Source organism: Carya illinoinensis, chromosome 4 (genome assembly GCF_018687715.1).
Source record: "Carya illinoinensis cultivar Pawnee chromosome 4, C.illinoinensisPawnee_v1, whole genome shotgun sequence".
Lineage (NCBI taxonomy): Eukaryota > Viridiplantae > Streptophyta > Magnoliopsida > Fagales > Juglandaceae > Carya > Carya illinoinensis.
The window spans coordinates 38835261-38907349 of NC_056755.1; the positions used below are offsets into that span (position 1 = coordinate 38835261).

Here is a 72089-nt window from a genome sequence, read left to right on the forward strand (position 1 = left end):
TATTTATTATTATTTTTGTTTTAAACAAACAAAATAAAAAATAAAAAAAAACAATTTTTTGTTTATTTTTTATTTAAAAAAAATCAAGAAACATGTTTGACCTCATCTTAGTGCAATCATAGTGGATTGTACACAAAAAAAAAAAATCTGATTAGTGACACATTCTCAATTGCAACAGTCACTATAGATTTTCACTAGGGCTGAGCACCGACAAATCGGAGTCGGTATCTGGGTCATCCGACTCCGACTCCGACTTTGTCGGAGGCCGAGTTCGACCTCCGACTCTGGCTCCGGCTCCGAAGGCTATATGCTCAGCTCCGCTCCGGCTCCGGCTCCGACTTGTCGGAGCGGAGTCGAGACGGAGTCGGTGAGACCGTGGGAGGGCAGTGGCCCGTGGGCACCGTGTGATGAGCCGATGACCCAGATCTGCGACAGCGTGGGGACTCGGGGTGACGGCAGACGGGGACTGCCGAGTGCCGAATAGACAACCAAGTTACCAAAAAACAGCCAACCAACTGACCAAGTTACCAAAAAACAGACAACCCAGATCTGCGACTGGCGCCGGAGAACGATTCAAACGAAGAGAAGGCACCGTCCCAGATCTGTGACTGGCGCCGGAGAACTATTCGAACGAAGAGAAGGCACCGACTATGATTTCAAACCCATATGGGCCATATCCATGATTTCCGTCACACAGAGAGAGAGAGAGAGAGAGAGAGAGAGAGAGAGAGAGAGAGATAGGAGACTAGAGAGTGAAACTTTGAAGAAACTGGGGGCTGAGTGCCGCACTGCAATCTGCCGATTCGCCGAATGGCCAGAGACTAGAGAGAGTGAAATTTTGAAGAAACCCTAATCAGTGTCTCGGGGGGGGGGGGGGGGGCGAGGGGGGGGGCGAGATGTGGAAATATCTGGAGTCTTGAGTCTTAACTGAAGTAAACGGCGCCGTTTACCTCCAAAACGGTGCCGTTTACCTCCAAAACGGCGCCGTTTTACTACAATTAATTATTAACTCTGTTTTGGCAACCAAAACAGAGTCCAACGACGCCGTTTGGGCTCTGTTTTGGTATATTCAGCCCCCTTTTTTTTTTTTTAAAAAAAACTCTAAATCAAATATTAATTTTGTTTTAATCCTATATATATTAACTATACTATTATATATAATATAACTATATAGTATATAAGTATAACTATATATATATATTATATAAGTATAGTTAATTAGTAAGTTAATATATAACTATATATATTATAGTATATAAGTATAACTATATATATATATATTATATAAGTATAGTTAATTAGTTAGTTAATATATAACTATATATATTATAGTATATAAGTATAGCTATATATATTATATAAGTATAGTTAATCAGTAAGTTAATACATAACTATATATATTATAGTATATAAGTATAACTATATATATATAGTATGGGTATAGTTATTAGTTAATTAGTAAGTTAATATATAACTATATATATTATAGTATATAAGTATAACTATATATATATATATATTATATAAGTATAGTTAATTAGTTAGTTAATATATAACTATATATATTATAGTATATAAGTATAGCTATATATATTATATAAGTATAGTTAATCAGTAAGTTAATACATAACTATATATATTATAGTATATAAGTATAACTATATATATATAGTATGGGTATAGTTATTAGTTAATTAGTAAGTTAATATATAACTATATATATTATATTATATAAGTATAACTATATATATATATATTATATAAGTATAGTTAATTAGTAAGTTAATATATAACTATATATATTATAGTATATAAGTATAACTATATATATTATATAAGTATAGTTAATCAGTAAGTTAATACATAACTATATATATTATAGTATATAAGTATAACTATATATATATATATTATATAAGTATAGTTAATTAGTAAGTTAATATATAACTATATATATTATATTATATAAGTATAACTATATATATTATAGTATATATATTATATATACTATATAAGTTACTATATATACTATATATTATATAAGCCCTTAATATATATAGTATATATATAATCTATAATTATATATAATATAACTATATATTATATATTAACTTATTGTAAACTAGTAATGTAAATTGTAAAATATAAAATAAGCTATAATAACTTATATAGTAACTTATATAGTAACTTATAGTAAATTAGTAATGTAAATTATTATTTATTAGATGTTAATATATTGATAACACATATTTTTATAAAATATACACAATATCGGAGTCGGAGTCGGAGTGGAAGTCGGAGTCGGAGTCGGAGTGGAAGTCGGAGTCGGAGTCGGAGCCGGTGTGTCGGAGTCGGATCGGAGCGGAGTCGGAGTCGGGACACCTCCACCTCCGACTCCGACTCCGACTTCCAGAGGAAAAAAACTCCGACTCCGACTCCGATTCATCGGAGTCGGAGCGGAGTCGGAGTCGGAGTCGGATTTTCGGATTTCTACTCAGCCCTAATTTTCACGCCTCATAAACTCATCAATGTCAAAAGTCCATGTGAGTGTGTGAGTGAGTATACTTATACCATAGTATAGATATATCTATATATATATATTTTAATATGCTTTTGAATCATTTGTACATGGATATTTTGCTTCTCACAAATGCTAACAAGAGGTTGTTACTCACCTTAAAAGTCAAACTTTATGTTAGGGTCTAGATATATGAGAATCTCCTCCAAATACTAGTTTGCATAACCTCTTTTTTGTATCCATGTTTGTTGCTCATCATTTTCCATAATGATTAGAGCAACGATTTTTCCTATAAGGACTAAAGGTGATTGATCCATGTGTGGTGTTTGTCTTTTTCTGTAATGATGTAATACCGACTTTTTCTATATGGATCACTCTTTGTGTTTGGCAAGGGGAGAGCTATCTACTGTACTAGGTTCAACTAGTCTTAGTCAATTTAAGGCACGAACTTCTCCTTTTCATGAGCATCTCAGTAGACAAAATGATCTTTTAAGCATAAACAACATACATACAAGTTCCTTACAATGAATAGAATATGAACTTTGCCATGATGAGTCAAAGGGTTAGTATGCATACAGTGTTTTGTACTACCAAGAGCAGTGCACAATTTTAGAAATTTATCAAGTAATATCACACCTGGTCAACACTTTGATTTATCAACCATGTACTTGAAATTTTATTTTTATTTTTATTTTTTTAAAATAGAACAGAATAGAAAAACATAGTGTATATATATACAGTAACTCCAAAGAAAAACTTCTCACTTGGGATCACACATCCCAATGGCTTTCCTTAAGAACTCGAACCTGAGACCATCCAAAGGTTTAGCAAATAGGTCAGCCAACTAATGTTCAGTAGACACATGCTCCAAGGATACTATTTTAAATTCAACCAAGTCTCTTATAAAATGACATCTAATGTCAATGTGCTTGGTTTGTGAATACTGGACAGGATTTTTGGAAATACTTATAGCACTAGAATTATCACAATAGATTGTCATAGTATCTTGAGAGAAACCGTAGTCATTAAACATCTTTTTCATCCATAAGAGTTGTGTACAACAACTTCCTGCAACTATGTATTTAGCTTTAGCAGTGGATAAAGAAATTGAATTTTGCTTTTTACGCATCCAAGCCACAAGATTACCACCTACATAAAAACATCCACCTGTAGTACTCTTTCTATCATCAGCATTCCCAGCCCAATCAGCATCCGAATAACCAACAAGTGTTAGATTAGTGTCTTTTGAATATCATATCTCATAATCAACATTAGTATTAAGATATTTTATTATTCCTTTTACTGCTGTAAGATGGGATTCTTTAGGATTAGCTTGAAATCTAGCACACACACCAACACTAAAAGTTCTATCAGGTCTACTTACTGTGATATATAATAAACTTCCTATCATGCTTCTATAAAGAGTGGGGTCAATGTTTTTATCTGTAGAATCATTACTAATTTTTACTGAAGTGCCCATGGGAGTGCGAGCATTACTTTTTCCTTCCATTCCAAACCTCTTAACAAGATCTCTTGCATACTTAGATTGTGAGATAAAAATTTCTTCTTTACCTTGTTTTACTTGAATGCCCAATAAAAAATTCAACTCACCAATCATACTCATTTCAAATTAAGATTTCATTTCATTTGCAAAATCATGTGTAAGAGACTCAAGTGTAGCTCCAAAGACAATATCATCAACATAGATTTGAAGAATTAGGAGTTGTTTACCTGATCTTCTTATGAACATGGTTCTATTAGCTTGTCCTCTAATGAAATTATTATCAAGTAAGTAAGCTGTCAACCTTTCATACCACGCACGAGGAGCTTGTTTTAACCCATAAAGAGCCTTCTTCAACCTGTACACATGGTCAGGATAAAGATGATTAGTAAACCTTTTAGGTTGTTCAACATATACATCTTCATGTAATATTCCATTTAGGAAAGCACTTTTGGCATCCATTTGATATAATTTGAAATCTAGATGACATACAAGTGCAAGTAGAATGCGGACAGATTCCAAACGAGCCACGGGGGCAAATGTTTCATCAAAATCAATCCCTTCTACTTGAGTGTAGCCTTGTGCAACTAGCCTTGCTTTGTTCCTCACAATGGTCCCATGTTCATTGGATTTGTTCTTGAAGATCCACTTAGTTCCTATAATATTGTATTTTTCGGGTCTAGGAACTAATTCCATACATCATTTCTGGTGAATTGATGAAGTTTTTCATGCATCGCATTAACACAACTTTCATCATTCAATCCTTCTTCAACTTTCCTTGGTTCAACCTGTAACAAATAGCACACAAAAGAAACTTGATTTAGTACTATTTTTCTAAGTCTCATACCTTCATCTAAATCACCAAGCATATTTTCTCTTGGGTGATTTTGAGTGACTCTAGAAGATTGTTATTTTTCTTGTGAGTTTTGTGGTGTTTTTTTCTAGATGATCTTCTTCATCTTGCTCTTGAGAGTCATTTTCCACTCTTGCACCAATTCCGTCATGTTTTCAAGTTCCTCTATAGTAATCTTGGCTGAAATATCATCCACAACAATATTAATTGATTCCATAATAGTTTTAGTACGTAAGTTGTAAACTCTATAAGCCTTACTATTTGAAGAATAACCTAGAAACACTCCTTCATCACTTTTGCTTTCAAATTTATGAGTGTTTTCTCGGTCTCTCAAGATAAAACATTTGCTCCTAAATACTCTAAAATACTTTACCGTGTGTTTTTTATTTTTCCACAAACCATAAGGAGTAAGCTTGGTGCCCGGTCTTAAAACCACTTGATTTAGAATATGATTTGTTGTATTTACAGCTTCTCCGCAAAAGTGCAGTGCCATTTTTTTGTTGCTTAACATGGTTCGGGCCATCTCTTGAATTGCTCTATTTTTCCTTTACACTACTCCATTTTGTTGTGGAGTAATAGGTACAGAAAATTCCTGATGTATACCTTGTTCATCACAAAAATTAGTGAAGTTAGTATTTTCAAATTCTCTACCATGATCACTACTTATTCTAGAGATAGAAAATTCATTCAATTTGTAACTTCTTGAATAGCTTCTTGGCAAGATCAAAAGTTTCAGATTTTTCTCTCAATAAAATAGACAATGTGAATCTTGAGAAGTCATCTACAATCACCATGATATATCTCTTTTCACCAAGACTCTCGGTTTGAGTGGGACCCATCAAATCCATATGCAACAACTCAAGTGGCCGAGAGATAAGTATGTGAGTAATTTTCTGATGTTTAGCTCCAGTTTTTTTTCCTTCTTGGCGTGTTCCACATACTATTTTCTTGACTTTAATAGCTTTAGGCAGTCCATCAACAGCTTCCCTTCTTGACATCTTTGATGGCTCTTTAAAATTAATGTGTCCATGATGCCATAATTCAGCTTCATCAAGTAAGGTCCTATAACACTCTAACCTTGAACTTGGAGAAATTCCAGAGCAATTATCTGAAGTTCTAGTGCCTTTTAGAATCCATTCTCAGGCTTGGTTGTATATATTGCATTCATCTTTGGAAAACTACACAGAGAGATTGTCATCACAAAACTGACTAATGCTGAGTAAATTTACTTTTAGACTATTAACAAACAAAATATTATGTAAAGAAGGTAATCCAGGTATTTCAATACTCTCTTTCCCTTCTACAGCAGCTTTGCTTCCATCTCCAAAAGTCACAATGCCTCCAGTGGTTGGTTCAATCTTCTTGAATAATGCTTTATCTCCATATATGTGTCTTGAACAAGCACTGTCCAGATACCAAGAACAGTCTTTCTTTTCTCTAAGTGCTGTGTGAGCAACAAAGCACACAACATCTTCTTTATTCACCCATTTTACTTTGGGTTTTGGCTTATTCTTTTCATTTGCACTGCTTTGTATAATCTTATTTTGGAAGCAAAAAATCTACCAATTCACCAAGCTTGAGACTTAAAAAGTTTATCTGTTGATTCATATTCTTAACTTGATTTTCTAGACTCTTCCCTCTTCTTTTTTGTATTTCTTTCACCATTCATTTTCTGCACTTGGTAAAAGTTAAAACAATGTGATCTTATATGACCCACAATTCCACAATTATGACAAGTAGGAATGAATTTATCATGCAGAATTTTTGAATGAACTGGTTTGGATGATAGATGATTTTGAACATTCTTACCTTGACTTCCTTTTACAAAAACTATACCTTTAGAAGATGTAGCAGTGGATGATGAGTCTAGTTTTTCTTTTCTTTTTGAAGTCATATATCTTAGTTCAGTTCTATCATTACTCACTTTCTGACAACTCAATATTTCTTCTAATTTCTGTGTTGCTGCTTTTCCTTTGCACTCTTGAAGTTCTTCTAATTTCTTTTCTAGTGTAGTCTTTTGATCCTTTAATCTTGATATTTTAACATCAGAATTTTTTAGTGCCTCTGAGAGATTATTTTTCTCACCTTCCACGGCAGTGAGTTTATTGTACAGCTTCTTGTTGATTTTCTTTAATTTGACTACTTCTTCACATACGTCATTATATGCTTCTTGTATGCTAAAATCCTGATCAGCTTCAACAAGTGCTACATTCAAATCACTAAAGGTACATTCACTTTCAGCTTTTGTTAGTTCAACCTCAGTAAGATCATTCACAACAGAAGCAAAAGCCATAAAAGATTTTTCATTGTCAGAAGATGAATTTTCAGAGTCAGAACTATCACTAAGAAACACATTCAAAGTTTTTCTTTTACTTTTTCTGTGTTGCCCAGATGACTAACACAAGAGGGGGGGTGAATTGAGTTGTATTAAAAAAAATAACAATTATAAATCAAATATATAATATAAAATATAAACAAAATATGAAATAACAATAAATATAAAGAGTAAGGGTAAGAGAGAAGCAAACTCAGTATGTTAACGAGGTTCGGCCCCACTGCCTACGTCCTCGCCTCAAGCTACCCCTTGAGGATTCCCAAATTCACTATTCAACCTCCTTCAGGTGGAGATAGAAACCTATTACACCTTTGAACAACACCGCTACAAAGGATCCGTGTAGAACACCCTCTACACTTGCAATCACCTTACACGTGGTGATTCAACTATTCCCTGTGTAGAATACTTTCTACACACACAAGGGTTATACACACCCCTTTTCTGATACAAAAGCTGATAGTGGGTAGGTTATCAGAAAACACTCCTCAACGAGTGAAATAAGAACAATACAGCGCAAGCTATATCTCTCAAAATGAACAAGGATTAAGGCTCAATGTTTAGAGAAGAGAGAATGAAAGCTTTGAATGAATGTTGTATGCTCTTGGTGTTGTAAATGTGAAGCTCTCAAATGATCTATTTATAGGCATATGAGACTTCATATTCAAATTTAAAAAAGATTCACATGTCAAAGACAACATCATTCACTTTTTCAAAAAATTCAAATAAAAGGTTCTTCTTTTTCAATTGTCAAAGACAACATCATTCACTTTTTCAAAGAATTCAAATAAAAGGTTCTTCTTTCTCAATTGTCAAAGACAACATCATTCACTTTTTCAAAAAAATCAAACCTAATCTTTTACTTTTGGCATATGACAAAATGAGCACACTTTCATTTTCAAAAAATTCAAACCTAATCTTTTACTTTTTGTATAAGTCTAAAAAAGCATCAATCACTTTTGAAAATATTCAAATAAAACATGCACATGTGAAAGATGACAATCAATCATCTTTAATATTTTCAAAGTTCAACCCTTTAATCAAGGCATGCACATGCAAAAGATGACAATCAATCATCTTTCAAAATTTTCAAATTTAATTTTCAAAAATATTCATGCACATGTGGAAAATGTATTTTAATGCTTTATGATAAAATATTAATTTTGAGCATTAATCCTAATTTCGAATTTTGAAGAGATTTACAACATTACTCTATAATTTTAATGTGAACTTGTTCCCTTCTTGCTCATGCTTGTTTCCTTGATGTGCTTGACTCCATTGTGTAGACAACTTGAGCTTGAGACTTCTTTATTCTTTGAATTCATTTGTTATCATCAAAATCCATGTGTAGATTTATAATCACATGAAACTTGAAATCTTGAGTTCAACAATCTCCCCCTTTTTGATGATGACAAATATTTGATAGAACTTGAAACCTATATTAATACTTAAGCTCCCCCTGAAAATATGCGTTAGTTTTTCAAGCAAAAGTATAAATATAATTCCAAGCATATATAACAAGTTTAGCAATTTAAACAATGTTAATGTTCTAGTCTAACACTTCTCCCCCTTTTGGCATCATTAAAAAGGATCCGCAACAAGAAAATGGACTGAAGAAAACGATGCGTTTAATAGTCACTGTAGATAGTTGAAAAATGGAGCCGTCCGTGACCCGACAAGTGCTGCAAAGCCTCGAGGCCTAACTCTATGAATTTAATACGGCTGAAGATTTAAACAATCGCCTGATGTTGTTGACAAACGGGATTGAAGGCTCCGAGTTTCTATAAAAAAATGATCATTTTCATCTATCGGATGCCAAAAAAATAATCACTTCTTGACCTGAGTTCTGTTTTTCCACAACGATAGAATGGCTGAGCAATTCTCTTCCACTAATGTTCCAGACTTGAATCAGGAACCCTTGACGCATCAATCATCAATCTTCTCTCCTGAGGCCGTCAATACCATGATAGGAGCAGTGAACCGTTTTTCTAGTAAGGCTGATTCTGAGATTATTGCAGAATCAAGAATGCTCAGTAATCAATATGCTGCCTCTGTTACGATCATGTCTCGAAGGTTAATGGCGAGGGTGAGTGAGATTGATCATCTTAACATGCAAATATCTGAGTTACGACAGAAGCTTGCTAATAAGGATAGTGAGAATAAAAGGCTAAAGCAAGAAAACCAAGAGTTGAAAAAATTTGCAGATTGGTATGCTCATGATCTGCAACCACGAATAGAAGAGCTGGAACGAGAAAGGGTTCAGATACAAGGTCAACATCGGCAGATAACAGCAGAGGTTCATCGTTTACTAGAAAAATAGGGACAATCTACTGTTAATCTCGCTGGCTTAGTAAGAAAACTTTTGACAATGTGTGTCCAGCATATCTTGTATTTCTTTTGACTAAATAAGATTTGAAGAGAAAATAGTTTGTCTTATTCTTTATGCTATCTCTATAAAATCAGTCCTGAAGTTCATCTAATCCGCATCAAGTTTTCATCTCATCTCTATAACTCATCTGCATTCCTTCAGCATTCTCGTTTTAAGCCTTCTATTCTTTTCTCAATGGCTCATTCTTCTAACATTTCTCTAGATCCATCCATGAGGCATTCTGCATCTCAACCTCCTGTTCTTTCTGCAGCTACCATTGGTGCCATGTTGCAGCAAGAAAATAATAATCTGACTAATAAGTCAGATTCTGATGCTATTTATGACTTGGTGAGTCTTGGGACTCGCTACTCTTCCTCTATTGTGGCTTTTTCTCAGCGGCTACAAGCCAAAAATCACGAAGTTGAAAAGCTCAAAGAACAAATTGTTGTACTTCAACAAATTGTTCAAGAGTCTCACACAAGGGAAGGAATCATTCGGCAGAAGAATAAACAGTTGAAATCTTTATTAGATTCTTCATTCCGCTTGCCGGTTCCCATGAATAAGAATGACATGATATTGTATGAAGAGAATGAGCGTCTCAAACATGAGGCTAAGAATCTCAAATTTATGTAAAAGTATTAAAAAAAAATCTATCTCTATTTTTATTGACTCTGGTCTATCTTTTAAGAGATATTCATAGCATGCATCATACCTATTTCTCTTCTGATCATACATAATCTATCTTCTGGTAAAGGTTTTGTGAAAATATCTGCTAACTGATCGTGTGTGTTTGTGAACTCTAACATTATATCACCTTTTTGCACATGATCTCGAAGAAAATGATACCTTATTTCAATATGCTTAGTTCTAGAATGTTGTATTGGGTTCTTTGAAAGATTTATAGCACTTGTATTATCACATTTGATTGGAATGTGATTATACATGAGTTTAAAATCTTCAAGTTGTTGCTTCATGTAGAGAACTTGAGCACAACAACTACCCGCAGCAACATATTCTGCCTCAGCAGTAGATAGTGCAACAGAATTTTGTTTTTTACTAAACCAGGAAACTAATGCATGACCTAAGAAATGGCATGCTCCACTAGTGCTTTTTCGATCTATTTTACAGCCAGCATAATCTGCATCTGTGTAGCTGATTAAATCGAAAGATGTGTGCTTAGGGTACCATAACCCTAGGTTAATTGTACCACTAAGATATCTAAGAATGCGCTTAACTGCAATTAAATGTGATTCTTTTGGAGATGATTGAAAACGTGCACATAAGCACACACTAAACATAATATCTGGTCTACTGGCTGTTAAATATAATAAGCTACCAATCATACCTCGATATATCTTCGAGTCAACTGGCTTACCGGATTCATCTTTATCAAGTTTAGTTGATGGGCTCATTGGTGTTCCAATTTCCTTAGCATTTTCCATCCCAAACTTCTTCAGTAATTCCTTAATATATTTTGATTGATTGATGAATGTCCCACTTTTTGCTTGCTTAATTTGCAATCCGAGAAAGAATGTAAGTTCACCCATCATGCTCATCTCAAATTCTTCCTGCATAGTCTTAGCAAAAACTTGACACATATTTTCATTAGTAGCACCGAATATTATATCATCAACATAAATCTGAATCAAAAGAATATCATCATTTTCATATTTAATGAAAAGAGTTGTGTCGATTTTTCCTCTTGAAAAACCTTTTTCAATCAAGAAACCACTGAGTCTCTCGTACCAAGCTCTAGGAGCTTGTTTAAGTCCATATAGTGCTTTTGTGAGTTTGAAAACATGATTTGGGGAAATATGATTTTCAAAACCTGGAGGTTGCTCAACATATACCTCTTCATTTATAAAACCATTTAAGAAAGCACTTTTAACATCCATTTGAAAAAGTTTGAAATCTTTATAACAAGCATATGCAAGTAGCATTCGAATAGCTTCTAATCTTGCGACAGGTGCATATGTCTCATCATAATCGATTCCTTCTTCTTGATTAAAACCTTGGGCTACAAGTCGAGCCTTATTTCTAGTAATGACTCCAGACTCATCTTTCTTGTTTCTAAAAACCCATTTTGTTCCAATAATAGTATAATTTTTGGGTCTAGGAACAAGTGTCCAAACATCATTTCTTTCAAATTGATTCAACTCTTCTTGCATAGCTAGAATCCAAGATTCATCAAGAAGTGCGTCATCAATATTTTTGGGTTCAATTTGAGATAGAAAAGCAGTATGATTACAAATATTTCTAAGAGATGATCGAGTACTTACACCTTGTGAAGGTTCTCCCAAAATTTGTTCCACTGGATGATCTTTCACAAATTTCCACTGTTTGGTTGCATCTTGTATTAAATTTTGATGATCTTTCCTGATGGCTCCATGTTGAACTTCCTCTATTGCTTTCTCTTTGTTGAGATTGAGACTTTCTGTGTTATTTATACCTTCTGTTTCTTCATCAATAGATTTCTTGGAGAGTGGAGAATTAGATTCATCAAATACTACATGCATAGATTCTTGTACAGTTAAAGTCTTTTTGTTGAATACTCTATAAGCTTTACTATTAGTAGAATACCCGAGAAAAATACCTTCATCAGATTTTGCATCAAACTTGCCTAAATTATCTCTGTCATTCAAAATAAAACATTTGCATCCAAATACATGAAAGTAACCAATGTTGGACTTTTTCTCATTCCAAAGCTCATAGGGGGTTTTATCTAATTTAGACCTTAACATAACTCTATTTATAACATAACATGCAGTACTTACCGCTTCGGCCCAAAAATAACTAGGCAAGTTGTTCTCATTGAGCATTGTTCTTGCCATCTCTTGAAGAGATCTATTTTTCCTCTCTACTACCCCATTTTGTTGAGGAGTTCGAGGAGCAGAAAAATTATGAATAAAACCGTTTTCATCACAAAATGTTTCAATATTTTTATTAACAAATTCTTTTCCCCTATCACTTCGGATACTTGAAATAGTATAACCCTTTTCATTTTGAATTCTCTTGCATAACTTGGTAAAGGCATTATGTGCCTCATCTTTATGAGCAAGAAAGATGACCCAAGTATATCTAGAGAAATCATCAACAATAACAAATGCATAATATTTTCCTCCTAGACTTGCAACTCTATTTGGTCCAAAAAGATCCATGTGTATCAGTTGCAATGGTCTAGTAGTGGAAATATGTTTCTTAGTTTTAAAAGAAGTTTTTGTTTGTTTACCAAATTGACATGCATCACAAATTTTGTCTTTAAGAAAATATGTTTTTGGTAAACCTCTCACAAGATCATTTTTTGAAAGTTTGGAAATAAGTTCCATGTTGGCATGACCTAATCTTCTATGCCATAACCAACTAGTTTCATTTTGAGCTGACAAGCAAATAGCATCTTGTGAGGTAATTTCTTCAAAATCAATTGTATAAACATTATTGTTTCTAAAAGCAATAAAACAAATATTACAATCATGATCATTCAAAATAATGCATTTATCCATTTTAAAAGTAACTGTAAATCCTTTATCACATAATTGACTTATGCTCAAAAGATTATGTTTTAAACCTTCAACAAGTAGAACATCTTCAATTATGAGAGAAGATTCATTACCAATTTTACCTATTCCCACGATCTTCCCTTTCGAGTTGTCTCCAAATGTCACGTGTCCTTCTTCTTTAGATCTAAGATCAAAGAACTTAGTCTTGTCTCCCGTCATGTGTCTTGAACATCCACTATCTAAAAACCACTTATTTTTGCTTGTGGATGACTTCATGCATACCTATAAAAACAATTAAAATGATTTTTCTTGGTACCCAAGTTCTTTGGGTCCTTTATTTATTAGTATTAGAAGAAACAAGATTTTTAGGTACCCATATGGCCCTAATAGTCATTGTATGATTTCTTCTAATAGGACAAGTATGATAATTATGACCATTTCTATTACAAAAATTACAAATAGCATGTGACATATATGAAAAACTTGAATGATTATAATAATATCCTTTTTTGACAAAATTATTTTTATGAAAAGAATTTTGAATATTAGTCTTTGAGGTAGAATGATTATCAAAGAAATTTTTATAAGGTTTGTATTTTTGTTTTGGCATATATCCCAAACCTGCCTTGTCAAAAACACATCTTTGACTACCAAGAAGTTTTTCAAAATTTCTTTTTCCATTCGTAAAGTTTTCAACAATATTTTCTAAATCGGTTTTCTTCTTATTCAATTCAAGATTTTCATCTTTCAAAATGATACTTTCTTTTCTTAAAATTTCAATTTCGTTTGTTAAAGAAGAATTTTTCTTTTTCAAAGCAGTATACTTGATACCCAATTTTTCAAATTCCTCATAAATCTCTTCTAAAACATTTTGCAATTCTTCATATGAAGGATTTTCAATATTATCAAGATTTGTTACCTCAATGTCATCTTTAGCCATAAGACAAAGATTTGTTGATTCTTCATTGCTTGCTTCACTATCTGAGCTACTTGAATCATCATCCCATGTAGCTTTCATTGCTTTTTTGCCCTTGTTTCGATCTTTCTTTAGCAGAGGACAATCTGGCTTGATATGACCAGGTTTATTGCATTTATAACAAATTAAAGTGTCGTTTTTACCTGAATCTTTCTTGGAAAACTTTTTGAAAGATTTCCTCGGAGGAGTTCTATTTTTCTTCAAGAACCTCTGAATTCTTCTTGTTATCATCGCAACTTCTTCATCTTTATCGTCATTTTCCTCATCTTCATCACTTTCACTTTCATGAGGAACAGCTTTAAGTGCTAAGCTCTTCTTTGGCTTTCCTTCTTCTTCTCCTCTTTTCAATGTGTACTCATGGGTGATAAGTGACCCGATGAGTTCATTGACTTCGAGCTTCTTAAGGTCTCTAGCTTCAAGAATCGCTGTAACTTTTGATTCCCAACGTTTTGGTAAAGAGTTGAGAATTTTTCTTACTATCTCCACCTTGGAATAAATTTTGCCAAGAGCTGTCAAGCTGTTTATGATGTTAGTAAAACGAGTGTGCATACTAGAAATAGATTCATCATCATTCATCTTAAACATTTCATATTCATGAGTAAGAATATAAATTTTTGATTCCTTGACTTGCGAAGTTCCTTCATAAGTTACTTCCAAGTTATCCCAAATTTCCTTTGCCGTAGCGCAATTCATTATTCTATTAAACTCATTTCCATTAAGAGCATTATATAATAAATTCATAGCAGTTAAATTTAAAGTATAAAGTCTATCGTCTTCACGATCAAACTCTTCTTCTTCCTTTTTGACCTTTACTCCACCAACCACTTTTGTTGGAATATAAGGTCCATTTACAATACATTTCCATATTTCTCTACCTTGAGCTTGAAGAAATATTCTCATTCTAACTTTCCAGAATGAGTAATTATCTCCACAAAAGAGTGGAGGCCGACTACTAGATTGACCTTCACCAAATGAAGCTGCAATGTTAGCCATAAGATCTTAACTCAAAAGATAGTTAATCTTATAATAGAGCTCTTAGCTCTGATACCAATTGTTGCCCAGATGACTAACACAAGAGGGGGGGTGAATTGAGTTGTATTAAAAAAAATAACAATTATAAATCAAATATATAATATAAAATATAAACAAAATATGAAATAACAATAAATATAAAGAGTAAGGGTAAGAGAGAAGCAAACTCAGTATGTTAACGAGGTTCGGCCCCACTGCCTACGTCCTCGCCTCAAGCTACCCCTTGAGGATTCCCAAATTCACTATTCAACCTCCTTCAGGTGGAGATAGAAACCTATTACACCTTTGAACAACACCGCTACAAAGGATCCGTGTAGAACACCCTCTACACTTGCAATCACCTTACACGTGGTGATTCAACTATTCCCTGTGTAGAATACTTTCTACACACACAAGGGTTATACACACCCCTTTTCTGATACAAAAGCTGATAGTGGGTAGGTTATCAGAAAACACTCCTCAACGAGTGAAATAAGAACAATACAGCGCAAGCTATATCTCTCAAAATGAACAAGGATTAAGGCTCAATGTTTAGAGAAGAGAGAATGAAAGCTTTGAATGAATGTTGTATGCTCTTGGTGTTGTAAATGTGAAGCTCTCAAATGATCTATTTATAGGCATATGAGACTTCATATTCAAATTTAAAAAAGATTCACATGTCAAAGACAACATCATTCACTTTTTCAAAAAATTCAAATAAAAGGTTCTTCTTTTTCAATTGTCAAAGACAACATCATTCACTTTTTCAAAGAATTCAAATAAAAGGTTCTTCTTTCTCAATTGTCAAAGACAACATCATTCACTTTTTCAAAAAAATCAAACCTAATCTTTTACTTTTGGCATATGACAAAATGAGCACACTTTCATTTTCAAAAAATTCAAACCTAATCTTTTACTTTTTGTATAAGTCTAAAAAAGCATCAATCACTTTTGAAAATATTCAAATAAAACATGCACATGTGAAAGATGACAATCAATCATCTTTAATATTTTCAAAGTTCAACCCTTTAATCAAGGCATGCACATGCAAAAGATGACAATCAATCATCTTTCAAAATTTTCAAATTTAATTTTCAAAAATATTCATGCACATGTGGAAAATGTATTTTAATGCTTTATGATAAAATATTAATTTTGAGCATTAATCCTAATTTCGAATTTTGAAGAGATTTACAACATTACTCTATAATTTTAATGTGAACTTGTTCCCTTCTTGCTCATGCTTGTTTCCTTGATGTGCTTGACTCCATTGTGTAGACAACTTGAGCTTGAGACTTCTTTATTCTTTGAATTCATTTGTTATCATCAAAATCCATGTGTAGATTTATAATCACATGAAACTTGAAATCTTGAGTTCAACATTCTGAAATTTGGACACTCAATTCTTATGTGACCATACCCAGAGCATTCATGATATTTCACTTTGTCTTTCTTTTAACTTTTATCTCCATTCCAATTTTCAGATTCATTTTTCTTATCAGAAAATTATTTTCCTCTTTTTGATTTTCCACTATCATTTTTATTAAACATGAATTTTCTAAACTTTCTTGCAATGTGAGCTATTTCCTCATTATTTAAACTTTCTTTATCAGAGGAGTCCTCATGATTTTCTTTTACAGTTTTCAAAGCAATGGACTTACCTTTTCTTGCTTGAGGAAGTGAAGACTCATATGTTTGTAAAGATTCGATTGGCTTTTCAACTTTTATTGTATCCAAATTTTTACTTTCTTCAATAGCAGTAACGTTAGGTCTGAATCTTTCAGGCAGAGACCTTAGGATCTTCCTCACAATTCTTGAATCATCAACGTTTTCTCCAAGATTAAACCTGGAATTAAAAATGTAATTAAGTCTAGCATAAACTCATTAAAACTTTCATCTTCCAGCATCTTAATCTCTTCAAACTTAGAGGTTAATAGTTGTAATTTTGAGTTTTTCACAGTTTTTGTTCCTTCATGCGTAACCTCCAGAATTTCCCATGCTACTTTAGCAATCTCACACATGGAGATTCTTTTAAATTCTTCAGGAGATACAACCATGAAGATAGCATTTAGTCCCTTGCTATTCCAATTACAGTTGTTGATTTCTTTTTTTCTCCAAGCATCAATGCTTGTTGCAGGTTTAGTCCATCCTCGTTCAACAAAGTGCCACACTCGTTCATCTAACGATTTGATGAAAGATCAAATGCGTACTTTCCAATAAGTATAATTTTCATCACTGAATTGCGGTAGGATAGTGAATGATGACATATTGTAGGGGCACGGATCACACTCGGATGAGTAAACCTGGTTCTGATACCAATTAAAATTCCCAACGTACCCCTATAAAACTACGAAATTGTCTACCAATTTTTTTGAACAAATAGGTTAGATCTCAATTGTCAAGATTATGAAACAAATCAAACACTTTAAAGTAAATAATCAAACTTGCAAGATACAACGATTGGTTATGAAGGGAAACCCTTTAAAGAACTCTTTAAAGGTAAAACCCTACAGGGCAACCAAACCCAAAAAAGTCAATCTTATTATTTGAAGAACAATTACAAGTAATTATCAATTACAAAACTTTTACAATTCGACTCTCTTACTTGCCTAGACAAACGACCTGTTTGTCTTCTACCGCAGTAGCAACCAGAACCTTTGACAATTTTCAAATGTTGACTTCCCTTCTAGAACTCCAGAAGCTGAAATCCAATCGATGTTCCTTTACGCTCACAACATGATCACACTCAAGAAGAGATGAAAAACCCCATGAAAATTCTCAAGTGAATTTTCTCTCACAAATGCTCAGAATCTCCTCTCTGGAATTTGTGGCTCAAAAACCTTAAAGAGATACAAAACCGAATCACTTTAAATATTAGATCTGGAAAGAGTCCTAGTTGAAGTGGAATTCTGTGACGCCCCCAAATCCCACATACGCATACGGGGAAATCGAGACGTCGGGATGATGACAACACGGGTTACCACCCTATCGCCAAGTGCCAAGTGTGTGTATAAGCAACAAATGTGCAAAAGAAAACACGCAGCAGATAAACAAAGTCATATAACTAAGTACCAGAATTTTTCTTGGTTTAATACAAAGCCGTTCAAAACATACATAACAAAATATTACAAGCTACAAATATGTTTCAAAACCAACTACAAAGCAAAAACTCCAACTCAAAACCCCGGTGGAGCCGCCTTCTTGGGCTCAGTCTCCTCCTCCTCCTCGATCTCTGCATCAAAATCTATGGTACCAAAAATGGTGCCGCAGGTAAGTAAGATCCAAATGCCACTAGATTAAAAAAAAATATATTAAACTCAAACAATATGCATGAAAGAATGCAAATGCACGTGTTCCATAAAAACTACATTTTTCCACGCACGCCAAACTCCCATTTTGGCCTAGAACATATCCTTTAAACATAACCTCGTCATTATCCTCGATAATGGCCCAAAAACCAAACCATCAGAGCACTGTAGGCGGGAATCGCAGACGGGACTCTACCACTGTCCCTGTTTACCACCATCCCTACGCGTGCACCGTAGGAGGGAATCACAGGCGAGATTCTACCACCGTCCCTGCTTACGATTATCCCTACGCTGCGTGCCTCTGACTCAAACCAGTCAATCCAACCGTTCACATATACCATAAATCATTTGTCGCTTACAAGCCCAGTTTTCATTTTACAAACACATGTACATGCATGGAACTACACGAAAACCCGGTTTTCCCTTTTTAAACATGAACATGCGTGCACTATACAATGCAAACATTAAGGCACAAATATCTTAAACAAATATCAACATCAACCAAACAACTCCGTCCTCAATCCATCCGACCCCTGAACTCCTCAGATTCAGTCCGGAATCAACCAACCAGCCATATAATTTATTGTAAGAGTAAAATATATTTAAATATAAAAGTAGAGTTTTAAAAATACTTACAGTACTATACGATATTTTTCAAAACCTCACAACGTTGCAAATGACGAAGAAAAAGTAACGTAACAGTGTATTTTACACTATGGCCGTAGGTTGTAAATTACCCACTTTCGAACGGGGACAAACCAAGACACGAAATTGATAGGGAATGGTCTAGGGATGTCTATGAAGCTAATGGAAGTGAGCTTTGGCCATGGGTGGCGGTGGAAATGGCGGTGGAAGTGCAAAAAGGGACTGGACTGAGTTGAGCTCGTGGGAGCTGCTTCGGCAACGAATCGGGGCCGAAAATGGGTGGGTTAGGACGGCAAGAGGTAGGAGAAGAAGTGGTTAAGAGATGGTGGCTGGAGGTGGAGCGACGGCGCCGAAAACGGCAAAAAGCAGTGAGGCTTAGATGGGCTGTAGGGGTGATTGGCGGCACGGATGGGGCTGAAAATTGGTGGGGTGGTGCGCCGGCCAGAGGGGAGTCAGAGGGTGGTCTTGGGCAGGAGTGCTGGATGGCAACGGGGAGAGGGAAGGAGAGCTGTTCGCACGCGGGAAGAAGGAGGAAGAAGAAAGAAAGAAGAAAAAAAAGAAAAGAAGGAAAAGAAAAAGAAAAGGAAAGGAGAAAAAAAAAAAGAGAAAAGAAAAAGAAAAGATGAGGGAAAAGTAATGAGGTCCAGTCCTCACTTTTGGAATCCAAAAACTAACCCGACAAAAACGATTTTAAAAATATAAAACGACTAAAATAAATTAAACACCACATCAAATAAAATAAAATCAATTTAAAATACAATAATTTAAAATAAAAGAGCTAATATATTAGTTAAATTAAAAACAGCTCTTTCAGTGAAAATACATGTAAAAATGGGGTATCACAAATTTTGCTGATAGGTAAAGACAGTTGCGAGAATGTTTCCTGATGGATTGCTGAGATTTCGCCATAACGCTTCATTGTAGTTTCTTATCTGTGTGCAGCTTCGGGTCTTGATAATTTCAGACTCTTATGAATTCGAAATACATGTAACTGACTTATATATCTAAACAATCTTATAAACATCTGGATAAACTCAATGTTGTTAAAGATAAAGTCATCTCTGATTTTACATTCATCCAAATATAAACAAATAATGATAAGATAAAGTTTATCATTTTGTCATCTAATCCTTGCCAATTTTTGCCTTTACAGTTTCTTCATCAAATATACATTGTTATTCGCCGATAGTTTTTCATACATACTTGACAAAGCCGCCATGAAATCTGTTATGGCTCTCTTCTTAAGATGGAGGCTCTTCCTATAAAGATAATCCCCGATCTTCATTTGTTAATAACCAAAATCTGTGCTGTCAAACTTCTCGATTTCAATCTTCACGTCTTCTCTAGCCATTGTTCACTTTTAGTCTTGAATTCCGAACCATGGAGCTTTGATACTAGTTGTTGGGAATGATAATGCGAGAAAAACAAACACACTCACACGACATAAGATTTCGTGATTTGACAATTTGTCTATGTCAACAAACCTTTTATGGGATTTTGTTCAAAGGAGATTTACAACACACATTGAATTACAAAACCTTCCCTTTACTCACAATCTCAACTCTCTCTCTCTCTCTAGGGCCCCTCTCTCTCTTGTGCTCACAAAATCTTCATTCTCATTATTTTCTATTCAAACTGAACTCAATCTGCTGCCTCATAGAAAATAACATAACATATTTATATCAAATGGCGTGAGAAACCCTAAGGCAACAACTTTTGAGTTATTCGCTAGAGTAAACTGTCAAGTGTGCTTCGAGTGGACTTTTTGTCTAACATTAGCTCGAACGGCCTATTGAGAGAGCCTCAAGTGAACTCTCTGTCCAACGTTTGCTCGAGCCAACAATTGAGCTCACCTCGAGTAAACTCTAGGGTTGAGCTTTGCGGCTTCACTCAAGCCCAATGTCGAGCGCTACTCGAGTAAACTTTCTGCCTGAATTTTACTTGAGTGCCATGTCAAGCGAGAATCAAGAGAACTTTTGGCTTGATGCCTTCTCAGCTTACAACTAAGCTCCACATGACCCAACATATATTTACTACAACAAAAATCAGATTTAGTAATAGATGAAACTGTCACAAAAAATGAAAAAAACATCACGAAATACATTAGGTGACGGTTATAAACTGTCACCCCCACTGTCACGAAATATGTGTCACAGAATACATATGGTGACAGTTTACTATACAAGCATCACTAAAAATATTTTTAGTGACGGTTTGTGATGTGCCGTTTTATTTAACGTTTGAACGTTTGCTTTTCTGTGACGGTTAGAATCTATCATAGAATATAACGTTCGAATGTAAAGCAGACAAATTGACATCCGAATGAGGGCAAGTAACGTTTGTTGATTACCGTTCAAACGTATTAAATTTATGTTCGAACGTTACGTTCGAATTTAGATTCCAACGTAAAGGAAACAATGTCCGAACATTTTCATCGTAACGTTCAGACGTTCTTTCCAATGTTAAGAAACTTGAATTCGAACGCAATAAGTACGTTCGGAGCTTTGGAACGTTAAAAGTTTAAACATTCGAATGTAAGTATCAATCGTCACTGTAAACGTTCGAATGTGTGTTCGAATGTGAAATACTGTTTACAAGTTTTTATTTACATTCGAACGTACATATCAGAAATACTAAACTCATCCCATTAATAAACATACCAATTATATCATATTACATAACATATTTCATAACCAACAATGTTTGTAATTGTTTTCCAAGTAGATATTAAAAATTTAATACAGTAATAAAATTCATTTTTTTTTCTTTCCTCGTCCACCACGATTTTGTTAAAATGACATAACACGCTCCATTTGCAGCATCATCTCCCGCTGCATTTGCTCTTGGACCTCACTACATATTCTTTCCTCCTGGTCTCTTTGTTGATCCTGCAAACGCATCTCTAAATGAGACTGACGCTCTAAAAGGGACTCCAACTCTTACTGTCTGGATCTTATATACTCATTCTCGCGTCGTGCAACTTTTAACTCGTTGCTAAGATTATTAATTTGTGAAGTCAATGAGATTGAGGAGGATGAACCGGAATACTTGAAAGATCATCCCAAACCTCTTGCCATACTAGAGTTGGGCCCGAGCACTTGTGTGAAAATGTTTATGTTACTAGTAGAGGATTCCCTAGAAGCTGACTGCAACTCCATCATTTTTCCCTGCAGTTTGAAAGATCAAAACACACAAATTAATAACGTATTAAAAGAAATATAAATAAAAAATAATTTAACCATATGTTGCATAATTTATTTAACAATAATGAACACCGCTTACATAATTAATTGCAGCGGCAGGATCCATCCACTCACTATGCTCATTAGTGTGAGCAGCATCATAAACATGTACAAGGGAAAAGTTTCCAGGATCATCACGTTTCTAACAAAACGACATTAGCAAATTTATTAATTGTTGTGTTAGTACTTATATAAAAGAATAACATGAAAATAAACGAATTATATAGTTTATTAATTACCATTTTTTAGCAAGACGATGGAATGATCTTGAACTAGCACGATGGTGAATAGTCAGAGCGGATCTATTATGTGTATTTGTAGAACTTAAGTGCTACAAATGCACATTAAGAATGTTAATTGTAATATATATATACATATAAGATAAAAAACAAATATTAATGTCAATAATTAATGGAAATAAATCTAGAATACCTGATATTCTGGAGATGCAAAAAAATCACAACATTTTATCCAGTCGTCTAACTTCATCTGTTGGAAAGGTGACTGTGTAGCCTCTTCAAACGACTCAAACTTCTTGAAATGGTTGTGACATCGTCCCTTGTGACATCAGAATAGTGTAGCAATTAACTCATTCACAGTTCTCAAATCCTTGCTACGACCAAAGTCGAGGTCAAATTCATCCTAATTATAAATTAATTAGGTAAAAAATATGATATACTAATGTAGGTGAAAGAAATGAACTGTCAAAGTAAACTCACCAGCACACGACTCTGAATGTGTTCCTTAATCTCATTCGGCACATCTCGCCAGGAGCGCACATAAAATGGAGCATAAGCTCGGACTACTGTACCAATATAGGAGGAAAGCGTTGCTGCACTATCATCGCACTATCATCTACTCCTCCAGTAGAATTATCAGGAATTGTGACTTTCAGTTTGCCATGCCTTTGATTTTTCTCAAGTGAGATGCCGCGTGTATAGCCACGACCGCGACGAGCGAATGCATCAACTAATATAGATAATGTGTCTAATTTTTATACTAATATAGTTATTGAGACAAAAATATTAAATATATAAATATTTAATAACAACATTTCCTTACTAGTAGGTGTCGACTGGGCATCATTCTCTGTAGTGTTAACTTCATCTTCAGGAACGGACTCTTCAGGTGGGGATTCCTCAACGAGTTCGGGACTTGGACTTGGTGGAGGAGGCACATTTCTTCTTTGTCTTTTTGGCGGCATACTTGAAATTAATTATATATACCAAAAATATTTAATTAGATGAAATTAATTATTATTATAAAAATCTATACTCATATATGAATAAAGTTTTTAGTACTTTTAGTCTTCATCTTCAGATGTATTTTCTATGCTTGTTTTAGAATCTCTCTCTATAACATCTTCATCATCATCATCAACCTCTTCTTCGTCCTCCTTATCCACTTCCCCTCTAGATTCTTCTTCGTCTTCTTCTTTTGACTCTTCTACTTCTTTCTCACTTTCTTGAATTGAATGATCATTTAATACAGACGGATCAAGATGGATGAGTGGGACGTCATCTCTACATAAGGGGAGCAACTCGAGTGCACCAAGGTCAACAAATAAGTTAATACCTCGTCCATCTTCTTGGTAGGCCTCTACATTCGGAGTGTCATCTTCATCTCTACTAGTATCGTAATATGCATTCATTCCTACTTCATATATATTTCGAGGAACAAATTTTTGTACGACTCGCCAAGTTATCTCTCCACTATCTTCATCAGCATTTTTCATTGGATCAATCAAGTAATAGATTTGAGTAGCTTGATAAGCCAATACAAATGGATCATCTTTGTACCATTTATATGCAGTATTTACACTCGTAAAATGATTATCCCTATATATCGAAACCCGACCACCGCCTAGATCCCACCAATCACATTTAAAGACATATGTTATAGACCCACCAAGATATTTCAATCCGATAATATCACGAATGACACCATAATAATCAATATCATCTGTTCCATGACTACCCTCGACCAACACACCACAGTTTTGAGTCTTTCTATTACGTTCATGGTCCAGAGTATGGAATCTATAACCTCGAACCGTGCATGCAGTGTATTGAAGTGCTCTATTTGAAGGACCACTGGCCAATGCATACAATTCAAAAGAGACAGATTCGGGATCACGAGCACGTTGTTCCAGAATCTAACAATTCAAATAATGTTATTAATCAAATATTACTTAGAGTTAAAACTTTTATAATCTAACATATCAAGTAGGGTTTAGTTCATACACGTTGTTCAAACCATCCAGAAAATTCTTCCTAGTGTCTTGCCACTATATTCTCTACGCCTTCCGTCTTAAGTTTGTCCATGTGCTCACTGTACATATATATGCAAAATCATATTATTTTATATCACAAAAGTTATATTTAACCTCATTGAATCTAGAAATATTTAAACCTTTTACAACGACATACCTGAGATAGTCTTCAATCTCCCGACAATTATTTAGCACGTACCACCAAACTTTACCCAACTCTGTATCAAATAAATCATAACCCGTTTGTGCACCCAAGGGTCGTACATTCTGAGAAAACACTGATAACTCACGAGGAGGCGGAGCAGTAAGATCAGCATTTCGCTCTTGATGATTAAATCATGTCTCAACACCACGAAGATATAAAGAGCAAAATGTTAACCATTCATCATGTATATAGGCCTCTGCTATTGAATCCTCAGTTCTGGCTTTATTCGCAACAGTGCGTTTCAGTCGACCCAAATATCTTTCAACTGGATACATCCAACGAAACTGCATCGGTCCACCCAACATTATCTCCCGGGGTAAATGTATTGTTAAATGGACCATGACATCAAAAATTACTAATATTTGGGTCCACCCAACATTAAACTACTTATTTATTTCTTATTTACTAATATTATACACTATATTATCCATATAATTTGTATTATATTAGTTCTTAATCTAATAAATTTTAATTGTTATAGTAGTTCTATATTATACTATATAGTACTTATTTATATTATATTTACTAATACTATACTATATATTAGATTAAGATTTGTATTAGGGATTCTTAATCTAATAAGACTTAATGTTATATTATAATATAATTATATATTAAACTACTTATTTATTTCTTATTTACTAATATTATACACTATATTATCCATATAATTTGTATTATATTAGTTCTTAATCTAATAAATTTTAATTGTTATAGTAGTTCTATATTATACTATATAGTACTTATTTATATTATATTTACTAATACTATACTATATATTAGATTAAGATTTTTATTAGGGATTCTTAATCTAATAAGACTTAATGTTATATTATAATATAATTATATATTAAACTACTTATTTATTTCTTATTTACTAATATTATACACTATATTATCCATATAATTTGTATTATATTAGTTCTTAACCTAATAAATTTTAATTGTTATAGTAGTTCTATATTATACTATATAGTACTTATTTATATTATATTTACTAATACTATACTATATATTAGACTAAGATTTTTATTAGGGATTCTTAATCTAATAAATCTTAATGTTATTATATAATTTCAAATATAATAAATATATTGCATATATTGCACAACAAATAATCACATTACATATTATATATAATATGTATATATATAATTTCTTTAATCACACATATTACACAAATAATACACAATAAACTATATTTCAAAAATTTGACAATAACAATGAATCAACAAAATTGACAACAAAATTTAACAATAGAGTTTAGTATAATATACCTTGTGCTCACAATATCCTCATCTTGCAAATCACAAGTTTTCAACAATCCACAACAAACAATCCTTCAAAAAACGTACAAAATTAGGTAGTTAAATACATATAAAACAAATTGACAAATATAATATAAATTGTAAATACATTAAGCTTTGAAAAATTTACCTTACTTTCTCCTTTAGGAGGAAAAAACAAATACACAACAAAAATAAACACAAAATGTCTCCCTAACTCAATCTATCTCACTCTAACCCTCTCTCACTCTAACACTAATTCTATCCTCTCTCACTCATCTGCCTCCTCTTCTTCCTCTCTCTCTCTCTCTCTCTCTCTCTCTCTCTCTCTCTCTCTACAACTGATCTGTGCGCACTCAAACCCTTTACGCACGGGATGAAGTAGATGGATCTGCTTTCTTGTGCGTGAAAGTTTTATATTCTGCTTCTAATACAATAAACGTTCGGATGTTCATTAATGAACGTCCGAACGTTTCACTATCTTGCTAACGTAATATATTTAACGTTCGAACTCTAAGTTATTCTGCCCAAATTCTGAACAATACGTTCAAACGTTTAGGGGTTCCAAACTTAAGCGGGAAATCACCCGCCCATTTTTCAAATACGTTCAAACGTATAACATGTATGTTCGAACGTATTTGTATAATAATGTTATATATTATTATATCTTATATTATAGTATTTCATGTAAACTCAATTTTCATTGATTAAGTGAAAAAATAATCTTTATTAATTGTATATTATATATCATTTATATAATATAGTAAATCCCCTATATATATAGTAGTATATATTAATACTATTATATAAATATATATTAATAGTATTATATATTATACTATTAATATATAATATATAATATATAATATATTATAATGTACCCTTATATAATATAGTACTATAGTCTATATATAGTAATACTATATACAAAATAGTCTATATATAGCATATATACTATATACTACTATAGTAAATCTTGTAGGATATTCTTCTTGGATTTCCAGCCACTATTGATTGTTAAACCTTAAACAACCACCATAGAAACATTCCCCACAGCCTATAGGGTAGTTTTATGGTTTTTTTTTTTTCGAAACGTGCATTTCGAAGCTTTCGAAAATGGCTGAGTTGACTCAGCCATTTTGTCTCGTACGTTCGAACATTACAAAACAAACGTTCGAACATGTGATGTTTAAGTTCTTTACGTCCGAATGTTACGTTGTAACATGTAAAATTTAACCTTCGAACATTTTTTATCCAACGTTTTCAGTGAATGTTGGATAAAACATCTGAACGTGTGATGTTTCAAGTTCATTACGTGCGAACGTTAAGGTTTAACATTCGCACGTCACTGTGCGAATTTATTAAATGTACTATCGAACGTTTAAATAGTACGTTTGCAACGTAAATCTGATCCGAACGTCTTATTTATACGTCCGAATGTTCTATTTAAATACGTCCGAATGTTCTTATTTATACGTCCGAACGTTTAAATATGACGTTCGATAAGTACGTTTGCACGTAAATAGAACATTCGGACGTATAAATAAGACGTTCGGATCAGATTTACGTTGCTTAGTACGTTCGACCATTTCTTCGAAGTTACATTCGGACGTCATTTTGTTATATTAGTTTGACTAAGTACATTCGAATGTTAATGGTTTACGTTTAATTTTTAATATTACGTTTGAACGTGAAATCATTGTACATTCGGACGTAATTTATTTCTAAGTAGCATAAGTTTATAGTTCGAATGTCAATTGTGTAACGTTCGAACGTTTCTTTATTTAATTTAATTTATATTTTCTCCTCTTCTTATAGTCTATTTTGGGTATTTAAATAGTTGAATTTCTTAATATATTTACTGTCAAAGTTATGCAAATTTATAATGATGATATTTTAATTTTGTATAATCCATATATGTCGTAATATGTATATATATATGCAAAAATTTAGGAATTTTTTAATTATATTTTAACTTGTATTTTTTTTTCCTCAGGATATGGCTCACTTTATGACAACAAGGAAACGAGGAAGGGATGAAGGCAATCCGGACATTGCTTGGCTTGGGGCACGAACTATCATGGGTGAACGAGAAATTTTGATTAATCAGTTCGATGAGCTCAGCTAGGAGCGAAAGATGCTCAGAGACGTCTTTGTCACGAGAGGCTGGGTCCCAATTTGCACATTGAGGGGAAAGATTTACCCCTCAATGGTCTGAGAGTTTTATATTGGGATGGCCACCATGCCTAACGATGCAAGATCCCATACCCTTAGTATACGTGGTGTACAGTTTGAGTTCTCGGCGGATGTTATCGACGAGTTACTCCAGATTTCCCGGATACTGCCTGAGGCGACAGCTGCTCAAGCTAGTGACACAGTAGCTACATTTGCTCCTGACACATTTGAGGCAGATCCAGCCACTTCTGCTTCATCTACGGGCCCTGTTGACACTATGCCCAGTGCACAGGAAGATCGGCCTGAAGGCGAGGATATTGCTCCAGAGGTTGGTGATGACGAGCGGGATCAGGATTTCTACATCCTCACCGGCACAGACCGCACGAAGCTGGATAGGCCGAACTCCTTCAGCCAGAATCAGTTGCAGCCTTTCTTCCGCATGTTGCAAATTTTTGTTACAACAAATATAGACCCTGTGGCACATAAGACCACATTCAGTCGGGCTCGCGCACAGTTCTTTATTTGCTTGGCACGTGGAGATCCCATTGACTTGCCACTCATTATATTTGAGCGGATCCATTACGAGGCCAACATTGTTACGACGGAGTCATCATCAGCCGCCTCTTACTAGCCCGGGGAGTGCCACGCCAGGCGGAGGAGATGGTACTAAACTAGATGAGCCCCATCGACATCACCACACATCGTCGGAGCATTGCATAGGGGAGAGGCTCAGCTCGGCGTCATGCTGCTGCTGCTGCTATATCAGATCTTGTTCCTCCGACCGAGGCTGGGGCCGTTGTTGCTCCCCCGTCTGCGAGTACTAGCCAGCAGCCGGCGACTGCATCTGCAGGGGATATGCAACCTGCTTGGGTTGATGCAGTGATGACAGATGTGAAGGAGCATATAGACCGACAGATCGATAGACAAATTGCACATATAGATCAGGCTGTCACACATCTTGCAAATCATGTAGATGTGCTAAATAATAAGGTTGAGACATTGACTGAAGAGTTTCGATCTTTTGTAAACCAGCGGTACTTCTGAATGTCATTTGTTATTATATAATCATATTTTGTTTTCTATTTTCGACATATGTAATTGACAATATTATTTAATGTATGTATTGTAGCTTAATTTATACTCTCAATGACGATTAATATTATGCAACCTTAATATTAAACAAATATATATTATGATTAATTTTTACAAACTAAAATATAACGTTCGAACCTTACAAATATATGTTCGAATCTTGTGGATACGTTCGCATGTATTTACATATAACGTTCGAACGTTGGCGCTAAAATTTTTACGTTCGCACATAAATATGCGTAACGTTCAGATGTTATTGTGATGTGCGAACAAATTAACTAAAACGTTCGAACGTTAAAAATTTCTGCCCTATCATTTAGTGATAGTTCTCACAAACCGTCACAGAAAATGACTTTTAGTGACGGTTTAGAGACTGTCACTATCTTCAATCCGTCACTAAAACCTATTTGTTGTAGTGATTACCTTCATATTTCTCATGGGTTTCAATTAAAATATATTAATCTAATTTTATTAAAAATTGTGCAAAACATTTACAATAAATGTGTTTGTATTATTTTCTGGATATGTCAGTCAACTCTTTGATATATGGCCCAAAATAACCCAAAGAGTGATAATATTAGAGATAATAATTCCACCAATTAATATTGACTTATCTACTACCTTGATCATATATATATACATATGATATACATACATATATACATATATATATATGTACATAATTTATCTAGTATTAACTCATCTTCTATTTGAGTATACAATCTAGTTTTTATAAGTTTTACGGTAGAAATTGCTCACTTAGTAGTAGTAGAAACATGAAGAGTTAATATTAGACGAATTAACATGTCAATCAAATAATAAAATTTTGACTTTTTTGAAATTGTTAATTCTTTGCATATCTCAGATCAAGTAGACATATCTTGAAAATTTAGATGAGTCAGTACATCAAGTTCATAATGTTGCGTGGAGTTAGGTGTGGTGAAGTGAAAAGTTATAGTAGGGTTACGTGAGTATTGGGATTTGGGAGGATAATTTCAATAAAAGTTTTGGGAGCCTGAGTATTGGGGGCAATTTTAATTATATAAAAAAATTATAATTATTTACCTACTATACCGCCCCCTACCTTATAACTAGTTCCGCCCCTGTTAATTATATGCATAGCACTTAGGAGTTATGAGCAGTTATATATATATAGATATTGTGAATGTGTGAGTCGCAAAGAAGTAAGAACACCAAACTATAGCTAGAGAGAGAGAGAGAGATGGGGAGTCACTCCGATGACAGCTCGGCCTCTTTCGTGAAGAACCCGACGATTAAGTTCACCAAACTGTTCATCAATGGAGAATTCGTTGATTCCGTTTCAGGTTTTCAGCTCTTTATAATCTCTCTATCTATCTACTTGATCACCACATATTTCTTCATAGATTTTCCAGTTAGCAGGTTAAATTATATTTTCACTCTCGTCCTTCCTTCTGTTTTCTTCCCAACTTGTGTACGTAGTTTATTATTTATGATATATTGATCAGGCTATCATATCATGAGAAGCATTTTGTTCAAGTACTAAAAGCCGGAAAAGAAAGAAAGAAGTACTTCATCTTATAAATCTTTACAGATGCGTAGGCCACAACCTGAATGTGGAGAGAGGGAGAGAGAGAGAGAGAGAGACGTCTGTTGTCCTCAACTCTCACTGTCAAACAAAAAAGAGGAAACAAAAAACCTAGCTGGTCCAGTCACTATGGCTAATTTTAGAGCGTCTAACTTTAGAGAGAGATGGCAGCATCATGGCCTATAATATTTAATATTATCTGTAGTATTTTTAAGCTGTGAAGCAAAGTTTTGAAATTAGTTAAGTTTATAGTTACGGATGAAGTACTGGAATTGAATATTTTGATATTGATATATATGTTTAGATGTATTGTTTTAGCTTTTAAGATAGAGATTAATTGGATAAATTATATATATAAAACCTATATTTTAAAATAATATCAAGACAACTCTTAAAAATATATATATTGAGAAATTTAATAATATTTTTTAATATAAATTTTAAAAATACAGATATATATAAAACACATATTTATTGATATAGTTATTTTATTTTTAAAACCATAATAAACATACCGACTGGACTGACATGATGCATAATTTTTATAAAGCAGTCTCAGGAGTTGGTCCAATCAGGTGTTGCGGAGTTTTAAAAACACAAAAAAACACACACATATATATATATATATATATTTTTACTAGACAAGATGGAGTTGGTCCAATAAAATGTCAGACATTAGATGACAAGTCAAAGGTTAAAGGTGTTTTGACAGCGATAGGACGGAGTCTCGAATGGAAAGGAGAGATTAGAAGATATGATAGTTGATTGGACTATAAAAATATAATTTTATTCCTCATTCTTAATCTTATTTACAAAAAACTATTCCTTCAATGTTTAACTTAATTTCGGATTGTAATCCAGCTAGAATTAATCGAAATTAAACAGAGCCGTCAAAATTTGACCCGAAACAAAACAAATATCTACCCCATGCCGGTTACTCTTTCAGCACAAAACATTCCAACCATTCCAACTACAATGAAACGATTTTAAAAACTTTGGTGCGGAGCCTAAAGGAAAATTGAATACCGTTTTTTGGTCTTTGCATTGCATTGGACCATTTAAATTCTATCATAGTCAAACAATTAGGGTTCAGCATCTCCATTAAATTTATAAACAGTACCTTTATTTTGAATTATTTTTCTTTCTTATTTAAAAAGAAAATTGTGAAATTATTAGAGACAAGGATATGGCAATACTCATGAAAGTCCACTGACCTGTCTCTTGCAATGATATTTCCATTTTTACACAAGATTAATTTTAAATATAGATAATTTTAGTTGTTTACGTTAAATCTGGGTGAATTTCCAAATGCAAATAGGAAAAACTTTCGAGACGATTGATCCAAGAACAGGAAAAGTGACAGCGAGAATTGCAGAAGGAGACAAGGAAGATGTTGAGTTGGCGGTGAAGGCTGCACGTCAGGCCTTTGACCATGGTCCATGGCCTCGCTTGCCCGGCTCTGTATGTGCGATTCTCTGTAGTCCTTTATCTCATGTTTTGATGTCTATATATGGAGTTTTTGATATTTTAGAATCTTTTCTTTCCTCAAACATCTAAAATCATTTAGATTAATCTAAGAAAATTCAGATTAATATAATAAAATTCTTGGTATCACAAAATGTTTTAAACATAAAAAAACTTCTCCCAAATCCAACTACTTAAGGTAGTTGGTTAGGTGATGTAAATTGTTTAGGTACTTAGTTGTTTTTTATTTATTTATTTTTATAAAGCTGGTAGTTGTTTGATAAACAAAGATTACAAGGTAATTTGACTCTCCGCTACTTGGTGCTAATTCATTGGACCAAGACTCTGCAACATCTAATGTAAATTATCGTTTCTTTTTCCTCTTTGGCGGGGCTATATATGTAGGAGAGAGGAAGGATAATGATGAAATTCGCGGACTTGCTTGAAGAAAATGCAGAAGAACTAGCTGCCCTGGATACCATTGACTGTGGGAAGTTGTTCAGTGTTGGCAAAGCGATGGACATTCCATATGCGGCAAACGCCCTCCGTTACTATGCTGGTGCAGCTGATAAAGTTCATGGAGATGTGCTGAAGATGTCGCGTGAACTTCATGGATATACTTTGCTAGAACCTATTGGTGTCGTGGGGCACATTATCCCTTGGAATAACCCTATCTTCGTGTTCTTCATGAAGGTTAGTCCTACTTTAGCCGCCGGATGCACAATGGTCGTCAAGCCTGCCGAACAAACTCCTCTATCGGCACTCTACCATGCTCATCTTGCTAAGCTGGTAAGGGTACATGAACAATTTAGGCATTCTTCATACTGCCAAATGCCATTATTAAAACCTTTCCCTTTCACCTTTTTTGTCACTCTTGTCAAGGCTGGCATCCCTGACGGAGTGCTCAATGTTATAACTGGATTTGGACCTACCGCCGGGGCTGCGATAAGCTCCCACATGGACATTGATGCGGTACGCAATTTCTAGTTTGTCACTAAGTAGTGTACGCACCACCTTGTCTTATTTAGTTTCGTGAGTATTCTGAGAAAATCTTTCAGCCAACTAATTTATTGCTCTAATTTGTGTGTGAATGTTCTTGAATCTGCCATCCTTGCACACAATTTATCAGGTCAGTTTCACTGGCTCCACAGAAATAGGACGCAAAGTAATGCAGGCTGCAGCAGAAAGCAATTTAAAAGTGGTTTCTCTTGAATTAGGAGGTAAGTCACCCCTTATTATTTTTGATGATGCTGATGTAGATATGGCCGCCCAGCTAGCAATCTTTGGCATCATGTTTAATAAGGTAAAATAGTTTTTGTGTTATTTTAACAAATTGGCATTTTAGAAAGCTCTTTTGTATAAAAAGGTTACTCAAATAACATTTTTTTCCAAATTATATATATATATATATTTTCCAGGGCGAAGCATGTGTTGCCAGTTCTCGTGTTTATGTTCAAGAAGGAATATATGACGAGTTTGTGAAGAAACTAGTGGAAAAGGCAAGAGCTTGGATAGTTGGGGATCCTTTTGATCCTAAAGCTCAACAAGGACCTCAGGTATGAAGTGAAGCTTTAATGTATTTCTAAATTTTGGAGGAAAGTACAAAGGAACAGAATAGCAGACCATGCAGCAAACAAGAACATGAAATTAAGGAGACAATCCAATTCCAGGAATTGGAGGCTTGAAATTCCAATAAAACTGCAAAGGACCCAAGTAGTAATAATAATGGAAAGTGTCAAATGCTTTTCATAGAAATCTTACAAAAGTAACTTAACTTGTTTTCATGTGATATATTATCTACTTTACAATCAAAGTAATTATACAATCTGACATATCACATCAATTCATGTGATTAATTTGTGAATTTACTTTTGTGTGAATATATATCTTTTTATAGATAAAACATTCGTCAATAATAATAACCACAGTAACAACATTTGCAATAAAACATGGTAAGCCTGACAGTTTTATATTAGCAGGGTATGTTCCTATAAAAATGCTCTGTTTTATATTTATGTAAACTGTACAGGTCGATTTGAAGCAATTTGAAAAAATCCTTTCATACATTGAGCATGGCAAGAGAGAAGGAGCGACCCTTTTAACAGGGGGCAAGCCCGTGGCTGATCAGAAGGGATACTACATTGAGCCAACAATTTTTGCTGACGTAAAGGTATATACTTTTGATCAGTTTAACGTAATTTAATCATTTAATTTATATTCTAAACGACTAATATGTCTTCTTTTTTTCATTGTTATTCTTGGTGACTTTCTCAGGAAGAAATGCTTATAGCGAAGGATGAAATATTTGGACCAGTTATGGCCCTTGCGCAATTTAAGTGAGTACAATTTCCAGTCCCCTCTTCTTCTTTCTCCAAACACAACTTTTGCCATGAAAATGTTTACTTACAGTTACTATTTACAAATTTCCAAAACACAATGGGTATCGAGATAAATTTATTATAATGAGCAAAATGTTTGTTCCCTCCAACTTCGATTCCACATTTACCCAATCTTTTGGTTTCATGCAGCTCTAACTTTTTATTTTCATGGTCCTAAATTTTAGAGGTGCCCCTTAACTAAGCTTATATATGTATAAAAGCGATCTCAATACTTTTGGCTTATGATCTCATGAATAATTACGTACAGAACAATTGAGGAGGCGATTAAGAGGGCCAACAGCACTAGATATGGCCTAGCAGCTGGCATTGTGACCAAGGACTTGAATGTGGCTAACACCGTCTCGAGATCAGTCCGTGCAGGCACCATCTGGATTAGTTGCTATTTTGCTCTCGACAACGACTGCCCTTTTGGAGGGTATAAGATGAGTGGTTTTGGAAAAGATTTTGGATTGGAAGCCCTTCACAAATATCTTCAAGTTAAATCTGTTGTAACTCCCCTTTATAATACTCCCTGGCTTTGAATCAGTGATTCCCCTCTCAGGTCTGCCAAATCATGTGGACAAAACTACAATAATGTGCAATAAATGGAAGTTATGCGTACTTCTTGAGTTGATCTGACGTACGTATCTTGGGCTCATTGCATGTCTTGAGTTCTGTATCTGGGTCAGCTCAGTGTCTTGACCTACCCCTATACTTTTACAGCTTCACTGCTTTATCTTCTCGATCATCGTTAATTTCTGTAATCTGTATATCAATATTTGATTTGCAAATTAAATCCCCTCATTAGTTGGAATCTAGTATAATGTATAGGGCTCTGCAAAAATTTAAAAATTTGACTTTGATTCCGATATTTCCTCTGGCTTTGAGTCCAACTTTGACTCTCTCGACTCAAACTTTAATAAAAATAGGTATTATTCATATAACAAGTCTATAACTTATATAGCTAAATTCAAGAATATTAATAGACTAATAATCAATGTGATAATTATTAAAGAATAATCCTAAGTGAAAAGTAGCTAATAATGAGTCATGTACCTACCATGTATAATATATATATATTGTAAAATTATTAATTTATTATATAGATTTTGATGTAGTAGTATGTAACTAGATTCTAATACAAATATTTAGCTTGTATTTGAGTGGCTGATTATGTTTCCTGTTTGTAATTTATTCTGTGGTGAATGACTAGATGATGAACATTAACATTAGACCATAATGACTCAGGGCTGCTCTTATTTTTTAGTTGTTGTCTAGGGCCTTGGTTGTTAACTTCGGCCTTGGCTAAGTGGTTGGACAATCATTTTATACTTTGTAGTTGTTATCTAGGTTCTTGATTGTTAACTTGGGCCTTTTTTTTTTTTTTTTTTTGATGGAAATATGCTTCATAGCATTCATTCATAAAACGAAGTTACAGCTATGACATATAGTCAACTAACGCAACTGCTTAGGAGCTTCCCCGTCAACAAATTTCTTTGTGATGGACTTTGTCTAAACTTCTACACCCTCTCTCCTGACAGCAGTCAAGAGAGAAAGCGCTCTGTCGACGCAGAGCTAAAACAACCACTCTTCCGAAGAAGAGAGGTATACCCACTCTCCACCCTCCCTAGGAGGAGAAGCACAACAACACTCTCTCCTCTTAAAGAGGAAGAGTACCAACACCTACCTCCCCAAAAGAGGAGTAGGACTAACATCCACCTTCCTCCAAAAGGAGGAGTGGGACTCTAACCATTCTATATTATTAATAAAACTAAAAATAGACTAATAAACCAAATACATTAAAACCAAAATGGGCTGCAAGCTAAAAGGCCCAAGCCCAACGACCCGGCTTGTAAGCAGAAGGGGCCCGACCCGTTAGGGTTTCACTCTGTTGCCGCAGCCCCTCGTCCTCTGCATCGTCCCTGTCCGATTCTCGCCCAGCATCACAGAGCTCCCATCAACAGACGATTCTGAGGACTGCCAATGCCACATCCTCCACGCCGCACCTGAAGAAAACTTCGGACGTCCCCGCACCTGAGGACAGTCCACGAAGCCTCCCCCATGTCCCTGCAGCTAAACAGCCTCCCCAGCGGCCCCTCCACTAACATCTTGTATCGCCCCTGCTAAAACCGAGAAACAGGGCAAACCGCCGAAAGAGCCATCGTCGGCCACTCACCCCAGAAAGCCGAGGCCAAAACACAAACCTACGGAACCTCTCCACCAGGTCAGCCCACGTTTCCGCACCGCTTCCCAACAAAGAACGATCGGAAGGAGGAGCACTGGGGTTAGCCGAGGGCAAGCCTTGGCGTAAGAGCCACGGCGATACAGCGCCCTCCACCAGGAGCTTCCAAAAACCAACAACCCGACCCAACAAAATAAAGCAAACCAGAAACAAACTAAAAGAACAGCCACTAAAGACATGAAACGGAAAACAGAGAACGGAGGGGGGAAGAGAAGGGAGGATGGAGCCGAAGACTCGGTTCCCCCTCTCCCCCCCGAACGGGTTCAGAAAGCTGGGTTTCTAGAGAGAAGGCGGAGGTTCTCTCTCTAGGCGAAAGTGGAGGTTGCAATCACGTCTATAAATTTAATTTTGTAATATCCTTTTATAGCTGCGACGCTTATAAAAAATATTACACAGCCAAATATTTTGTTAACTTGGGCCTTGGCTAAGTGGTTGGACAATCATTTTATAGTTTTTAATTGATTTAGGAATGTGAGACTCTAATATGAAATTTTGATGATAATATATTAAGAATAGCCTAAAGGACCTACCGTATATATATATATATATATATTTCTTTTGAAAGGAATAATATTTTCATTAAAAAATCAAGCCATGAATGACTTATCAAACTGAATCACAGACATAACTTCCTGAGGACCATCCTCAATCCATATAGACTCATTTTCTAAATACATGCCTAGTTTAGCAGCAACATGAGCAGCCTGGTTGCCACTTCTTTTTGCAAAGCATAATCTCCACCCATCATGAGCAGAAATGAGATGTTGAATGTCATCAATAAGTTGACCCTTCCAAAAGAAATCATCACTGCTCACATTAACCCCCATCAACAACTTGTTTTGCATCACCTTCGAAAAGCACCTGATTTAAATTCATCTCTTGAAAAAGGTGAATACCCCTGATAAGAGCATAACACTCTGCTGAGAATGTAGAGCAAACATGCAACCTCGGAGCTGACACCACAATCTCAAACTCCCCCTTGTTATTCGTTACCACAATAACAATGCCCATAATCCTCTTCTCAACATCATAAGTAGCATCAAAATTAAGTTTGCAAAAGGGGTCAGTTGGTGGACTCCATCTCACATCTGCAACCAGTCGAAGGATACTAACAGCGTTAGACATTGAGCATTGATTTATATTATGAAAAACCTCCATTTCATTTAATCTAGATCAAAGAAGAGTAGAGGGGTTATTAAATTTGTTGTTAAAAACAAAGTAGTTCCTTCTAGTCCATAGTTTATAAAATATAGTAGTAGCCTATTCAAGAAGCTCGTCATCTAATCTGGTGAATAAAGCATCCCATAGTTGTTTAAAGTCTTGAAAATCAGAATTTCATTTCCTGAGAGGACTATCCATATCCCCCCAAACGTCCATAGATGCAGACAATTCCAAAGAACATGAATTATAGACTCCTCACCCCTCTTGCAAACTGGACAAAATTCATCCTCAACTATTAATCTTTTCCTCAGAACCTGCCTTGTAGGTAATATTTCATTGAGTGCCTTCCACAGAAATTGTTTAATCTTCCCTAGGACTTGCAATTGCCATAACTGCCTCCAAACCACCTCAGAATCCTCTTATTCTCTCATTTGATGACTCTCCTTTATTTTGCTTTGACAGAATACAATCGAAGAAATAAGCACCCTTAACTGAAAAGACCCCCTCTGTATTCCTAACCCAAATCAGCTTGTCATTGATGTCCCTCATGTTGAGAGGAATATTGCATATAAGCTTCACCTCTTCTGAATAAAAATTGCTTCAATTAAATCAATCTTCCATATGCAAGTATTACCATCTATTAACTCAGCAACTGTAGAATCCTCATGCAGCTAATTAATAGGTGTCTGAACTTTATAAGCGATATGTTGTGGGAGCCATCTATCATGCCAAACTTTCATGTTGTGCCCATTTCCTACCCTCCACATTGCACTGCTTTCACCAAGTTAATAGAGGACCATATACTCCTTCATATGCAAGAAGGAGAGGATCCTATTTTAGACTCCAAGATGCCACAATTTTTGAAGTATTTACTTTTAAAAATCTGAAACACCAAGGAATTTGGGTGTTAAAGTAATCTTCATACTTGTTTAGCCAATAGTACTCTATTGAAACTATTTAGATTCCTGAAACCAAGGCCACCTTTGCAAATAAAAGATGGTTAATGGTGATCCCACCCTTGAGGCAGCAACACCTTTGATGAGTCCATTGCTTTCAGCTTGTTGAAATAGGGAACTGAGCAGTGATCACCTTGTCTTAGGCCTCTTGTGGGAAGAAAAGTCTTGCCTTGGATACCGTTAACTTTAACCAAATATGTCACATTTTTGACACATAATATAATCAGATTAGTCCACCTCTCACCAAAACCCATCTTCAACATCATGGCCTCTAGAAAATCTCATTCAACCCTATCGTATGCTTTAGACATATCCAATTTAATAGCCGTACTACCCACCTTGCTCTCTTGTCTGGCCTGCATAGTGTGCAATAGTTCATAGGCCACCATCACATTGTCTATGATGAGCCTACCTGGAATAAATGCGCTTTAGTTCCAAGAAATTACAACAGCCAACACCTTTTTCATTTTGTTTGTCAAAACTTTTGCTGTTAACTTATAGAACACATTGCATAAGCTAATGGATCTAAACTCATTCATAGAAGAAGGGGAGTTTACCTTAGGAACCAAAGCAAAAAGAGTATGGTTCAGACTTGCAGGCATAACAGCATTCCTTAAGAAAGCCAAGACAGCTTGAGTAACCTCTCTACCAACTATCTCCCAATGGTCTAAGAAAAAGCTAGCACTAAAGCCAGGAGCTTTAAAGGGAGAAATTTGTTTTAGAGCACATAACACTTCCTCACTAGTAAAATCTTTTTCCAAATCACACCTCATAGCTTCAGAGATTCTAGAATTCACCCCCTCGAAGTATTGACTTATACAATCTCTAGAAGGATAAGTAGAGCAAAATACCTATGAGAAGTGTTGCCAGAAGCCATGCATAATTTCATCAAAATATTTTAGCACTACGCCATCAGCATTCATGATCTTTTTCATATAGCTTTTCTTCCTTCTTTGATTGACACATTCATGGTAAAAATTGGTATTCCTGTCACCCTTTTCAAGCCAATGTCTCTTAGCTCTTTGCTTCCATTTAATGTCCTCTTGATCCAACAGAAAATTAATTTCCTTTTGAATTTGTTTTTGAAGAACCAAAGAGCTCGATACCTTATTTTCCTGCAGCTATGCTAATAGTCTAGATTTTTCTTTGATAGTCTTTGTTCTCTCTCTATCCATGTTCTTGCTCCACTTCTTTAGACCTGTTCCACAAGCTTCAAGTTTTGCTTGCACAGATTCAAGCAAAGTCCTCCCAGCACTCCCTTTTTGCCATTTTGCTGCTACCAATGAAGTGCAACCCTCTTCTTTTGCTTAATTGAGCTCATATTGGAAACTACTAGGACCTCTTCTTGGCACAAGCCTGATCTAGCCACAGTCTAACATTAAGGGTAGATGGGCAGAGCTAATAGCAGTAAATGTATCAACTCTAAAATTTGTCATTTCTCTAAATTTTTATTTTTATTTTTCAGGTTTGAATAGCATATGAAATATTTTTTATTTGTTTATATCTAAAATCTGTTTCTTTCTTCTTCCTTTTTTGTTATGTTTTTAGTAAACTTGAATCTACTTAAAAGCAATATATATTTGTTATATGTAAATTCTTGTTAAAAATGTGCTAAATATGAAGCTAAAAAAATCTCGAATCTGACTTCACTTTGGCTTATATCTGTTAAGTTGGAGCTTATGTAAATCAGAGTTTGGATTTAAACCCCACCAAAAGTTTGAATCGAATTTCTTGGATACCGACTCACTCAGTGCTTGGCTCTACTTATGTACAACATCGACAGGAATGCGCACCTCCGTTTATTGGGAATCGATCAAACCCAAGACCCTAAACCCAGTCCACTTTGTTGGAAGAGAACATAAGAGAAAACCTTGAAGAACAATTGAGAAGAGAAGAATCTCTTTGATGCCAGAAATCCAAGATCACTTGGTTGACAACCTTTGATCTCAATACAAAATTCTTTCATGCTTCAACTTGTATTAGAAGGAGAAAGAACAATATTGAATATTTGAAAATTGGCCCTAGAAACTGGACATCTGATTCTTCCATCATCAAACAAAAATTCCAAGAACACGTCCAAAACATTTTCCAAACTTCCAATCCTGATTACACTGAAGATCTTGAAGACCTTTTCCCACACAAAATTTCTAGCATAGACAATGAATTTCTCTGCCAAATTTCCACTCAGGAAGAAATTTAGAATACCATATCACAAATCCCCCCCTCAAAAGCTTGGGACCATATGGTTTTACTGTACTTTTCTATAAGTCTTATTGGGAAGTGATCAAAGATGACTTGTTGGCCTCCATTACTAACTTCTTCAAGAAAGGCAGGATTCTTAAAGAACTAAATCACACCAACATCACCCTGGTCTTAAAAATTGACAATCCAACCTCTGTGCACCAGTTTATACCCATTAGCCTCTCAAACATCTGCTACAAAATCATTGCAAAAATCCTTGCCAATAGACTCAAAAGAACCTTCCCAAACATAATTACCCCTTACCAAATAGCTTTTGTCCCTGGGAGGATAATTTAGGAAAACTCAATCCTAGCCTAGGAAGTGTTCCATCACCGGAGGAAAAAATGGGGAAAACAAGGTTTTATGCCTTTAAAGATTGATACGGAAAAAGCCTTTGACTACATAGAATGTTTCTCTTATCGATTTTTAACCATTTTGGTTTCAGTACGGTCTAGATTAATTGGATTGAACATGTATCTCCACTGTCACCTATTCCATCATCATTAATGGATCCCCTATGTCCCCATTCCTTTCCATCTTAGGAAGTGAGGTTTTGTTTAGATTAATCCATAAAGAGGAAGTAGCTAATAACTTGGAAGGTATCAGCATCTCCAGAAGAGGCCTTTCACTCACTCATCTCCTCTTTGTTGATGACCTTATACTCTTTAGTACTACCTCCTCTCATAATGCTCAAGTGCTGGCCAAATGCCTCAGTTCCTAACCTTCTTGGGCTGGTTAAAAAACTAACCATAATAAGTCGTCTTCCATTCACTTCAGCGGTAACACATCGAGCAACACCATTAGAGAGGTTAAGGAATCCCTAAACTTCAAAGTCTCCCCACCAAAACTTAGATACCTAGGTTTTCCACTCTTTAGTACTGCCTCCTATCATAATGCTCAAGTGCTGGCCAAATGCCTCAGTTCCTAACCTTCCTGGGCTGGTTAAAAAACTAACCATGATAAGTCGTCTTCCGTTCACTTCAGCGGTAACACATCGAGCAACACCATTAGAGAGGTTAAGGAATCCCTAAACTTCAAAGTCTCCCCATCAAAACTTAGATACCTAGGGCTCCCACTCTACTTTGGTTCAAACAAGAAAAATCTTTACGAAGAAGTTTTGGATAAAGTTCAAAACAGATTGCAAGGTTGAAAATCTGAGATCCTCTTGCAGGTAGGGAGAACTACTCTAATCAGATCGGTAGCCTACTCAATTCCTTCTTACACCATGTCAACAATATGGATGCCAAACTCTGTCACAAAAACATTAGACACATCTCTTCATAGGATCTGGTGGGGTATAGATGATAACAATCCTCATAAATATACCCCCAAATCTTGGCAATCCATTTGTACCTGAAAATCTCTATGAGGGCTTGGTCTTAAAAAAAATGTCATTTTTTAATAAAGCTCTCATTTCAAAATTTGCTTGGAGCTTTATAAATAACACTGGCAAAATTTGAAAGAGATGCTTAGCCAATAAATATCTTAAGAATTCTTCTTTCTTTGAAGTAAGACCAAAGCCTACTAATTCTTGGTTTTGGAAAGGACTTCTTAAGCAAAGGGACTTTATGAAAAACTCCTCATGTTTCTAGATCAACAATGGGACCATAGCAAAGGTATGGATGGACCCTTGGATTCCTACTCTTCGGTTACATAAACCTTTGCCTAACCCCAATAATCCAAAAATTGACCCCAACATGAAAGTGGCTGAGCTCACCCTTGAAGAACCAAGAAGATGGAATACTCTCTTACTTCAAGCTCTCTCTGACAATGAAACAATCAATGATATCAAGAAAATTCCCCTGTCAAACAATAACATTGGACCCACAACACAACAGGAACCTTCATGGTCAAATCAACCTACACTGCCTTGCTGCAATCAAACCTTTCCATTGAAACACATTACACTACTACAGACTGGAAAAAGCTTTAGAAACTTAAAATCCAAGATAGGCTAAAATTGTTCCTCTGGAAGGTAATTCACAACATCCTCCCAACAAGATCACTTCTAAAAAGAGTCATTCACCTTCAAGATGATCAAACCAATTGCCCTTGTGTGAAACAGAAGAGGAAACCCTCTCTCATCTATTTCTAAACCACTCATTTTCTAGGATTCTTTGGAGAAATTCGAAATGGGCTTTAGACATATCATACTTTGCAAGGCAACCTTTCTCAAACTGGATCTCAATAATTCTAAACCCATCCATTGGCCTGAAAATCTCTGAAGAAGATGCTCATTCTTTCCAACTTTTTGTTGTTATAGCCATGGATAGTATCTGGTTTACTAGAAACCAAGTCATTCACAAAGGTGTTAACCCTGACCCAATCAGCTTTGTCTCAATAGTCACTCAAATTTTCAATGAACATAACAAAGCTTGGCATATTACCCAATCCCAACAAGAGACCAGATGGCAGTTCCCCCTTAAGGATTCCACTCACTCTCCTTTGATGTAGTAGTTAGAGATAATGGAAGCACAATAGAAGCATTATGTAGATTAGATAATGGCAGCCCAGTCTTTCTCCTAATAGATTTCATCAATGCCACAAATCCTAATGTGGCAGAAGCCTCTACGGCACTCATGGTAATTCAAGAAGCAAGTAGCAGAAAGATTAACAAGATTATCATAGAAGGAGACTCTAGGAAAGTGATACAAGGCATTTCCAACTCAAAGTTTGAACCAAATTGAATGATGCAACCAATCACAAGAGACATCTATAAGGTTCTTGCAAGAACCTTCTGTACTATCCAGAACACAAGCAGGGAACTCTTAAGAATCAATCACATACACGTAGGAAACTCAAGAATTGATGAGCAAGATTCAATGGTGAATCTTGTAGAGAATCTTCGAGGGATTCTCAACCTCCAAGAATTTGACTCCACAGAAAATCCAAGATAAAATCTACCAGCTTACTACTGCTTATATACTGCAGTCGTGAAGCTCTGGATCAATATTTGATCCTACACAAAATGCAGGTTACAAAGGATAAAACGCCAATTAAACACACAGGTAGTTAAACTCCCCATTTCATTAACACAAATCGCAGCCCACTATACACTAAACGACATCTCCCTTATTAAGCTTCAAAACACATCGTTTTATTAACACCTTCCTTTTCGTTAAAACGGTTATTTGCAATCTTAGCTCAGCTCACTACACTGCACATTCCTTACCTCAACATTTCCTTCTTCAAAGTTTCCCCAAGGCACTCGTGACAATCTCTCCTTCTTCAAGGCCTTGCCCCCAAGGCACCCATGACAATCACAAAATAGTGCCCACCAAATGAGGGTACATGGATCTCAGTTTGTATAAGTATTCACAGGAATTATCCTCAACTACAGCTCCTAGCCACTTCACCAATACCTCAGTAACAGCACGGTTGCCCAACTTCTTCATCCTCCTCTCTAAAATCATTTCAGGCTCAAGCTGAACACTCCCTTCATCATCAACTGGAGAAAGAGTAGACAAGGGAGAAATCTGATCTCCTAACTTTTTCTTGAGGTAAGAGACATGAAAAACTGGATGGATTTTCGATGTAGGAGGCAAGTTCAACTTGTAAGCCACTGAACCAATCTTTTGAATCACCTGAAAAGGACCATAGAGTCGAGGAGCAAGTTTCATGTTATGCCTTATAGCTACTGATTTCCGTCTATAGAGTTGTAGTCTAAGAAAAACCAAATCTCCTTGCTCAAAACTCCTCTCTTACCTCTTTCTATCAGCAAGGAACTTCATTCTCTCTTGTGCCTTTTGTAAATTCTCTTTTAAAAAAGACAAAATCTGTTCTTTAGACTTCAAGTGTTGATCAACTGCAGCATTAGCAGTAGTGCCTGCCACATAAGAGAGTAACCTTGGTGGTGGCATCCCATATAAGGCCTGAAATGGAGAGATTCACGTGGAAGAATGCACAGTTGTATTATAATGCCATTCAGCCATAGGCAACCAAGTACTCTAGCTTCTTAGTTTAGAATCAGTATATGCTCTCAGATAAGCTTCTACAACTTTGTTTAGTGCCTCAGCTTGACCATCAGATTGAGAATGGTAAGCTGAGCTCATATACAAGATTGTAACTTGCATTTTAAAAAGCTCTAGCCAAAACCTGCTTGTAAAGACCACATCACGATCTAAGACAATGGTCCTAGGCAGACCATGAAGTTTGAAGACTCCTGAAAAAAATACTTCAGCCATTGTAGCTACTGTATATGGATGAGACATAGGAAAGAAATGACCAAACTTGGTCAATCTATCCACCACAGTTAGGATGGCTGTCATAGCATTTGAGCTAGGAAGCCCTTCAATGAAGTCCATAGCAATATCTAACCAAGGAATCTGAGCAATAGGTAAAGGCTGAAGAAAACTTGATGGCAGCACATTTTCAGATTTATTAACCTGATAGACTTGACATTCTTTCACCAGTTTTCTGATATCCTTTCTCATACCAAGCCAATAAAAGTCAAGCTTGGCCTTTTTCAATGTCTTATGATACCCACGGTGACCTGCTTTTGAACTGTAATGCACATGCTGCAATACTTTCTTCTGAAACAAAGATCCAGGAACTATAGCCAGTTTCCTTTCCCTTAAAATAAGGCCTTGTTGCACAGAGAAATCCTTATGAACCTGTCCACCCTTCTGTAGTTCATCGAGTAAATGAATGAACTCAGAAGACTCCTTATAGCTCTCTTTAAGTTCATCTATCCATAAAGGACTTGGAAATGAGATCATGGCAAATGTAGCTGAATCCTCTTCCATCTTCCTTGAAAGTGCTTCAGCTACTTTGTTGTCCCTCCCCCTCTTGTACTCTACTTTAAAGCCATAAGCTTGGACATCCATTTATGTTGTGCTTCTGTAGCCACTTTCTGTTCCAACACATGCTTTAAGGCTTGTTGGTCAATTTTGATTTTAAAGGGCTAACCCAACAAGTATGGTCTCCACTTCCCCACTGCACTCACAAGTGCTAGAAATTCTTTATCATAAGTTGATAAGAGTAACGCTTTACCCTTAAGAGCCTTACTAAAAAAAGCTATAGGCTGATCTTTCTGCATCAAAACAGCCCCCAACCCAACTCCTGAAGCATCACATTCAATTATAAACTCTTGAGAAAAGTCTGGTAACCTTAAAATAGGAGGCTGAGCTATGGCATTCTTGAGTTGTAAAAAGGCTTTTTCAGCTTCTTCAGAACAAGAAAAGGAATTCTTTTTTAATAAGATGGTCAATGGGGCAGCAATTGAACCATAATTCTTGATAAACTTCCTGTAATAGCCAGTTAAGCCAAGAAATTCTTTTAAAGCCTTAACTATTTTAGGAAGAGGCCACTCTATCATTACGGAAATCTTGGAAGGATCATCTTTCACCCCTTCTCCAAATATAATATGGCCTAAATAATCAACTTCCATGACACCAAATCTGCACTTAGACTTTTTAGCAAACAAAGAATGTTGCTTTAAAATAGATAAGACTGTCTTTAGATGCACTAAGTGTTGTTCTAAATCTTGACTGTAAATCAAGATATCATCGGAAAAAACCAGTACACACTTTCGAAGAAAAGGTTTAAAAACATGATTAATTAAATCTTGAAAAGTGGCAGGTGCATTAGTAAGCCCAAAAGGTATTACTAAGAACTCATAATCTCTTGAGTTATAAATGTTGTTTTAGGAATGTCTTCTTTCTTTACTCTTATTTGTTGATAACTTGATCTCAAATCAAATTTAGAGAAATAACTTGCTCCATACAACTCATCAAGGAGCTCATCAATCACAGGAATTGAAAATTTGTCCTTGATAGTTTCCTGATTTAGAGCTCTATAGTCCATGCATATTCTCCATGTGCCATCAGCTTTCTTTACAAGAAGGACAGATGAAGAAAATGGACTTTGACTTGGTCTAATCACACCATTACTCAACAAATCTTAAACAATCTTTTCAATCTCTACTTTCTGATAGTGGGGGTACCTATAGGGTCTTACAGAAATTGGAGCAACTCCCTCCTTCAAGACAATTTGATGATAAAAAATTCGAGGTGGTGGCAACCCAACTAGTTCTTTAAAAACAGATTGTAATTGTTGCAAAACTTCTTCAACTTCAGGTAAATGTTGCACCTTCTCTTTATCATTCTGTAGTGCTATAAGTTGTAGGAACCACTCTTGCTATCCAATGAAAGAAGATTTCATCATATGAACTCCAGCTTCTACATGCACCTTGTCAGATAACAACCCTTGCAAGATTAGCTGCTTAGCACCAATTTGAAATTGCATTGACATTCTTGTAAAATCCCACTGAATAGGGCCCAATGTTTTGAGCCATTGCACTCCCAAAACAATGTCACAACCCCCAAGAGTTAGAACATGGAAAGGAACCCAAAACTTAGTTCCTTGAATGCTTATCATTTCCTTACATGTACCTTGACTAACTATGGTAGTCCCATTAGCCACTTTAACTTGAAGACCCCCATCATCAATCACCCTCATTTTAGTTGCCTTCACCACCAAAGGATCCAACAAGTTGTGAGTACTTCCTGAATCCACCAAGATTTCACATCGTTTTAGTAACACCTTCCTTTCCATTAAAACGGTTATTTGCAATCTTAGCTTAGCTCACTGCACTGCACGTTCCTTACCTCAACATTTCCTTCTTCAAAGCTTCCCTAAGGCACCCGTGACAACATCAAACATCTTTTTTGAAACTTTGAAGCTGGCAAGCACAAATATTCATCGATCTCAAAATCGATGTGTGCATAACATAGCGCAATGGGCAGCTTCCAAACAAGTGTATGGAAGCATCCCCCTGAGTCTTTTAGACTTTTATAGTGGAAAAGATCCTCCCATTTCTGTATAATTAAGCTATACTTATGGTTTCATGCTATAATATATGCTTGCTTAGAAAAAATAGTCAATTCTGCTAACTCGTTACCTCAATTGGAAATTGCAGCTCTTCTTCTAAGAATCTTATTGGAAATGAATCTGCAAATCCCCAGAGAACTAGACCATAAGTCAAGTTTATAAAACTCTTAAAAGGTCTGAAGAAATTTGTAGCCATATTGTGGTATGACTGTCCACAAATGCAAAAGAAAGAACTAAGATTTTCAAATGCAACCTTCTAATTTCCTATTGATGCAATAGTACTACTCCATATAGGGGAGACAGTGGAGATTCGAGAATATTGCGTATGGTTTCTTCTACTTCTTCTTTTTTTATTCCCCAAATTTTTTGCCTTCATATGAGGTAATATATATATATATATATATAGATATATGATGCTCCAAAATTTCAAAGTAAAATTCATCATTTATTGAAAACAGGCGAGGTAGCCTGATGTTGTAATTGATTGAAATGCTAGGGTGAAGTATCCATATGCACAAGGGTGGGAACATTGTTCGTACAAGTGTAGACTCCAAACGAGAAATTAAGGGAGTGGCTCTATAACATGTCAAACTTATTTATTCAAAAATCTTAAATGTAAAATAAACGAAAACCCCACAAAGTCTCAAATAATGCATCATTATCTAAAAATGATATTCAAAGGTAAAATAACTAATTTCCTATATAAAACCCTCCAATAGTCTCTTGTACCCTTTGTCACTTATTTCAAATCTGTTAACTCAATTGTGCCTCTTAGGCACTTATTCCTCTACACTCAAGTACCAATCTTGCCCATAATTCTTATTTCTGGTCCTCAATTGGAACCTCAAAGTCATCTGAAAAATAATGGAGATAATTAAATGAGTTATCAATAACTCAGTAGGCAGCGAACATATATTAGTGTGTAAATATGAGCTAGTTACATATGCATAAACAGTTGATTCCCAAGAAAAAGAAATGTAGTGGTATTTTTAGAAGCAATTCATTTCAGTAATAATTTATAATACAAGAGACCTCAACCACAAGCATACTAAAACAACATCAGAAGTATATGACATGTTTACCCCACGGTAGGGTTTTGCATTCTACGGTTAGCTAAGCAAAACATAAATCACTTTGTCACCAAAGTGGGTGCACTTAGAATAGAGGTCATGCTTACCCTGTGGCAGGGTTGTGCATTATGCGGATAGCCAAGCAAAACATAAATTACTTTGTCAACAAAGTGATTGCATTCAAAATAGAGGCTACTATTTTACACCTGTGGCATGGTCAAACATCAAAGGCCACCAGTATGATACTTGTGGCATGAATATGCAGAATTTCTTACTTTTCATGGAGGGTTAGAAATCAAAGGCTAGCATTTTGCTCCCCTGGCAAAGTCATAAATTAGAAGCCACAATTTCACACTTGTGGCAAGGTTAGAAATCAAATGCCACTATTGTCACCTATGGCATGTGGCAAGGCTCGTAACCAAAGTAGAACAGGATCTTATACCTCATGGTTTTCAAATGCAATGTCATATCATAACAAAGCACTAATAAGATGAATATTATATAAACATACAAAAACTTTAGATTTCATATTGATATTTTATGTATTAGAATGAAAAAATACAAAAATTGCTCATATCTACCACTAATCATGATAAAATGTCACATTTTAATGCTTATATACAAGAAATAGTGTAGAGAATGGTCAATGTTGTTTTCATAATAAATATACAAGTTTTTCCCAAAATCAACCTGCAAGTTTTTAGCAAAGTATAGCATAGAAGCATCGTTCACCTGTTTTCTACAATAAACTATCTAAACTTTGAACTACAGTATCATGACCTAATCTAGAAAGGAAAACTCTAAATCCAGGCATAAGGGCGAAGACCCCACGAATGGTATCCTATGTAAACACACCGTTTTGGAGTAAATAAAACAATGCGTTTAGTTGAAGTCGAATGAATGGATGTCCCTCGTCGAAACGATACATTTTCCATTTCCTTGAAAAATTGGTTTCTCTCCCTATGCTCTCTCTCCCTTTCCCTCTCTCTGGGTGACTCTCGTTCACAACCCTAATCCTAACGCGATTGACCTTTTCTCTCCTTTTGCTGGATGATTGTACTCAAAGTTCAATGCCATCTTAGGTAACTCATTACTCCAATCTCATATTGCTTCTTTATTTTCGAATATTTTTCCCTTCTTTTCATTTGATTCTTCGATGGCTATGTAAGTATCTTCTATGCATCTAGAATTTTTTTCTTGCTATTCCTTGTTGCTATATGAATTCCAATGTGTATGTATGAATAACTAGTTCAAAACAGAGGTCTCGTATTGTGTTCTCCGTCTGCAATGTCGTCTCCTGCTGAGTAGTACTTTCTTCTCCTTACCTTTTCTCTTTCCAAATTCTTAGTTTTTCCTCTTTTATTTTCTTTCTTAAGAATGTTATTGGTTCCTGAATCAGGCATTCAATATTGCACAATTTGAATATGCATGTAGTTCGGTAATCTTTAAAACTCAAATTATTTGCATTTAATTTGTAATCTTCCAACTTATGAATTCAAATTGGAAGAATAGAGGGATGGTAACTGAAGTCAATAGGTTGAGTGCATTTGCTTTGTAATCTTCCAATTTATGAATTCCACTTGCTCGATATTGATAGGAAGTAACTGGGAAAAGTAAAATGATGAGGGGATTAGAGGAAAGCCCCTACAATCGACAAATCAAATCCTTTTGATTTGGGAAAAAAAAGTAGAATGATGGAAATTAGTGGAAAGCCTCAAATAATTTTCATTTATTGAAGCAAAATCACAATCTCTCAGGTTTATATGTTGTTTGCAAAAGTATTGCACTTGGTTAGGCTGTGCACAATTTATTTCGCAAATCTTTTGCCTTTAAGTAGGTCTTTGCATAGCATACATGTTCTCAAACATGTTGGCAGCAAATAGCTTCAAGTGATTGCATAATATGACAGTATTCTCTTTCTTCCACTTGTCACTAGTTCTATTACAAAACAAAGGTTTCATTTATTTGTCAAGTTCTTATTTATTTCCATGGGCACCTATAAACTTAAATTAAAAATCTTCATTTAGTTAACTAGTTGTTGAAGATACCCGGAAGTAATATAGGTACCCAAATAGCACAAAAAATATGGAATTTTAACTATATATTAGTTGAAGACATCACAGTTAAACTTATCAAAAAAAAGAAAAAAAGAAAAGAATAATGACAAGAACACAAGCAACTGTGTCCACTTATCCAAAGAAAGGGCCACTATGTTTTAAATCCATTGGCCATTACAAGCCTAAATGCAGAAAAAATTCATTTACAGGTCAAATGGATATTGGGTCCACTTATCCATGCACATGAACATGGCATATTAATGTCATTGTCATGCATTATTCCATCTTGGGTACAGCAAAGCTTGATCATTTATGGCTCAGAAATTGCCTTTATCGAAATGTTGTTGTCCTTTCTTGCAAAATAAATAAATTGGTTTGATATATCATATCTTACTTTGATGATCGGTCAATAAGTTGGTATGCACTTACTCCTAAAACAAAACATTTTCACTTTATATTCCTCTCAAATTTTAAAATTGAATTTCATTTTTCACTTTACCTTAGTGTGGGGAGGCTAATGTTTACTTGTTTTGGTTTGGCGAAAGGTCAATTCACTTTGTTTCTAAAGATTTCGCTCAGGAAAGGTGGGTTGTCATTTTGTACATTTAAAATCTAACAAATTGGTGGTGAAAGGGTGAAGAGCCTGTAACTGTTGTATGGCTTATTTTTTGACATTCATTTTAGATACTATAAATCTAATATTCCACCCATAACCAAGGCTTGTGGGACCTTTTCTGTTGGTTACTACAGTCTATCAATTCGACTATTTGATACTCGAGATATCGTACAAATCTATAAACCGACATTTATATTGTACTAGTCTATAAACTGGAATATTAATGTCACTGTTATGCATGATTCCATCTTGGATATAATAGAGCTTGATCATTTATGGCTCAGAAATTGCCTATATCGAATTGTTGTCCTTTCTTCCAAATAAATAAATTGATTTTGTATATCACATCTTGCTTTGATGATCAGCCAATAAGTTGGTATGCACTTACCCCTCAAATTTCAAAAGTGAATTTCGATTTTCACTTTACCTTAGTGTGGGGAGGCTAATGTCTACTATTTATCGCTGGTGAAAGGTCAATTCACTTTGTTTCTAAAGATTTCCCCCACGAAAGGTGGGTTGGAAAGAACATGTCATTTTACACATTTGAAATTTGATAGCAAATTAGTGGTCAAAGGGTGAAGAGCTTGTAACTGTTGTATGATTTATTTTTTACATTCATTTCAGATATTATAAATCTAATATTCCACCCATAACCAAGGCTCGTGGCACACTTTTTCTATTGGCTACTATAGTCTATCAGATTCGACTATTTCATACTCGAGATATTTTACTAGTCTATAAACTGGCATTTCACTCTATAGGAGGTGTTACTGTATTTCATTGATAGATTAAAATGTCATCATCAGTTGCTTCAGCATTACTCGTTAAACATACAATGAGTACCAACCCAACGTGCAGCTGTGGGAAAGAAACTATACTTCGAATATCAAGTACTCCAAGAAATTCGGGACAAGCATTATTTGGGTTTCCACTGTACAACAAAGAGGTAGACGTAATTAATGGTACTTGCGTGTTTCTGTCTACATATTAAGGTTTTATTCAAAATTTTGACATCAAATATATTTGATTATTTATGTATAATCAGGGTTACCGCGCTATAAATATTTTAAGTGGGCAGATAGGTAGTGAATATAAAGAGTAAGCCCTTGTAAAAAGAGAAATAGAAATATTAAGGAAAGAGGAAGTACTTCAAAAGAGAGAATAAGAGATTAGGAAAAGGGAGTTGGCACTCCACAACGATCAAGCCCAGGTTCGTAAGCAAGAAGCCAACATGTGGCATGCACACTACTTAGTGTGTGCTGGTTAATATCCATAGTTATTTACTTGTATTTGATACGCTTAAAGTGGTGAGGATTTTGTATTTGTATTTGATAGGAACTTAGCATTTGTAAGACAAGACTTTAAAATTATGTACTTGGGACTATATTTGCAATTAGTGATCTTCAATCTTGAGACTTTATTGTGCTTTAATGTACCACTGCTTATTAACAAAGTAGTTATTTGAGTGAAATGAACTTTCTAACAACTCACCTTGGATTGGTTACACAAAACCAAAAATCTCATCTCAACTCAACTCATTATTACAATTTTTTCAAATTCCTATACAAAATATAATAAACACTTTTTCAAATCTCAATACAAAATTAATATTAAAAAATTATATTATAATAATATTTTATTCATTACTATTTAAAATATCTCATCTCATCTTATCTTATCTATGTAACCAAACGAGGCCCGTTTTGATTGAAAATAGTTGGTCAAAATATTTGTAAGCCTAAGTTATAGGTTTATGGATTTACTATTTTTCACCTGGATAGATGGAGCAGTGTCAAACTCATACTAATTACATTAACTCATAAACTCATACTAGTCACATTAAATGAAATTTACATAAATTGAGTACTTGGATACAAAGTCCAATTTACATAAATAGAGCATTGGGATATAAAATGTGGGCTCAAATACTAGGATACAAAATGTGAGCTTAAACAATCTTTTATCCTCTTCAACAATAATTTTTATATTCATATTCACAAGGAAATCTTCTCGTGCTCAATGAAATGCCTCCAAACACCAAAAACCCACTTTTGTTATACCTAATACGATTAAAAAGAACTAGAGTTACATATTTGCATAACAATTTGGGCAAAATAATTCACGAGTAAATTAAATAAGTAAAGAAAAAGAAATATCCCATACCACCACTAATACATAACATACTCCAACATACCACCACCAACACGTAAACTTTGCTTATGCATAAAAGGCGAATGCTTTCTTTTATGTGCTGCTACATTGTGTTGAATTAAGGTCGAATGTTTGGCAAGGAATTGTTGTTAGTCAAAATGTTCCGTTTTACCATTACATCTATTAGAGTATGTCCATAAAACTGCTCCATGTGATTGCTTTAAGGAAAGATTCCAAGGGGGTGATAGCGAATGCCATAAAAGCCTTGAGTATGTCCTATCTGACATCAATTGATTTTAAATGAATTCGGTCAGAAACATATCAAATGTGCAGCAGCTATCATGGAGGCTTGGAGCTGTTATTTTCCTACGTACAGTTCCTTTGCAGAACAAACTTAATTTGAATCTTATAATAATATGAATACAGCTGTCCAAACAAACAAACAAAGCTCGTTGGTTCCCTTTTCCTTCCATCTCTGCCCACTCACACGCTTCTGCGCGCACGCACATCCAGACATTATTTTAAGCAGAAAGTCTGAAGAAGAATCGCGATCATTAATATTGTAATGGACAAAGAGAAAGCACCACATGAATATCTCCGGCCTGTTTTTTTGTCGTTGAAAAATTAGTACATCTACTCAAATTGAAGATAAGCACTAGCTAGGATGCAAGGCTAGGATATATACGTACAATGAATTAGTGATGGGTGGTTAAATTAAGAGAAATACTTTTTACAGTCAGCAGATACAGTCGGTGTGCAGTCGACTGTAAAAAAGTGAATTAATAAGGGACCTACATAAAAAAAAAATTATTTTTATAACTTTTTTTTATTCATGTAGGTTCTCCTGAATATAAAAAACAATTTTTATAATTTTTTTTTATTCATTCTGTACAGCCGACTGCACGTTAACTGCATTTACCGACTGCACGTAGCAAAGTCCTTAAATTAAAGGGCCGCAGAACAGCTTGAGTTACCTAATGGGGATTCTTTCTCTTTTTGAGTGGGGCATTTCACATCTTCCGAGATTTTTAAGAGCTTTGATTTTCCCTTTTGAGGGTTGGGATAATATTTGACTCTCACTCTTTGAGGGGATATAAGAATGTGTTAAGTTTCTTATTTTTCATCATCTTTTTAATCACTATTCATTTATTATTCTTTTATATAATATCAAACGATGCAGAGAAGATAAGTGCATTAGGATAGTTACTTTAATTTCCAATTAACCTGATGTCACGGAAAAGAATAATGATAATTAACACAACATTAATGAAAGACATTTTTCTTTAAGATTGTCCCTTCCCTCCGTAGACCGTTGGATCTTTCACAATTTTTATCCCTCTCTGAAATCCAAGTCACAAGCTGGTTACTCTATAGGTGTATAAAGGGAGAAAGTGTTGTGAAAAAATGATGACAATAAAGTGAAAAAGTAAATATGAAAAAGAAATCAATTACATACGACACAAAGATTTACGTGATTCGTCGAATTGCCTACGTCCACAGAAGCTGCAGAGGATTTTTATTATTGAGAAATCACAATACAATGGTGGGGCAATTATTGTTCTTCTATAGTACGACCATATGTCAAAAATAACATATATATACTCAAACGGTGGAAAAACACTAAAATCCGTGTAAAATCAATGTTCTCTCGAGCGTACGTCGAGCAAATTTCCTTCTCGCAACCTCTCGAGTTCACTATCGAGCTGTCTTCGAGCGTTTGACTCTGCATGACTTCGCTCGAATGACCCATGCCTCCACTCGAGTAATGTGGACCAGACTCTACAGTACTCAACAATTCTCCCACTTGGAGACTGGTACACTCACTATATCACCCTCTTCCTCAAACATGATATCCTTCACCTCTGCAACTCACTACCCCTGTCTTCATGCTAGAAGACCAACTGAAGTTGCACACAACTTCAGTTTCTCAAGTGTAACACTCTTTGTCAGCATATCAGAAGGGTTCTTGCTTCCACAAATCTTCTCATGTAACGACTGTTCGTCATCTAACAATGATCGTATGAAGTGATATCTGATCTGAATGTGCTTGGTCCTGGAATGAAATGTTGGATTCTTGGCAATGAATATGACACTTTGACTATTACTGTAAAGAGTGCATTTCTTATTCTTTTTACCTAATTCCTCCAAGAAGCCATGTAGTGATTGAACTGAAATATTGCATATTTTAACTATTTAAAACCAATGTATTTTAAATTCATCATGACATTATTATTAGTTTTAAATGGAAAAATGGTTAAAATGAATAAATCAAAGTTGTGATTTTAATTGATTAAAAGCATGAATTTCTCCTTGAATTCTACCAACTATTGATTACTGTGCATTCTAGTCCATAATTTTTCTTGCTTTCCATTGTCATTTGTGTTTGTACAATTGTTCTCCTTGTTCTTCATGTTCATAAGGTTTCTTGAGCTATTTTTCCATCTTCAAAAGATAGAAGCACTTCTTGCCATCCGTGAATGGAAGTTGCTCAAGCTAATCTTTCATTTGTGTTATTTTGTTGTTGAGTGTTTTCTTTTTTTTTAATCTCTATCTCCATTTTTCGTGCATACCATGGTTCATTATGTTCATGCCTTGTTCATACTTTGTCTTGAGCTTTCCCACCAATCAAACACTCCCAACTCACATGGTCCCTTTTAGCTCTTGAAAATACATTTGCTTGAAAACCCGAGCAACCAACAAGTCTAGTTCCTTTATAAACCTCCACAGCTGCTTTGCTAGTAGTGCTTTGTTGAAGGAACTAAGTTCTCTATAGCCTAATCCTCCTTGGTGTTTCACTGAGCTCAGAAAGCTCCAGCTCTTCCAATGTATGCCTCTCCCTTCTCTTTTATGACTCCACCAAAATCTTGCCAACATAGCTTCAATCTCTGTTAGTAGCATAACTGGTAGCTTAAATACACTCATAGCATATGCAGGAATTGCCTCTAATACACTTTTTTAATCAATACTTCCTTGCCTGCAGATGAAAGGAATTTTGTTTTCCAGCTATTTATTTTCTTCCATATCTTCTCTTTCAAGCTCCTAAAAGAGTTATACTTAGACCTTCCAACCACTGTAGGGAGTCCTAAATATCTGTTATAATCATTACATCTTGAACCATTGATTTATTGTAAGATAAACTCTCTTGTTTCTTCTCTTGTGTTGGTGCTAAAGAATACATTGGTCTTATCTTTGCTTAGTGTTTGACCTGAAGCTTGCTCATATAATGCCAAGAATCCCATAATTCTATACCACTCCACTATCTTTGCTCTATAGAAAATTACACAATCATCTGCGAAGAGAAGGTGATTGATTCTTATTCCTCCCCTCACTACATCAACTCCTTTAATCATGCCTCTCGATTTAGCTAGCTGTGGTAAATTGCTGAGACCTTCAACACATAATAAGAATAAGTAGGGTGACAAGGGATCACCTTGCCTTAGTCCTCTTGTGGGAATGATTGTCTCTCCTGGCTGTCCATTGATGATAACTGAATATGATACTGATCTGACACATTTCATCAACAGATTCGACCATTTCTGCCCAAAACCCAATTTTAGTAACACAGCCTCTAAGAAATCCCATTCAATCCGGTCATAGGCTTTCGACATATCTAACTTGATTGCCATGACACCCTCTTTACCCTTTTTCCTTTGCTACATTGAATGAAGGACCTCAAAAGCCACCATTATGTTATCAGTTATCATCCTTTTGGGGATGAAAGCACTTTGATTCCTTGATATCACCTTGTCCAGCATGCCTTTCATTCTATTTGCCATAACCTTCGAGATCAGCTTATAAAACACATTACATAGAGATATAGGTCTAAATTCATGTACTGAGGTGGGGGAATTAACCTTAGGAATTAAAGCAAGATGAGTGTGATTTAACTCCCTTGGTAAAATTCCTGAGTTTAAGAAATTCAGCACTGCTTGAGATACCTCCTTCCCAACTAGTCCCCAGTGTTCTTGGAAGAACCCTGCACTGAACCCATCTGGCCCTGGTGACTTGAGATGAGACATTTGTTTGAGTGCCAGCTCCACTTCCTTGTCTGTAAATACCCTTTCCAACCTTAGACTCATCTCGGTTGTTAGTCTTGGTTCCAGACCCTGCAGGCTTTGCTCTATACTTGCTAAACTGGGTTTTGTCAACTTGTATATTGCTTTGAAGTGGTTCTTAAAACTTGCAGCTACCTCTTTCTTCTCTCTCACTTCTGTTCCTTCCATATCAATAATTCTAGTGATATTATTCTTTTGCCTTCTCTGATTTACACAGGCATGATAGAATTTAGTATTTTTGTCACCACCAATCAGCCAGTGCCTCTTTGCCCTTTGCCTCCACCCTATGTCTTCTTGTTCCAATAGAAAGTTCAGGTCTAGCTGCAGGCTTTTTTGTCTCTTTATGGTGCTTGGTTCTTCTCGACTTTGTAACTCACCTAATAGCTATGTCTTTTCTCTTATAGCTCTATTTTTGTCTCTGACCATGCATCTACTCCACTTTTGGAATCCCCTTCTAGTTCTTTCAAGTTTATATAAGACCTTCTTCAAACCAGACACCCCTCTATAACTCCCCTGCCATGCTTCAGAAACTACCTCTCTACAGCCACTCTCATTAATCCAGTTGACTTCATACTTGAAAGAAGAGTGAAATCTGTATTCTGAGCACCTCTCAAAACTACAGGAAAGTAGTATTGGGCTGTGATCAGAACAGATAGCTGGAAGAGTTTCCACTGAAGCCTTTGTATAAGCTACTTTCCACCTCAGGTTTGCTAAAGCTCTGTCTAGTCTTTCCTTTGTGAAAGACTCATCTTCATGTCGGTTGCACCATGTGAATTTGTTTGTTTTCCATCCTAGATCAACCAAATTCCCTTCTTCTATCAGCTCCCTGAACATTCTCATGAGGTTTTCATTTCTACCTCTTCCCCCCTCTTTCTCATCATTTAACAAGATCTCATTAAAATCCCCTATCACCCCCCAACCCCCTTCACTAGGCTTGAAAGATGACAGTAAGTCCCATGTCTGTTTTCTCAAATTTGCATTTGGGTGCCCATAAAAACAAGTTAGTAACCACTTAAAGTTACATTGAGTGTCATTTACCAAAACATTAAAATGATGTCTTGAAAAATTCACTAGCTCTACCTGGTCATTTTGTTTCCACAGTAGAATAAGGCCTCCACTTCTGCCAACCTCCTCACTAACACAACAGCCCTCAAACTTTAACGTCTTTGCAATCCCATCTGCTCTACCATATGGGAGTTTGGTTTCCATAGGAAAAACCACATCAGGCATTTTCTCCTTCACTATCATGCGAAGGGTCTGAATTGTTCGAGGGTTCCCAAGCCCCCGACAGTTCCAACTTAGGATCCTTATATCCTCTGGTGGGGCTACTTAGTAGCCTCCACCTTATCCAAATGTTCATTTTTTTGCTCCAAAGAGCCCGAAACATCAAGCTTCCTAAGTTTTTTCTGAGATCCAAGGTTAGTATTACTTTCCTCTAAACCCCATTTTGCCCCTTTTGACCTGGTGGAGATAGAGGAGGATATTGAGCAATTCTGCACCCTGGCCTGACGTTTCCAGCTACAATGTTCTTGCTGCTGAGCCTTGCTTTGTTCTTGATTCAGTACTGTCTCAACTGCTACTTCTCCCAGGTTAGTAACTGAAAGGGATTTAGGCCCTTCCTGGTCTAAAAGTCGACCCAGTACACCATGGAGCCCAACCTTTTTGCCTGGCCCAATGTTAACTTCCATTTCACTACCCTTTTCCCGCCTAGAACTATCTCTCCCTGCCTTGTACAGTTCCTTCTCCTTTTCCTGCCTGAAACTGTCTCGCCCAGCCATACACTGCTCCTTTTCTTTCAAGCAGGTTAGGAGATTAGCTTTCATCACATCCCCATCTTCCTCTAGGTTTGTCCCCCTCTGTCTCTGACGGCTAGTGTCTACCATGTCACCCTTCATAGTTTCCATAGGTTTCTGTATGTGAGACGAGCCCGAAGGGGTCTCCCATCCTCCATCCAACCCCTACGCCAGCCTCCCTTCTCGGACACTATCTTCTAGTATTACTGCCCTCCCCTCGTCACTGTAATTCTGTTTCTCCCTTGCTCCCGTATCACTTGGGTAACGCACCTGGCCAGGCCATCGTCTAGGGGCCATCTCAGCCCCGAGCCATGGACCAAACTGTGGCTTTCCATCGGGGACCTCCTCTCTCTGTTTTCCTTTGCTCGCTTGGCACCCCTGAACATCATGAAGGAGCCAGCCACACTGAGAGCAGATCTTTGGTAAAGATTCGTATCGAAAAAGAACCCAATTTTAGACACTTATGAATCTACCCCTAGCAATCTGTTTTCTGAGTTTTATCTCCACCTTGACCCTTTACCATCTACCCCATCCAGTACCATCCTCTTGCGTATCTACTTCTACCACCTTGCCCACCGTCTTCCCTATTTTGTTACCCATTTCTTCGACATGCAGCTCAAGGGTAAGTTATGGATTTGCATCCAGAAGGGGATCACCTATCAAGACGAATGGTGTGTCCAAAGGTTTCTTTAAAGGTGGTTGGGGTTTGCGACAAGGGGATCACCTATCACCATATTTGTTTATTATTGTGGAAGAAATTTTATCTCGAATGCTCAGTAAAGCTTTTGCTGAAAATAAAATCCATGCTTATTACCACCCAAGGGATACACCCCTTACTTCTCACTTGCTCTATGCTGAAGATATAGTCATTTTTGCTAATGGCAGCAGATCGTCTATTAGAGCCATTGCAGATATTTTGAAAAAATATGAGCTATGGTCTGGCCAAGTTGTTAGTAATGAAAAATCTTCTTTTACTTTTGCCAAGTATATTCCTTCTAGTAGGTGTTGTGAGCTGTTGCAGTTGACGGATTTTGTCGAAGGATTTTTTCCTTTCAAATATCTGGGTGTTCCTATTATTTCTAGTAGGCTAATGGCTTTCAATTAGAAGAATTGGTGACTAAAATTAAAAGGAAGTTGGAGGGATGGTAGCATCGATTGCTTTCTAATGGGGCTCGACTGCTGCTCTTACGGCATGGGCTAATTAGCTTACCAATTCATTTGATGTCCATTTTGCAATTGCCTTTATCGGTATTGAAGAGTATTAATAGGTGTTTCAATAATTTTTTTGGGGGGTCCGTAGAAGGAACACCCAAGAGGCATTGGTTAGCGTGGTTTTCTTTATGTCAACTAGTAGCAGAAGGAGGAATGAGGTTGGGAAATTTACAAGATATTTGAAAATCCTTACATATGAAATTTGCTTGAAAAATTCTTGTGGATAATTCTTTGTAGTCTGATTTTTTTACGGCTAAATACATTCGAAATAAGCATGTGTGAGGGGAGTAAATCTCAGGGCCCCCACCTAGTTGGGTGCTAGAGTACAAGGGGAGACAAGGAGGGACATGGGGTAGGTAAATGGCAGGAGGCTTCAAGGCAAGTCAGAGGGAAAGTGGGAAAAGAAAGCAAGCTGGCACATGCAAAGGGCTAGGGTCCCATTACTTCAGATTGGTGCAAGCAATAAAAGGATATATAAAAAGCCTCCAGCCAGGGCTGCTCAACTTTTCCTTCTTCATCAATTTTCTCTTCAACTCCTAAGAACTTCGGCGTAGGTGTTCTTCTCTAATAAATGTATCCCTAGTTTGCCTTGTGTAGTGAAAGATGAGAGGCCATGAGAGGCTGTAAATAAGAATATTATAGTAAAATTTTCCTCCCTAAACCCCGTGGACGTAGGCCTAGTGCCGAATCAAGTAAATCTGTGTGATTCATTTCTCCCTATTTTCTTCGCACTTGCTCTCTATTCACTGCTATGGATATATGCTTTGACACCATACGGCTCAACCGAAATACCGCAGGGAGCCCTAAACAAGACCGATAGAGGTCCAGATCGCTTTAGTGGGCTAGGAATGACTCTTCTCTCCCTCCAACTTGTTGAGTGATTTTTACAGTATCAACAACATGTATCGTTGGTGGATTGTAACAAAGGAACACAATTTTGGAAATCAGTTATTCAATGCATGCCTGATGTTCTTAGGCTGACAAAGTGGAGAACAAAGGAGGGGAAGGTGTCTTTCTAGAGGGACTGGTGGCTTGATGGGACTCCACTTGTGCAGCTACAACCAATTGTGGAGAGACCAAACCTTATGATTAAAGAATGTAAACTTGAAGCAGGTTGAAATATTCATTTTATTTGAAGTGCAGGAGGATGTTGTGTAACAAATAAGAATAAAAATCCTAAATCGTCTCCACAAAGAAAGTTTACTTAAAATCAAACCTGTATAAAATGGTGAAAACATTCATAAAGAAAAAATAAAAATGGTGATATATACAATGAATGGAAGAGTGCAACAGAAATGAAAAATTTACTGGTCGTGAACTAGATTCATATTTTTAAATTTTTGAGTGTACAAAAGAAAAATAAATGACATCAAATTAAATAAGTAGAAATTTAAAAGCAAGTAAAATAAATAACATCAAATTAAATATGCGGGAATTTAAATAAAAGCCTAAAAGTGCAAGAAAAATAGATGACATCAAATTAAACAGATTGAAATTAAAATAAACTGGAGAAATAAAAGGAGCTCTACAACTATGCTGAACGGTGGAATTTGGAGTTGACCGAAAACCAGTCTACAACTCTCTAGCAAGCGTCCGTTCTCTACTCTTATTCTCATAAATAAACTGAAGAAAAGACTATAGGCAGAGTAGGAAGGACGGGCAGCAACAGTGCAGCTAAAGGGCTCTACAACTACTCCTCACCTAAAGGGCTCTAAAAAATTAAAGAAAAACTTAGAGAAAAAAAAAAAAAAAAACTAAATTACGCTACGCTATGGCTCTCTTGACCGAATGATCAAGGGCCCATTTTCAGTTCTCCTTCAATCTTTTTTATAGGCGTGCTGCCCAATGAATCAAATGAAAATAAAATGAGTTACATATGCGTCTGACAATTGGTCCATAGAAAAGGCTGCTTATTTTCATGCTTCCGTAAAACCTCCAAAAGCTAAAGTTAAGAGTCGTCTTCTTCCTGTCCCAAACTATCTTCCACGTGTCGTAGCCACCTGTCCGGTAGTCAGTGATGCATTCTTCTATGCTGAACCATGCCTTCCCAAAATGTCTTCGCGTGCCTTTTGTCAGAAAAAGAGCTCCCCGCAAACATCTCTTGCAGTGTGTCTCTTTTTCCCACGTGTGTAAGGCACCTGCAAAACTTTACTTTGAAGAGTCAAACTGCTTTTCTTTTCATGTGTGTTGTGAACCAAAGAAAATAATAGCTGCATTCTATCCAAAAGCTAAGAAAAGAATGGTCTCCAAGGCTGATGTATGTTGCGTGTTCAACATCTATGTCAGAAAGCATGTTGCATGCTGCTGCTTTTTGTCAATAAGAATTGTGCAGTGTCTGAAAAGCAAAGAGAGATTTCAAAAAGTTACTGCATTTTGAGAAGAAAGCTTGCGTCCAAGAGCAAAAGGGAAATGCTCCAGCAAATATCTGGTTTATGTGTTGCATGATGGTCAAACCATGTGCCTGTATGTGTTAATGCTTTTCCTCTTGTGAAAAGAATTGCATCTTGTATTCTATTGTCCAAAAGAAATAATCCAGTGGGTCCCATATGTTTCCCACCATTTCATCTTTTGTCAATAAAAAATATCAATGTCTTCCATAACCCACGTGTTGCTTCTTCTTGCCAAAATGCATAGCATCTTTAATAGTCCCACATGAATCTTGCTTGAAGTTTGAAAATGTCAAAAATAAAACAAGAGACCATTATTTAAAAGCAGTAAAAATGAGTGAAACAAATAACAAAAAGCAGTAATAAAAAAATAGAAAAATAAATCGCACCCTAAAAGTAAAAACAAATAAAAATAAAAATAAAAATATTATAAATATAATATACATGTGAAAAAATATTACTTAATTAAATCATAGGTTATAAAATATAACACAAATCATGATATTAATTAATTAAAATCACAAACTCAGATTTATGCTTATTAATTATTTTTCTATCTAAAGCCAATAATAATATCAATGACGTAATTAAAATGTATTGGTTATAGATATAAAATATGTAATAAATCAGCTCGATCATACAAGAATTGGGCAGATTTACTAGTATGGTTGGATAATGTGGACGGCAAGTTCTTGTCTAGAAGCGCCTGGGAATGTATAAAGACTAAAGCACCGAAAAATAGGTGGTCCGATTGGGGTTTGGCATCCTTGTATGCCAAAAAATCTTTCGATGACTATGTGGAAAGTTATTTGTAATGGCCTTAGTGTAGATGACAAGATAAAAAAAGTTGGGATCCCGGTGGTTTCAAAATGCGACTGCTGCATGGATGAGGGTTATGAAGACCTGTAGCATGTTTTGGTGCATGGACAAATTGCTACAGAGATTTGGAGAAGAAACTATCTACAGGTGGGGATATTTTATGTGGCAGGTAGGAGCTAGAAGGAAGGGGTGGAAACGTGGCTACATAAAGCTACTAAGAAGTCTCAAATGGGACAATTGTTTGGTCTCCTCTTCCCAACTATCATCTCATGGTGTTTATAGAGTAAGAGGTGTCGAGCTTGTATGGAAAGCATTCAATATCCGGTAGATAAGGTATGGAGAAATGTTATATTTTGGTTTATAGGGAAGAAACTTAATGCTGGTAAGAGCATGTTGCGTTGGGATGAATCCATGTTGATGGCATTTAATATTTCTACAAACTGATTAAAAGAAAGCTTTTGAAATTGGTGTATTGGACGAAACCAAAGGTGGATTGGTTAAAGTTTGTTAACCATATTACCAAAGATGCCAAGGACAACTCAGACTCTGCACCACCTCAGCATACAAGAACATAATAGTCTAGAATATATTGTGTATTGTCATATATGTCCCTTATGGTTACAACAATATTCAGTCTCTTATGTGTATAAATACCACCACTGTACAAGCAGAATCACAATCAATAATATACACAGTTTTCATATTTTCACTTTTATCTTGTTTCTATTATGGTAATCAGAGCCAAATAGGGCTTGCGTCCAAAAGCTCAGTCATGACAGAAACACCTCCCTCTCCAAATTCAACACCTACCTTAAGCACAAGTTTTTCCCTCCCCTCCTCTACTCACTGTATCAATGTTTGACTAAACCATGACAACTACCTTTTGTGGAAGGCACAACTAATGCCTTACCTCAAAGGTCAGAATTTATATGGTTATATTGATGGGTTTGTTACCACCCCTCATATGTTTGACAAAAACTCTACAACACCGAGTGCAGCATACTTAGCTGATCTCATCCCTGTCCGAGTCTTTAATTGCTCATGTCCTTGATGCCTCAACTTCACGTGAAGTTTGGAAAATTCAGGCTGATTTATTTGCAGCACAGTCACAGGCCAGAGTCATGCAACTTCAGTATCAACTGAACACTTTGAAGAAGGGGTCCAATTCCATTGCAGACTATTATCAAAAAGCTAAGCTCCTTCGTGACACTCTTGCAGCTGCTGGTAAAACTCTAACCTCCTCTGAGTTCATCACTTATTTGGTGATTGGTTTGGGATTTGATTTTGATTCGGTTGTTACCTCAATCACTACACAAATAATACCTCTCAATCCCTCATAAGTATATAGTTACTTGCTCACTCATGAGTCCAGATTAGCACACCAACAGACCAACCTCATTACTTCACCCAAATTCTCAGTTAATTCTACCACAAAAAATTCTCCCAACTTCAATCCCAGAGGTCATGGTATGTCTAGAGGCAGATGAGGTTATAGAGACCGAGCAAGAGGTCGAAATGGTGGTCGGTTCACTCCATCCTATTTTTCCCAAAATCGCCCCTCATGTCAAGTTTGCAATAGAACAAGATATTTTGCACTTTATTGTTACTATAGATTTGATCACAGCTATCAATCACCTTCACCTCCATCTCTTTCAGCTCACTTCACTTTTGCTCCATCTTTCACTAATGACACAACCTCTTCAGTTGACAGTAACTGGTATCCTGACTCTGCGGCTACTCATCATTTTACTTATAACTTTTCCAATCTAACTCTTAATCCATCTGAGTACAAAGGAGATGAACAGGTGCGTGTTGGAGATGGCAACTCTCTAGCCATTCAACATGTTGGCAACTCAACTCTTCCATCCACATCTGGCAATCTTCTACTCTCTCAACTTTTTCATGTTCCTTCTCCTTCTAAAAATTTAATTTCTGTCCGAAAACTTTGTGAAGACAACTCAGTGTTTTTTGAATTTCACTCTTCTTGTTTTTATGTGAAGGATATTCGCACCAAGAAAATACTCCTTCAAGCTCCTACTAGCAATGGGATGTACATCTTCCCTCCTGCTTTATTTTCACCTTAAGCTCACAGGGTTGTTCGAGTTTCTCCATCTCAATGGCATCTGCGTTTAGGCCATCCATCTATGTCAGTTGTTCAGAAAATAATCTCACAAGCCTCTCTGCCTGTGAAGTCAGCGTCTCCATCTACCTCTAGTTTATGTTCTTCTTGCTGCCAAGCTAAACTGCACCAACTTCCTTATGCACCTACTGCCTCTCACTCCACTACTCCTCTACAGCTTCTTTTTTCAGATGTTTGGGGTCCTACTCCAGTTTTGTCACGTGGTGGTTTTCGTTATTACTTGTTCTTTGTTGATGATTATACCAGATTTACTTGGTTATTTCCTTTAAAATGTAAATCTGATGTAGTCTCTATCTTTTTATTTTTCAAGCGTCATGTAGAAACTCTTCTTAATACAAAAATTTGAGCATTACAGTCTGATTGAGGAGGTGAATTTCGATCTCTAAATACTTTGTTACATTCCTTTAGAATTTCTCATCGTCTTTCGTGTCCATATGCTCATTCTCAAAATGGTTCCATTGAAAGAAAACACTGACATATTGTTGAAACGGGCCTTGCATTACTCGCTCATTGTTCCACACCTCAAACTTATTGGTCCGATGCATTTATCACTGCATAAATTGAATGCCCATACCCGTTCTACACAATTAATCTCCATTTGAAATCTTATTTCACAAAAGACCAAATTGCACTGTTTTTTAAAACTTTTCATTGTCTCTGTTGGCCTAACCTCAGACCATATAATAAACACAAGCTGAATTTTCGTTCAATCCCATGTGTATTTCTTGGTTATAGTTCGGATCATGGATATTTGTGTTTTCATATTCCCATTGCCCGGTTATACATCTCTCAAGATGTTTTATTTGATGAAAATGTGTTTCCCTTTGCCAATCCTTCCTCCAGCACTTCACGACCCATTTCTTCTGATCTTAGTTCAAGGCCCACTCTTCAATTTACTCTGCCTGCACCTCAATCTCGTGCCTTGGACCCAATCTCGACTAACTCACCTGCTCCATCTTCTTTGTCCTCTAGCCCAAACTCAGCTCAGCCCACATCACCTTCTCAACCCATTGAGCCCACACCCGAATCCAGCACTTTACCTTTCTCCCCTAGGGTATCATCTCCTACATCTAAATCTTCTTCATCTCAAACCTGTGCCTCCCCTATGCCGATAGTGTCTTCCAGTCATCCTATGCAAACAAGAGTAAAATCCCATAAGCATTTTCCCAAAATAAGAACCAATGGTACGATTTCGTGGCCTCACCCTTGTGCCCATATAACCTCTACTGCCATCCCTGCTGAACCCACCTCTGTTATCGAAGCATCTAAGTTTGCCGAATGGAGAAAGGCCATGCAACTTGAGTTTGATGCCCTGATTTCCAATAAAACTTGGACACTGGTTCCTCCTGATACCTCTCAAAATCTCATGGGCCGTCGGGGGATTTTCAAGACAAAGTACCTGTCCGATGGAACCATAGAACGTAGAAAGGCGCACCTTGTAGCCAAAGGCTACAATCAACTTGAAGGATTGGACTACTTAAAAATGTTTAGTCTGTGGTAAAGCCTACTTCAATCAGGTTGGTATTTTCAGTTGCTATTTCATCTGGCTGGCCAATACATCAACTAGATGTACAAAATGCGTTCTTGCATGGTACACTTGATGAGGACGTTTTTGTGTCACAACCAATGGGTTTCATTCACCCACAATTTCCTCATTACATGTGCAAATTGAATCGAGATCTTTATGGCCTTAAACAGGCCCCTCGTACATGGTATGCACAGCTGAGTTCCAAACTACTTGAATTGGGTTTTCGTGCATCAAAGTCTGATACTTCATTGTTTATCTATCAGCATCAGTCTGTTATTATCTATTTCTTAGTCTATGTTGATGATGTGGTACTTACGGGCTCAAATCAGAATGCATTAGATCAACTTGTGACTCTGTTGAGTGCTAAGTTTCCCATTAAAGATCTGGGACCGATTCACTATTTTTTGGGCATAGAATGCCATCGAGATGCTAATGGCCTTGTATTATCTCAGAAAAAGTATATTCTTGATTTGCTCAAGAAAACAAATATGCTCAATTGTAACTCTGTGAGTAGCCCCATGTCACCTTCTACATCCATGGACAATCCATCCTTATATAGGAGTGTGGTGGGCAGGTTACAGTAATTGTTATTTACTAGGGCAGATTTATCTTTCTCTGTGAATCGAGTGTGTCAGTACATGCATGCTCCTTGTATCTCTCACTGGCAATCTGTTAAGCGTATTTTACGCTATCTAAAGCATACATTGGATTATGGTTTGCAAATCACTCCATCTCAGTCTCCTGCACTAGCTGCCTTCTCTAATGCTAATTGGGCCGGGTGCCCAGATGACAGAAAATCAACTGGAGGCTATTGTGTGTTCTATGGTAAAAATCTGGTTTGCTAGAGTCCAAGAAATAGGCCACTATTGCACGGTCCAGCACTAAGGCTAAATACAAAACTTTGGCTCATGCAACTTGTGAGTTAATCTGGATGCAGTCACTTCTATTTGAACTGAGTATTTTTTTGCTCAAACCACCTACTCTCTATTGTGACAACTTGGGAGCCACTTACCTCTCAGTGAACCTAGTTATGCACTCTCACATGAAACATGTTGATATTGATTTTCATTTTGTTCGGGATCACATTCATCCCAAAACTCTTCAAATATCCTTTCTCTCAAGCAAGAATCAACTTGCTAATATTTTTACGAAACCTCTTTCAGTCTCAAGGTTCTGCACACTTCGGTCAAGCCTCACAGTCCTTCCAGGACTGCTTGGCTCATAGGGGGATGCATGTTAACCATATCACCAAAGATGCCATGGACAGCTCAAACTCTGCACCACCTCAGCATACAAGAATAGAATAGTCTATAATATATTGTGTATTGTCATATATGTCCCTTACGGTTACAAGAATATTCAGTCTCTTATGTGTATAAATACAACCACTGTACAAGCAGAATTACAATCAATAATATACACAGTTTTCATATTTCCACTTTTATCTTGTTTCTATTTAATGTTGATGGTTGCAGCCATGATAATCCGGGTTGTGCAGGAGCAGGCACTACAACAAAAAACATATTTTGGGACGAAAATTTTCATCCCAAAATATATCGATTTCGTTCCGAAAGATTTTTTGGGACGAAAAAATTTCGTCCCAAGCTCGTCCCAACATCACTGTCCCAGAAGATATATTGGGACGAAAAACACAATTTCGTCCCAAAATATATCTTTTGGAACGATTTTGAAAGTGACCGTTCGATACCGTTCGAACGATGCTTTTTTTTGTCACGGTTAAAATTCGTCCCAGAATGGCGTTCGAATGCTTCTCATATACCGTTCGAACGTCAATGTTTGTTTTGAACGGTTATCAAGATACGTTCAAACGATCAGTAGAAATACGTTCGAACGTTAAATGAGACGATCGAACGGTATAAGAGATCGAACGGTGATGATCAACGTTCGAACGATATGGTAATGTCATGCGTTTGAACGGTTTTTTGAGCATCTGGTATCGTTCGAACGGTTTGCGAGTTGACGTTTGAACGTTACATTATCGTTTGAACGGCATGCCCATTAATGTTCGAACGTGACTTTGTCGTTCGAACGGATATTATTTTTATTAAAACCAATAATTATAAAAAAACTAAATAGACATCCATATTATTTGAAAAATATAAATTAAGAACTGTTTAATTACTCACAAAAGTTTTATAATAAGTGCGAAGAAATAAATAACCATAAAACTAGCATTGTTCATACATAATTAGATAATGTCATAAGCTAGACGTAAAAAACCATCAGTTGGTTGGAGGCCTGTACTGTTGCATAAGCTGTTGCATTTGGAGTTGCATATCTCTCCTGAACTCTGCTTGTTCTTCTTCATGTTGTTTGAGGCGCATCTCCATGTCTCCTTGTCTCGCCAATTGAGCCTCTAACTCTTGTTGTTTTGCAATCAATTCTTCAATTCTACGATTCGCATTCTCTTGAGCTATAGAGGCAGACCCGGAAGAAGAGGAAGAGGGAGAAGGTTTTACACAGCGACCCAAACCCCTCAAATATCCTGAACGTTCACCCAGAACTTGTGTAAAAATCTCAACATCTGTATTTGAGGAATTTTGATCTGACGCAGATTCAGCACGCAGGGCAACCATTTTATCCTACACATAAGATAAAGAGTTAATATCATCATAAATATTCAAATATATTTATTTAAAACAAATTATAATACTTACATAATTTTCACGGGCATCAGGATGACTCCACTCTCCATTACGATTAGTATGTGATGCAGCATATAATTTTGTCAGATCATAATTGGCATCTGAATCTTGCTATAATAAAGATTTGTTAAGATATAAAGTCATTATGATTGATATATTCAGTTAACTATATACAAATGAAAGAATAGCAATACCAATTTTTTAGAGAGGCGGTGGAAAGATCTTGAGCCTGCATGATGAGTAATCTTCAATTTTGATCTATTTGTTTTGTTTATAGAACTTCGCTCCTACATAAGAATTGAAAATATTAGAAAGCGAAATTAAAAATAGGACTAAAATAATTAAATTAATTATACCTTATATGATGAATCCTCAAACATGTCACAAAGTTTTTCCCAATCAGAAGGTTGCACATCTTGAAAAGGATGTTGGCGTGCTTCTTCACTATTCTCAAACTTATTATAATGCTCATGACACCTCGCCTTATACTTGCGGAATGCATTACTCATAAGCTCTTCCACAGTTTTACGCTCCTCTCTCCGACCAAAATTTATTTCGAAATCATCCTTACAGACAAAAGTTTGGACAAAAATATTATCATTTATAATATTCTAACTTTAAAGTAAAATAAAATTATAAGTCCAATTAAATTTCATTTATTAAACATTACCAAACAACGCTTCTTGATAAGGTCCTTAACATCTTGGGGGACTTTCTTCCATGAACTTGTTGCCAAAGGTGCATAAGTTCGTGTAAGAGCACCCACATGCGATGCAAGCCAAGCTGCTGGTTGTCCTTCGCCTCCGGTATGTTCATCAAGAATGTTAACTTTGATCTTACCCACCTTACGATATTTTTCCAACGTCACGCCTCTCGTAGTGCCTCGACCTTGACGAGATTGTACTGTGAAGTCATCATGATATATAACATTATAATCAATTTTCTATTATAATCTTAATTAATAACTTTTATGACTATTAGAATTTTACCTTGTTCTGTAGAGTCAATCTCTAATGGTGAGTCTGAAGGAGAGCTAGGAACAGGTGGAGATGGGTTGCGCACTTCCTTTCTCTTCGGAGGCATAATTTCAAAAAACTGATACAATATTCATTAAGTAAAATAGTGCTCATCATCACGTAATGTGAAAATATAATTCGTCAATCACTATCTGTATCAGTATCATTTGACAATTCAGTCTCATCTTCTGTAGATAGTTCAGATGAATCAACACTTTGCTCAAGTGTCGCATCAACAATTTCAGCCTCAATATCTTCTCTATTCAATGGAATCATCTCATACTGGCTCAAATCCACAAACAAATTAAAGACGGGCTGACTCTCTTGGTATGCTTCTTGAGTAGAGGCATCATCTTCTTCTTCATCTCGCCCTTCTGCCTGAGGGATAACATCATATATATTTCTTGGAGCATATTTTTGTACTACTCGCCATTGAGTTCCCAACTTCGGGTCATCTA

The 72089-nt window shown here is 35.9% G+C and overlaps 2 protein-coding genes across 3 annotated transcripts; one reads left to right on the forward strand and one right to left on the reverse strand.

The window, feature by feature from the left end:
- Positions 1 to 10327: 10327 nt before the first annotated feature.
- Positions 10328 to 15005, reverse strand: LOC122306491 (the record flags this gene model as incomplete). Its single annotated transcript, XM_043118921.1, has 3 exons — positions 10328 to 11797; positions 12068 to 13312; positions 14406 to 15005. Coding segments are annotated over 3 exons (3315 nt in total), but the record flags the coding sequence as incomplete, so codon positions are not given.
- A 15442-nt stretch (positions 15006 to 30447) lies between these two features.
- LOC122306904 (aldehyde dehydrogenase family 2 member C4-like) lies at positions 30448 to 35348 on the forward strand. Of its 2 annotated transcripts, XM_043119469.1 has the most exons (9): positions 30448 to 30606; positions 32167 to 32309; positions 32718 to 33101; positions 33195 to 33284; positions 33442 to 33615; positions 33731 to 33868; positions 34342 to 34482; positions 34587 to 34648; positions 34959 to 35348. In XM_043119469.1, exons 1-9 carry the CDS (start codon positions 30504 to 30506, stop codon positions 35230 to 35232), a joined length of 1509 nt encoding a protein of 502 aa, XP_042975403.1. In that variant the 5' UTR covers positions 30448 to 30503; the 3' UTR covers positions 35233 to 35348. The 2 variants fall into 2 exon arrangements, with proteins under 2 accessions (XP_042975403.1, XP_042975404.1); XM_043119470.1 differs by lacking the exon at positions 33442 to 33615.
- Positions 35349 to 72089: the final 36741 nt, after the last annotated feature.

What these genes read in the sequence shown, in the direction of transcription:
- LOC122306904 (XM_043119469.1), top strand. Translation starts at nt 30,504, where the DNA reads ATGGGGAGTCACTCCGATGACAGCTCGGCCTCTTTCGTGAAGAACCCG. An exon ending in ATGCTCATCTTGCTAAGCTG is followed by an intron (nt 33,102 to 33,194) that starts GTAAGGGTACAT and finishes ACTCTTGTCAAG; the next exon opens with GCTGGCATCCCTGACGGAGT. An exon ending in ATGGCCCTTGCGCAATTTAA is followed by an intron (nt 34,649 to 34,958) that starts GTGAGTACAATT and finishes AATTACGTACAG; the next exon opens with AACAATTGAGGAGGCGATTA.